The 72,089-nt window shown below is 38.0% G+C and overlaps 2 protein-coding genes and 1 pseudogene across 2 annotated transcripts; all 3 read left to right on the plus strand.

The window, feature by feature from the left end:
- The first annotated feature begins 9,138 nt into the window (after window positions 1-9,138).
- LOC129870666 (pentatricopeptide repeat-containing protein At1g80270, mitochondrial-like) lies at window positions 9,139-13,564 on the plus strand. The gene is made up of 3 exons (XM_055945502.1): window positions 9,139-9,273; window positions 10,264-10,855; window positions 12,079-13,564. The coding sequence occupies exons 1-3, from the start codon at window positions 9,239-9,241 to the stop codon at window positions 13,324-13,326; spliced, it is 1,875 nt and encodes a 624-aa protein (XP_055801477.1). The 5' UTR covers window positions 9,139-9,238; the 3' UTR covers window positions 13,327-13,564.
- Window positions 13,565-32,409: 18,845 nt separating this feature from the next.
- Window positions 32,410-32,531, plus strand: LOC129871849 (5S ribosomal RNA; annotated as a pseudogene).
- Window positions 32,532-46,477: 13,946 nt separating this feature from the next.
- Window positions 46,478-49,089, plus strand: LOC129869709 (uncharacterized). Its single transcript, XM_055944349.1, has 4 exons — window positions 46,478-46,714; window positions 47,744-47,881; window positions 47,960-48,025; window positions 48,340-49,089. The coding sequence occupies exons 1-4, from the start codon at window positions 46,478-46,480 to the stop codon at window positions 49,087-49,089; spliced, it is 1,191 nt and encodes a 396-aa protein (XP_055800324.1).
- Window positions 49,090-72,089: the final 23,000 nt, after the last annotated feature.

The following is a 72,089-nucleotide window of genomic DNA, read 5'->3' on the forward strand; positions in this document are numbered from 1 at the left end:
ACTTGCAGGTTTTTAAACTACAGGACGAGTCAATATTACGACTCTTAACCATAAAGATTAGTCATATGCACAACTCATAGAAGCAACTTCAAAGATAAGATTTTTCAGTATTTTTTCCAAAACTGCACGACGATCGCCTTGATGACTCATCACTATTTCCATGACTCATAGAAGTCCTTTTATAGGTCTAAAATTCAAAATTTAATGAAGGGTAATTCCAGTTCGATTCTATGAACCTAGACCCTTTTATGACCAAGTTCAAAGTCTATATATTCCTAACTCTTCAAATTCCCCTCCTATTCAATTTATTCTTCAAATTTTCCCCAAGGCAAGACTAAGAGATCCTCTCAAAGCTTCTTCTCCAAACTTCAAACTAGAGTTTCAAATTCATCAAGGTTCCTCTTATATTCTAGGTTGATTCTACCAAGGTATGTGGAATTGATCCATGGGTTCCTTTCACCCATGGAGTCCCAAGGTTTTCTTCAAAAATCTCATAAAATTTTATTATCTTTAAACTCTAATTTTGATGAATTGTGTTGGACTATTTCAATTACGTTTTTATTTGTTATAAATGATCACTATAAGTATGATTTTACATTAATAGCATGATTTCAAGTTAGATTATGAATGCCCATGCATGAAGCTATTTTCAATAGTGATTTACACGAATTATGATTATGAAGTCCAATGATTTTTCAAGTATCATATAGTTTTCAATAAAATTGATTATGTATTCAAGTTTTATCCTAAATTCAAGTATGAGTTATGACTATGCATTTCAATTATGATCAAATCATGAATTTCATGCAAATTATGGAAAAGATTACTTAGGGCCCTATGTGGTGATCAAGGAACCTAATATCATGTATTATGCAAGTATGATTTGTAATGATGAAAAGTCAATACTCACATTGCAATTATGTTATGATATGAGCTATTCTATGAATTCTAAACCTTTTATCAAGTCTATAATATATGTTAACTATGGTTACTATGTCATGTTATGTATTCCGTAGGATTTGACTTAGCACCGAGCTGACTTGAGGTGGGGGCCCTACCAAAAGCCTTAGTAGCAGCCTCTAGTCCCTTAAACTTATGCCACTATAGGTTGCCTTCATTTCCTAGCTAGTGGATCCACATATAGCGTATGTACATGACCCGCCTAGTGGGGTAGAGTCTACCTTAGCACATAGATTCCTTTTCTTCCGTTGTATGGGGAGACATCGAGATTCCATATTATAACTCGCATGGTCTTATTATCAGTTACACTACTATCCCACATATATATACCACTCTTATGTTCTTTTACGATTTCAACTATGTCCCTTAAATGCTATGATCAATATGGTTTTCTCGTGACTTTACTTATCCTTTTATTTATGTACGTTCTTTGATCATTGCATCCTATGATTTACATTGCATGTCATACCACATACTTAGTACATTTAAATATACTAACGCATATCTATTGCTTATATTGTTTCATAATGTAGGGGTTGAGGACCACATTCATACACGTGGCTAGTTGAGTTCCATTCGGGAAGGGTTGCTGAGTCCACATCTTATCGAAGGCGAGTTATGGCTTGTTTCTATTCTAAAGACTTTGTTATGTTTTGATATTTGAGGGTGAGTTAGGTATATTTCTTAGCCCCCGCCCATCTTCATTAGTAGAGGCATTTGCTGGATAAAACATGTAGAGTCTATGTAGTCAAATTATACTCTCATTTACTCTTCATAATAGACTCTTTCTTATGTTATATTCCACTTTACTTTACCTTATGTATGCTTTATGATATATCAACAGGTGTGGTTGGAGTCCTTTAGGGTTTCGATCGCCGTGTATGACAAGGCCCTAGATCGAGTCATGACACTAAAGTTGAGTTTCACTTCTTATAGTTGGTGAGTCTTCATGCTTTGAGGACAAGACTTTTATCTTTCTATCATTCTTTGACTTTTATATGTTGTCATGGGTGAGCTAGGAGCTTGTCTTTTGCCCCCATCTAGTTTAGTAGAGGCATGTTGGATGTCATAGAGTCTATGTTGTCTTTTCATTTCAAGATTGAGACTTGTTCTCTTTTATTAGGACTTTATTTCCTCATTTATGTCTTATATTATGGCTTTAATTACCTTATATATTCTCATTAATGATATGCTAAGAAGCTTGTTCCCTTGGGATTCTAAATGTTATGTCGCACTTAGGGACTAGCTTTGGTCATGACAAACTTGGTATCCGAGCACAAGGTTTAAAGTGTTATAAGGAGTCCAACATGTCACATTGAGTAGAGTCTTGTTCATCGATGTGAAGTGTGCCACATCTATGAATAGGAGGCTATGAAGCATCTTAGGAAAAACATCACTTCTTTCATGATCTCATCGTGCGATAGAGTTGAAATTCTAAGGATTCTTCCTCTAATGCTTTCTTTTTGCGATTAGAGAAATATTCCTCCAAGAAGGAACCCCGTCCGAAGGAATGTAGAGGATGAGCAACAAGCTCTAAATAACCCTTTGAATGAGCAACTCTCTCATATGGAGTTTCAGGTCACATTTCAAGTTCTCGCCCAAGTCGTAGCTACTCAAGCTAATAGGCAGGTAGTAGCTTTCGTGAATACAAATGTGGGTACGGTGGCTATCCGAGTTTGTGACTTCACTCGAATGAACCCTCCTGAATTCCATGGCTCTAAGGTGGACAAAGATCCACAAGAATTCACTGAAGGCATTGCTAAGATTGTTGGGATTATGGGTATTAGTCCAGCGGAGAAGGTAGACTTAGAGGCTTATCAACTTAAGGGAGTGGCACAAGTTTGGTATTATAAATGGAAGGATGAAAGAGGTAGAGATGATGGTCCCGTTGATTAGGAGGAATTCAAGAGTTTTTTCTTGACTTGTTCTATCCTTTGGAGTTGAGGGAAACTAGGGTACAAGAGTTCAGCAATTTGTACCAAGTTAACATGAGTGTGAGGGAGTATGTCCTCAAGTTCACTAAGTTGTCTAAATAAGCTCTTTTTATGGTTGCAATCCAAGGGCTCGTATGGGCAAGTTTATTTTGGGTGTGTCTGATCTGGTGGTCAAAGAATGTAGAACCGACATTCTTATCAAAGAGATGGACATTTCATGGCTTATGACACATGTTGAATAGATTGAAGAGGAAAAGTTGAAGGAGAGATCTAGAAGGAAGTCTAAGATGGCTCAGACCGAGGGCGGAAATTTCTCTTATGGTGGTCGTCCTCAATTTTGTTAAAAGTATTTTGGACAAAGTTCATCAAACACTCTGGATCCAAAACTTAATAAAGATAAGTTTCCTAATCGTAAGGTAAAAGGAAGAGCTCTAAGTGGTCAAGTTATCCCTCTATGCAACAAGTTTAGAAATAATCATAAGGGAGAATGCTTAGCAGGATCGGATATGTGATATAGTTTTAGAAAGCTAGGTCATCAAGTAAAGGATTGTCTGAGTGGTTCTAGACCCAAGACTCAGACTTATATGATGGATCGTTTAGATCAACGTGGTACTACTTTGGGTGGTGGTCAGCGAAAAAACAAATTTTATGCCCTTCAGACTCGTTAGGAGTTAGAGGATTCAGCCAATGTTATGATTGATATGTTGAAAGTCTTTGATTATGATATTTATGCATTGTTAGATTTGGGTTCTGCTATATTATTTGTTACTTCTTATCTTACTATGAAATTCATTGTTAGTCTCGAGATCTTGTTAAATCGTTTTTCAGTCTATACTCCTATTGGCAATTTAGTTGTGGTTAAGAGAGTCAATCGAAATTGCCCAATTTTAGTTTTTCATAAAGTCACCTCAAATATCTTACAGAGCTTGATATGACCGATTTTGATGTTATTCTCAATATGGATTGACTTCATGCATGTTATGTTTCTATATTTTATATGACCTGTGTTGTTAAGTTTCAGTTCTCGAATGAGCCAGTCATAAAATGGAAAGGTAGTAATTCCATATTTAAAGGTCAATTCATCTCATGCCTTAAATCTCGAAAAATGATTTCCAAAGGTTGCATCTATCATGTAGTCTGGGTTAGAGATACAAATTCCGACACTCCTACTCATAAGTCAGTTTTAGTTGTAAATGAGTTCCAGAAGTCTTCCCTAATGATCTCTCAAGTGTCCCTAGGAAATAGACTTAGGTATCGATCTTCTCCTGATGCCCAACCTACATCTATTCCTCCTGACCGAATGGCCCCGACAGAATTGAAGGAGTTAAAGGATCAGTTAAAAGTTAAAAGATTTATTGGATAAGGGTTTCATTAGACCAAGTATTTCTCCATGGGGTGCTCCAGTTCTCTTTGTTAGAAAGAAGGATGGTTCTCTCCGTATGTGTATTACTATCAGCAATTGAACAATGTCATAATTAAGAATAAGTATCCCATTCCAAGGATTGATGACTTGTTTGATCAACTTCAAAGAGCAAGCTACTTTTCAAAGATTGATATTCGATCGGTAACCGTAACTATGAGTAAGAGAATGTGACATTCCTAAGATGGGTTTTAGAACTCGATATGGTCACTTTGAATTCTTAGTTATGTCTTTTGGACTAAAGAATGCTCCTGCATCTTTTATGGATTTGATGATCATGGTGTTCAAGCAATATTTGGATATGTTCGTAATTATATTCATTAATGATATTTTGATCTATTCTTAGAGTGAGGAGGAGCATGCCAATCATTTGAGAATTGTCTTGCAAATTCTCAAGGACCGTCTCAACGACAAACAGTTGTTTGCTAAGTTTTGCAAGTGTGAGTTTTGGTTGAGGTTAGTTGCTTTCCTTGGGCATATTATCTCTGGCGAAGGTATTATGGTTGATCCTAAGAAGTCCAAAGCGGTTAAGCATTGGCCTAGACCTTTGTCTCCTTTCGATATTTGGAGTTTCTTAGTCTTAGCCGATTATTATATGCAATTTGTGGAAGGTTTCTTTTCCATTGCATCACCCTTGACTACTTTGACTCAAAAGAAGGTGAAATTCCAATGGTCCGAGGCATGTGAGAAGAGTTTTCAAGAGTTAAAAATAGGCTTACTTCCGCTCTAGTGTTGATCTTACCGGAAGGTTCCGATGGGTTAGGTTTTTATTGAGATGCTTCAAGAGTCGGTCTTGGTTACGTGTTGATGCAAAATGGTAAAATGATAGTTTATGATTCTAGGAAACTCAAGGTGCATGAAAAAAACTATATGAATCATGACTTGGAGTTGGCGGCAGTTGGTTTTGCCTTGAAGATTTGGAGATACTACCTTTATGGTGTTCATGTTGATGTATTCACTGATCATAAGAGCTTGCAATATGTGTTCACTCAAAAGGATTTGAATCTTTGACAAAGGATATGGCTTGAGTATTTGAAGGACTATGACATGTGTATGTTGTACCATCCGGGAAAAGCAAATATGGTTGTCGATGCTCTTAGTAGATTATCCCCGAATAATGTTGCCCATGTTAAGGATGCAAAGAAGGAGCTAATTTGTGATGTTCATATATTAGCCCTTTCGGATATTTTATTGGTTGATTCTGAGGCTGGTGTTGTTGTTGTTCAAACTGGTTTTGAATCGTCTCTTCTGGCAGATGTTAAGGCCAAGCAAGATAATGATCCTGCTTTAATTTAGTTGAAGAAAGCGGTTGCCGAAAAAGTTATTTAGGCTTTCTCCTAATAGGGAGATGGTGTATTAAGATATCAAGGCCAATTGTGTGTTCCGAATGTTAATGGGTTGAGGGAAATTATATTGCTCGAAGCTTATAGTTTGCAGTATTCTATTCATTCGGGTTCCACAAGAAGTGTATTAATAGAATGACATGAAGAAGGATATTGTGGAATTTGTGGTAAAATGTACTAATTATCAACAATTGAAAGTTGAGCATTAAAAATCAGGAGGTTTAGCTCAACATATTGAGATTCCTACTTGGAAGTGGAAAGCCTTGAATATAGACTTCATTACATGGTTGTCTCGTGCCCATAGGCAACATGATTTGATTTGGGTGGTCGTTGATCGAATGACTAAGTCAACTCATTTTTTTCCTGTTAAGACCTTCTATTCAGCCGAGGACTATGCCAGATTATATATCCGAGAGTTGGTTAAACTTTATGGTGTACCATTGTCCATCATTTCACATCAAGGTACTCAGTTTACATCTTAGTTTTAGAGATCTTTCCAAAAGGGTCCTTGTACTCAAGTTAAGCTTAGTACATCTTATCACCCTCAGACTGACAGCCAGACCAAACGTATAATTCAGACCTTAGAGGACATGTTGAGAGCCTACATCATTGATTTCAAAGGTAATTGTGATGATCATTTGCCATTGATTGAGTTCACCTATAGTAATAGTTATTATTCCAACATTTAGTGGCTCCATTTGAGGCCTTAAATAATAGGAGGTGTAGGTCTCCTATTGGTTGGTTCGAAGTTGGTGAAATTGCCTCTATAAGACCTGAGATGGTACATGAGGCTATGGAGAAGGTTACATTGATTAGAGAAAGATTGAAGAAAGCCTAGAGTCGATAAAATTCCTATTTAGATGTAGAACTTGAATTTAAGGTTAATGATTAAGTCTACTTGAAAATCTTGCCCATGAAGGGTGTGATTCGTTTTGGTAAGAAAATGAAGCTTATTACCCTATATGTAGGTCCATATAAATTTTTTGAGGTTCATTGACAAGGTGGCATATGAGTTGGATTTGCTTTCTGTGTTGGCATCGGTGCATCCGATGTTTCGTGTGTCTTTGTTGAGGAAGTTTATTGGTGATCCCAGCTTCACTGTGCCTTTGGATAGCATTGGTGTGAAAGAGAGTCTTTCATATGAGGAGGTTCCCTTTGAGATCCTAGACCGGCAAGTTAGAAAGTTGAGGAATAAAGAAATAGCTTCAGTTAAAGTTTTATAAAGGAACCAAGAGGTTGAAGGTGCTACATGGGAAGTCAAGGCTAATATGATATCACGATATCCTTATCTCTCTTCTTTCATTTCTAGTTGAGGTATTGAGCTCATTCATGATCCACTCAGTCAAAACCATGTGTTTCATTCATTCTCATATTTTCATATGCATTTATGATCATTAAATGAGTTTTAAAGTTATGTTTTATCTTGGGATTGAATATTCCATGATTTGTGCATTTTTTCTATGTTGTGCATTCATGTTGATTTGATATGTCTCCTTCCTACCCCATTCATGCTAGTTTAATGTCCCATTCGAGGATGAATGTTTCCAAGGGGGAGATATTATAAGACCTTGGAAGTTAAAAAGTCAGGAAATCGAAATTAAGATAAAAGTCATAGCTTTTGGCACGAGGTGGTCTTTCACGGAGCCCTTCACAGTAGTTTTTTTTTTTGAATTATTTCAATTGAATTCGGCCATTGTGCTATTCACACTCCATGGAAAGCAACCGTGAAGGTGCACTTGAGAATGGAAAAAAAATTGGGACAAGGACCACAGAGGGCTCCATGGCTAGTGGTGCTCACCACGGACCGTGAAGACAATCATGAACCTAACCCCTCAAGACCCCTCCAACCCAAGTCTGAGCCTCCTCACCACGACCATCACCACGGGCCGTGGTGGGCTTCAAGGACCATGGTGGGCCTTCCGTGCAGGTGCCCGAATTCAAATAAGTTAGGGTGTTTTGGTGTTTTCCTTATGGTTTCATTAATAAATGTGGATTATTTTAGAGTTTTATTCTATCTTATTAACTACCCTTAGCCCTCCTAACTCTCTCATTCTCACCCTAACTCCCAAATCCCAAAATCTTCTCTAAAGTTCTCTTTCAAGAGTCTTCTTCTTCCTCAAACAATTCAAAGAGAAAATTGAGGTCAAGTCTTCAAGTCAAGAGAAAATTAGGGCTTCTAAGATATAAGGTATGTGGAATTTATCTATGGATCCTTTCACTCATGGGTTCCCAAGGTTTTCTCAAATTCTCTTATGAATTCTTCTTCTAAAAGCCCTAATTTTCATGAATTTGCATTGAGTCTTATTAATTATGATTTCTCTTATGATTATTGATTAAATTATGCATAATTCACATCATATTACATGATTTCCAGTTGAATTTCAATGACCCATGTTATAAGTTATTTCAAGTATGTTTTCAAGGAACTATGATTATGAATTTCAAGTGATTTCAATAAAATATTTTTGTAACATTTTCAATAGTTTGAGGACATTTTAGACTCTTTTATGTAATTAAAATATTATTAAATAAATTTTGATTTATAATTAATTTAAAATAATTAAATTATAACCAATAGTTGATTGCCATGTGTTTAAAAAACTTATTCAAAATATTTAATTAAAATTTCGTTAACTAAAATTTTAATTTATAATTAATTTCAAATAATTAAATTGTAACCAATAGATGGCCGTCACGTGTTTTAAAAAATTATTCAAATTATTTAATTAAAATTATGTTAAAAAAATTTTGATTTATAATTAATTTTAAATAATTAAATTGTAACCAATAGATGACCGTCACGTGTTTTAAAAAATTATTCAAATTATTTAATTAAAATTATGTTAAAGAAATTTTGATTTATAATTAATTTTAAATAATTAAATTGTAACCAATAGATGATTGCTACATGTTTAAAAAAAATATTTAAATTATTTAATTAAAATTATGCTAAAGAAATTTTAATTTATAATTAATTTTAAATAATTAAATTATAGTCAATAGATGACGTCCACGTGTTTAAAAAAATTATTTAAATTATTTACTTAAAATTATGTTAAAGTAAATGTCATTTTTTGAACTAAAGATGGATGATTATCATATAAAATTCTGAAAATTAATGCCTTTGACATCCACCTTTAGGTCCAAAAATGACATTTTCTTTAACATAATTTTAATTAAATAATTTTTAAAAAAAATTAAACACGTGGCGGTCATCTAGTGGTTACAATTTAATTATTTACAATAATTATAAATCAAAATTTATTTAACGAATTTTTAAAAATCGGAAAAGGTCTAAAATGTATTGGAAATGGTACAAAAATACCGCTCATCCATCTATTAGGCCTAAAATGCCATTGACATTAATGAAAAATGCCCTTTTTCATTAATGTCAAAGACATTTTAGGTGCAATAGATGAATATTTTTATACCATTTCTAATACATTTTAGACCTTTTTCGATTTTTAAAAAGGCATTTTACACAGGCAGGCTCAAAAGCAGGCGAAATCAAAAGAAAGGGTTTTTAGGGTTTAAGGATTCTTTGGTATTCCAGAGTCACATTTAGAGTTTGCAAAGGAATCATGTGGGCAGTTCGTCGAGCGTCTTCTTCTTTCAAGTAATCCCATCTCTACTCTACTCTCTCTCCTCAGAAATTTTCTTCTTTTTTATTTATTAGATTGGTACTAGTATGTGTAGTGTTGAAGGAAATGGAGAACCAACTCACCAATCTCTCCTGAAAATGATTTTTTGCAGTTTCCATGCCAACCCAAGAAGTTTCCAACCATCTAAATGGGAAAATTCTTTTTTTTTTAATTGTGTGCACAGTTAAAGGGTATCACATAGAGGTTAATGAAAATCTTTCCCAAGAACATTTCCCGCATACAAAACACATCTAATTTTGCTGTAAATTTTGAGTTATCTCAGTTGTTTGGTGAATCAAGTATGTTTTTTTGTGTCTAACGATAGTGTGTAACATTGGAAACGTATGCTGTTTTGAGTAGGAAGTTTTTGATGTTTGGGTAGAAAAGGTTTGTTCATTTCCGTTTTATTAATTTTATAATCTAAATAAGAAAGAAGAATGGAAGTTCTGCAATTCTATGGACTTGTTACTAGGCCACTGAGAAAACATGTCTACCGCTAAACTTTGTCTATATACTACTATATAGCTTATGTTTGGTACAGAAGAGTGTTACTTCCATTTTTCAACAAAAACAACTACAATGCCTCAACCTCAATAGTTGGGTAACTTTCATTTTTTCATTTATAGTATTTTACCTTGATAAATCATTTGCTGGAGCATTTATCAATGCTTGTTTTGGATATAAGGTAAGTGACATATGATGAACATACCAAGTGAAACATAAAATATAAGGGTATCATTTTGGTGATATTTTTGAGTATCAAAAATTTACAGCGATGCCATGTCGGTTAAAGCAATTGATATAGTGTAGGGAGTGTTGGAGTGTTACTTTGAATATTTATTCATCAACTTTGTTCTCTAAACATTGCTATGTTTTCCGATTCCTTTAGAGAGAGAGAGAGAGGGAGAGTCTTTTCTAGCTTAGATTATGGACACTTTATTGATGAAATTGGTTATCTGCTCCAGGAAACAAGTATTTATGACCGGAGGCTCTCGAATTTGTTATGCCACTTCAGATATTTCAAGTCAATTCCTGAAAGGACACAATGATGGGCTTAAAGAGGCTTCCAATGTAATATCACATAGACCTCTTACATGTAGAGGATTCCAAATAGCATCTCATGGTTTTCTAAGATTATTCATGGCAAGCCAAAGTTTCTCTTCACAAGCTGGCACAAAGAGCAGCGGAGAGGAAGATAGTAATTCAGACAATGGGTTTTCAGATTTTGAATCTTCTACTGCAACTGAAGCAATACAAGAAGTCAACATAGTAGACGAGTCAGTCTGTGAGCATGAGCTTTCCGAAGAGGATCTTGATAGCGAAAATGTGGAAGCACCTCAGGAATTATTGTCTGATACGGAGGCTGAAATTAGCAAATGGAAGTCTCCAAGGAACAGAGTTTCTAAAGTATTATTCAATGCTATCATGGCAGCACCAACTTTATCTGTTAGTAAAATCATGGATAAATGGGTTGAAGGAAATAACGTGATACGGAAAGAAGTAGCAGCAGCAATGCTTAATTTTCGTAAAAGGCGCATGTACGGGAAGGCACTGCAGGTAATCTGTATGTTTTATATTAGATCAGACATCTCATTTAAATTTGATGCATTTATAGGTTTTACCATTAGGGTCTTTGAGTGCTTACTGTGTGCTTGTCATTAAAAGAATGATCATTGTGTGTTTACATTAGCAGTGCGGTCATGATGCATTTATAGTTTTTCTTTAATAAAATTGTAAACTGTGCAATCAATAGTCATTTTAGAAATAATGAAGCTTGAGCATCAAGAAATAACTTTGCAAAAGATTTAGGATTTCCCACATGCGCATGCTCTCTTTAATTTGAGCAACTATAAAGAAAAAAACGTCAGTTAATACATTTTGATAAACTTCTCTAGTTACTATTGGCAAAGATAGTGGTTTTTTTTCTTTCTTAAATCTCATTCCCTCGTGATAGATGTCTTCAGGTTTATTGTGTCCTTATTATTCAAAGTCGAAACCTATTATGAGAAGTGACTTGGCTCTAACCATGGTCCAACATATTAACTAGCATATCAATCAATCTGTGAACCGTTTGTCAATTTATGTGAATCCTTTAAATAGACAGTTCTTATCTTGATTCATTCATTCCATGCTAGTAAGCAATACATTCTGTTTTTTTTTAATATTATTTTGCCATGATTTCTTCACTTCTATTATTTCTTTTTTCGATCTCCTCTAGTATGCTTTTCCTTTGAGCCGAGGGTCTATCGGAGACGACCTCTCTACCTCCCAAGGTAGGGGCAAGATATACACACACTCTATCCTCCCTAGACCCCACTTGTGGGAGTACACTGGGTATGTTATTGTTAATATCTCCAAATACTATTTTCAACTTCAACTACTTATTTTTTTCCACTTCAACCAAATATTTTCCAAACGCCTGCCTGTATAATATTCACACTTCATTTTGATTACTGCATACGAAATTCATTATAATCTCCTGCTTCTGCTGCATCCTTCCTGGTCTATCGGTATTTCTTCATTGGTTGTTTTTTTTTCCTTTTACCCTCTTTGGCTATTTTAAGTTCTACATTAACATAGAGTAAAAATGTTTAGCTGCTTCCTAGTTGTCATGCCAACTTATGTTTGTGGAAGAACATGGGTTTAGGGAGATAATGATAACACTAGTTCTATTAGTTTCACATTGAGAATAAAAAACAGCTTCGAACCTGTGATTAGTTTGTCGATTTCTTTTGTCATCCTTGCTGTTATTCAATTATGGCATTTCTGGCTTTTGGCAGCTCTCTCAGTGGTTGGAGTCAAAAAATCAGCTCACTTTTACTGACCGAGACTATGCTTCTCGTGTTGATTTAATTGCCAAAGTCCGTGGTCTAAAGAAGGCAGAAGATTATATTAGGATGATACCAGAGTCTTTCAGAAGTGAAGTTATTTATCGCACTTTATTGGCCAATTTCGTTGCTCAAAGTGATGTGAAGAAATCTGAGCAGATTTTTAACAAAATGAAGGACCTTGAATTCCCATTAACATGCTTTGCTTGCAATCAAATGCTCTTTCTATATAAGAAGACTGATAAAAAGAAGATTGCCGATGTTCTCTTACTAATGGAGAAGGAAAATGTGAAGCCATCCCATTTTACATACAATCTATTGATAGATGCTAAGGGGCAATGCAAAGACATATCTGGAATGGAGCAAATTGTTGAGACCATGAAGGCTGAGGGGATAGAACCTGATAACAGCATTAAGAGCCTCTTGGCGAAGCATTATGTCTTGGGTGGTCTGAATGAGAAGGCCGAGAATGTTCTAAAAGAGATGGAAGGAGGAGATATAAAAGAAAATCGCTGGGCATGTCGTATTTTGCTTCCTCATTATGCAGCTCTTGGAAAGGCCGACGAAGTTGATAGAATTTGGCAAGTTTGTGAGTCTAATCCTTGGCTTGAAGAATGCGTGGCTGCTGTTGAAGCTTGGGGAAAATTGAATAATATTGAGAGGGCGGAGGCAGTCTTTGATAAGATGGCCAAAACATGGCCAAGACTGTCATCGAAGCATTATTCTGTTTTATTAAGAATTTATGCGAATCATAAAATGTTGTCGAAAGGAAAGGAACTTGTGAAGCGTATGGCTGACAGTGGTTGCCAACTTGGGCCATTGACTTGGGATGCCCTAGTCAGACTTTATGTTGAAGCTGGAGGAGTGGAAAAAGCGGATTCAATATTGCATAAAGTTGGAGAGAAGAATCGATTGAGGCCAATGATTAATTCTTATTTGGTGATTATGGAACAATATGCAAATAGAGGTGATATTCATAATACTGAGAAAATATTTCATAGAATGAGACAAGCTGGATATGTTTCCCGAATTACCCAGTACCAATGCCTACTTCGGGCATATATAAATGCCAAAGCTCCTTGTTATGGTATTGCTGATAGAATGAAGGCAGATAATGTATTCCCAAATAAAGGATTGGCAAACATGTTGGCTCAAGTTGATGCATTCAAGAAGAATGCGGTGTCTGACTTGTTGGATTGATTGATGTGATATATCCTACTTGTGATTGAGGATCTTGCATACCTCTGCTTATACAGCAGTCAGTTGTAGGATGAACACTTTAGAGATATCAGCTTCCTTTTCTTTAAACTAGGTTATCATGTTGCTACTCTTGCTCTACTGAACCTTTTGTTTTTGACTTTAAGCAAATAATTCTGTTGGAGGAATTTAGTGACATTGTTTAAGGTCTAAAGCTTCACGAGTGTGGTTGTGGCGTAAATATGATGTTCATCCACATTGTTGGTGTTTTGTTTCAAGCGTAAATTGAAACTGGAAGGGTAAAAAAGAAGGTCCCAAACATGTGAACTGGATGAAGAAAAAAACACTCAACCTTATTTTTTTTTTCGAAGGATGAGGGGAATTTCATTTGCTTCTTTCTTTCGTTTATACTGTTGAATTTTATCGTGCAAGTTGTTGCATTTTGTTGTTTGAACGAAAATTATATGCACCAATTAGGAACTTAATTTCATTGTTTATTATGTATCTTTTTAGTTAAGAAATTACACAAGATATTCTCAAATATAATGGTCTTGATTTTTTATCCCCTATTTTTTTTTTTTTTTTTTTTTTTTTTTTTTATGGGAACAGACCATACACGAGGCTCCCACCTCTCATGCGCGGCCAGGGGTTGAGCCGCTCACCCCCAAGCTGTATTATACAAAAAAATAGAAAGATACACGGAGGGGGGCATAAACCTAACCTCCAATCCTATGGTGGTTCATAAGCCGATATTCCTAATAAGGTCAATCAGCTCATCCCCGATACAAGCACACAAAAAAGGATCCTAGAAACTATGCACCTAAAGGAGAGGACTCCTCTCGATACAAATAAACTAGAAAAACATAAATAAGGGAGACTCTCCCTTTACATAGTAAAGGAAAAATCTAATTATAAAAGGAGATAATCTTCATAAAAGCTATATATACAACAAAATTTTAGCGTAAACGAGAATCATCAAAGAACATGACTAAAATTATAGCATGGGGAATCACAAACACTGCAATTGGGTGATCAATCCAAGGATGCAAAACAAAGTAGTAGATCATGGAGGCTTCTTAATCCGTTTGGTCTTCCTCCGCCTAAAGCTAGGTAGGCCGATTCTATCTAGCATGTAGTATCCTCGAATACCACGAGGTAGCTGCTGGAGGGTAGTGTAGTGGCCTGGAATGGTAAGAGTGTGACTGTGCTTGGAGAGAGCATCCGCAGTGAAGTTTGCCTCCCTGTATACATGTCTGCAAGAAAAGAAGGCAAATAATTTGGTAATATCAACAAGGTCATGAGTTACCTGGTGAAGGCTCCACGGAGGTTTCATCTGGTGATTGATCCATTTAGTGAGCAACTCCGAGTCAACTTCTAGGATAACATGATGGAAGCCCTGTGGAATGCACCATCTAAGCCCATAAGTAGCCGCCTCTAGTTCAGCTTGATTGTTGGTTCCCTCCCCTAGTGGTATGGCGTAAGCGAAGAGGAAATTACCCATGTGATCTCTTACAATGCCACCCCCCCCAATAGCCCCCGGATTACCCAACGCGCTACCGTCAGTATTTAGCTTAACGAAACCGAGTTGTGGCTTAATTCATGAGACTTGGGTAATCTTCATCTCATGACTACACTTATCTATGTAGGAGATAGTGTGGATCCAGTTCGAAGGCCAATGGATATAGGGGTATGCGATTCTAAGAAGATTAGAGATGTCCTTGAAAACTGCAAATTTCACTCTCGCCAGAGGTCCAAGGGATATTCGAATCCAATGGAGGTGATTCGAAGTAGCGCTCTGAGCTTAGGAGAGGCGCATCAAACTGAGGAACATTCTGGTATAACTTTTGTTTAAAATGAGTCGCCTGAGCCCCTGCGCCGACACCACTTTCTTCACCGGCGATGATTTCTCCGGTGAAGATTGTTCCTACAGTTGCGCCATGACCTTGTGAGCAACCCCCAGTAGGTCCGATGGTTCGAATCTCTCCGGAGCCGCTTCGAATATGAAGGCACGACAGCGGCGACTGTGAGCGGCTTCTTTCAGTGGCTGCCATGTCTTGAATCTCGCCTGAAGTTGTTCGATTTTGGAGGCGCATTTCAGGCGACTCAGATGCTGTTCTCGCATAAATCGCCTGAAGATTGCTCCCAATTTGATTGGAAAAATGTTGTGCATTTTGAATCAATCCAACCTCACTTGAAATTGCATTTTCAGTATCTTTTTGCAGATTCAAAGTGGTATTAGCTGGATTAGAGGATGAGGCTTGTTCTGGTGGTCTGGGAAGCTCCACCGGCGGCGGTAAGGCCATTCCGGCAGACCTGATATTGTGAAGGTGTGTTGGATGAACAGTAGAGAGAGAGATTTAGGGTTCTTCGTTGAGAGAATGATGTCAGACAAAGGAGAGAGAGAGTAATTTTTTATCCCCTATAAAAAAAGTCTTCCTTCCATAAAATAAAAGTATAGTTTTGTCTCTTTACACTTCAAATATTTTTAAACAACTCTTGTCTCTCAACGTTTTTTTTCCTTCCACTTTTCTCTTTCTTTATTATATTTCCTTTTATCTTTTTTCTTTTAAGAAAAGAAATACTTTTTTCTCTTTTTTTCTTTTTGCTGAACTTCTATTTTCTTTGTTTTTTTCATTCTTCTCTTTCTTTATTTTACTTTCATTTATTTTTTTCTCTTTACTTGTAAATTCTTTTTTCTTAACTCTCATTATTTTTTGCCAATATACCAAAAGTTAAGTAATCCGTAAAAATGATCTTCTTTCTTTGACATATAAATAAACTTAAGAATTTTATTTTAAAATTAGTTAATATTTGTAATAGAAATGACCGCATATTTAATGTAAGAAAAATGAAGTATGTTAACATTTATTGATAAAATAATCTATGGAGAAGAATATCGTAGTTTTGAAATAGTGTTATCCATGATGCATAAGTTATTTTTTAAGCTCTGAACTATGTATTGCCTCTAAGGAAAGAGTGATAAAGTATCTCATAAGTTCGACATAGTGAAATAGTGCAAATTGTTGCCTATGAGGCATATGTTATATTTTTAAAAAAACTTTTGAGCTGTGTTTTGCCTCTAAGACAATTGTTATTACGTTTTTCATGAGTTAGACCTAGTGAAAATGGTGTAAGTTGTTACCCATGAGGCGAAACTTGTTCTTTGAAAGTCCTTGGGCTAAGTCTTGCCTCTATGACAAAAGTTATAGAGCATATCATAAATCAAAATGTAGTGTCAAGTCTTGTCCATAAGACTTAACTTGTTGTTTGGAAGCCCTTGGGCTAATAAGTCTTACTTCTAATCAGTGTTTTGGATGACGAAAGGAGACAAAAAGCGATAAGGGTTTGCCTCGCTCGCCTGTGAGCCGCTTGCCTTTTTGAATTGATGCACCAATTAATATCAAAATCTTAAAATATTGAATTGCATATATAAATATCTAAAATCTCAATAGCAATAATATATTTAGAAAATATTTTAATTCAAAAAATAATAGTAGATAGCATCACACGCCATTAAAATCACTATTTATGGACAAAGAAATACTATATTAATTAGTATAAACTAAATTAAGTTGGGTAGAAACAAATAAAAAGAACTAGAATTTTATTTTTTTAAAAAAGTAGGCAGATTGCAATAGTCAATAGTCTCCAGAAATTAAAAAAACAAAGATTGCACACTACTGAGTGCTGACAAAAATAAAAAAAACAGAGCATGAAAAAATAGAGAAGAAGAAGAAGATGAAGATGAAGAAAAATTATTGACAACGTACATGCTGAGGTCGCGAAGCAGATGATTGAAGAAAAAAGAAGAAGAAGAGAGAAGCTGAAGTTCGCGACTACGAACTACGAACTGAAGGTCGCGAAGATGAACTGAAGAGAAAAAAGGGAGAAGAGAGTCGTGTTTGTCGAAAATACCAAATAAACCTTAATATTGCCTTTTAATCATTACATGAGATTTTTTTTAAGAAGGCGACGCCTCTGTCACCTCACCTCGCCTCGTCCCCACTCGCCTATTCTTGCCTTTTGTAGCCTTTTCGATATCGCCTTGCCTCGCTAGTAATAGGCGACAAGGTCTCGTCTTACCTTGCCTCTGCCTCTCGCCTTTCACAACCCTGCTTCTAATGCAATAGTTATAGATTATCTCATAAATCAAGATCTGTTGCCCATGGGGCCAGGGCGTCTCAATAAGTTCGGGGCCTAAAACCAAACTTCATAGGGAGGTCGTTTTCTTTTAGTTGTCATATGTAAATTGAATAACTATAATATACTCAATGTAATCCTACAAGTGAAGTCTCGAGAAGATAGGATGTACGTAGACCTTATGAAGTAAGAATGTTAACAATTAAAATATTCAATAAAAAAATATAATATAAAGTTACAATAATAGAATTTGGCTCAAAATTTAAAAAAATTATATAATGATACTAGTATGAATTTGTTGCAGTGCTTAAAATTTGAAGAATACATCAAAAAATAAATTTGATCTTTTTATAAACACAAAACAATAAATTATGCATAATGCAAAAGGTTTGACTGTTTGGTAGACGTTAGAATATTCAATAATGAGATAATAAAAATTGATTGGGGAATAAAAAAGGTAAATGTAAGAATTGTAATGTGGGTTCATGATAATCACCAAAATATAAATAAGTTAACAAAATGGAGAGCCACGTGAAAAACGATGGTACAATTAATTAAATACGATTCAATTTCTCAATTATTACAATGACCTCCACATTAAATAAAGTAAATAAACTATATATATATTCTTTAGGACAACAACAACAACCATCAAAATAATAAATTTAAATTAGCCGTTGAATCAAAAAAGTCAAAAAAATAAATTAGGTGTGAGAAGGATCAAATATACCTTTATATGTATTATTTTTTAATAAAAAACTTTTAAAAATAAATTTAGGATTAATTATTTCACTTCCGATAGAGAAAAATAGTATATGTGAGCCATTTGTGTAACAGTAGGGGCATATATGAGCCACTTTCAACGAGGGACATATCATCTCTAAATGACAAAGTTGAGGGGTATATCAAATACTTTTTTCCTAATAACAATATTAATAATAAATAATTTAAAATAGTAAATAGTAAAAGAATAGTCTTGAACCTTTATTTAAAAGAGTAAGTAGTAAAAGAATTATCTTGAACCTTGACACTTGAATCTAGGGATAAATTTTATTTAAAAGAAATAAAAATGTATTTCATAGGTCATTTTTCTAGCTCGATAAGTGAAAAAAAGATATCAAGAAAATAAAAAAAAAGAAGAATAAGGAAATATATTTTTTTAAAAAAGAAATAAGAAAGCAAAAAAAAAAAGGGGGGGGAGGAAAGGAAGGCAAAGACAGAGTAGAAAAAGGAGGAAGAAAAGACCAAAAAAAAAAGAGAGAAAAAGAAGAAGAAAGAACGTCCATGAAAAAAGAAGAAAAAAGAAGAAAAAAGAAAAAAGAAAAAAATGAACAGTAAAATAAATAATTTCTTTTTAGTTTAATTTATTTATGCTCCCTTTATTTGTTAGGTTTGGAGAATAATTTTGTTCAAAGAATTTTAATTAAATAAATGAAGGTTATTATTGTAACACTTTTCTTATGGGGCACAAAATACAAAGACCAACATCTATAAGGATTATTTATTAACTTAACCCCTTTTTAATCTTAAAACAATAGAAATTTGTCATGGTTATATATATATATATATCATTCACTTGATGGAATATCAAAATAATATTAAAAAAAAAAAAGAAAAGATAAAAGTCAGGAAGCATATGATTTTTTTTCTTCTTAGAGTATAAAAGCAAATATGGTCCTAAAGGTTGTTGAAAAGGGCAAAAATGTTAAAGCCATTTAATAGAGAAGGGACAAGTATAATTTTTCTTAAAGTACAAGAATAAATATGATGCACATGTTAGATGAAAAATGACAAATATATTAAAAAAGTACAACAAAGAATAAATACAACTTATTTATAAAAGTATAAAGATAAAAATGTTCCTTTTACAAAAATAATATTCTTTAAAGACGAGTCAACTTTAATATTTGTTATTATAGATTTTTTCTTGAAAAAAGTAAAAATTGTTTGAGGTAAAAACAAAATGTTTAACAATTCTAATTTTTAAACCCAAGTCATTATTTGTCACAACCCAACTTAGGTATGCAACTGCAACTGGTGCCACACTTGATCTGAGTCGACTCTTGCTGGATAACTATGCTATCAGCATAATACCATCCACAAATTCAAGAAAACCACTAAATATATCTTGACTTAATAATAAGCCCTCGGCTGGCAAGACCTCTATCAGCATAATCTGCAATAAACTCAGATAATTCCAACAATTTATAAAGAAAAGAAACTAAATCATGCATGGATCGTCGAGACCATTATGATATCTATAATCAAGTAACGTTATGCGGGTTGTTGAGTCCATCATGATATTTCAAAACATACAAATTGAACATATATACTATCAATGCCAAAAAATCATTGTGCTAAAAGGACAAAACAACAGGGCCAACACAACCGACAATGCATATCTATACAACCCAAAGCCGGCAAGCCTCTAAGAGTGATATACTTGGTCAGGATAGGACCCTGACCTACCCATCAACTGTAAAATACTATCCCTGTCTTAACGAAGATAAAATCGATATAAGGAGAGTCTCACCTTGCTTTATAAGTTCGTAATACTACTCAGAAACTCTCAACGCAACCCAACTGCTATTGACACAATACCAACACAGCTACACCACACAATTCACAAAGAAAATTATACCAAAGCAATGAACTCACAACGTATAATAATTTACGTTTAAGACCCAAGCTAAGTTTATCAACCTATAAATATGATTTAGAATACTAAGCTTTGATTTTTCTAGGGTTCTCACGAGTAGAATGTGAAAAAATGAAAAAGAAGCAACTTTTTAAGCTTCCATCGACATGAGGCTCATTCACGTTTCTGCTTGCTTCATCTCACAAAAGATCAATTTCTTGCATTATGGTACATGAACTGTTTTGTGGCATTTTCGGGGCACAGGTTCTTTGAGATGATTGAGATCTCTTGATGGAGTCAATTTTAGAATTCCTTGCGTAGGTCCTACAATGCCATTTTTAGCTCATTTTATTCCCGTTTATTATTATTGTAATTAAGGGTTTAAAAATGACCGTATTGGCGCTAGGATCATTAATTTGATAGTGTCACACTGTTCGGATGCGGTTCATAAGGGAAAAACACAAATTTAGAGGATTGGAGCGCGCGTGATCGACTTTGAGGTAGGCTACGACTTACTATCATTAGACCTTATTTGTTGATTGTTCTAGCATGCTAATTAGCTATGTGTGGGGAGGGTTTTTAGTTTGATATCTCGTTACATTACTTATTTTTTTTGGCCTTATTTCAATTATTTCAGGTAATTCTGGAGATTTCTTATGATTAGTTGATAACCGTTGCTCTCATGAGTTGAAATTAGGCTAGAATAGCCTTAGCATGGTTGTGGTGAAGCCTTATCCTAGGTTTGTCTAGAGTTGGTTTAGATGTTAAATTTTGAGGCCCATAGGCTGGTTTTGATATTGATGTTGGGATAGATACAACCCTCCAAGCTAGGTTGTGACCTTTGGGTAGTGCTATTAATATCTATGATTGGACAATAGTGGTGAGTTGTCACCTAGATTCATTCAGGCACTTTTCCTTTTTGTGTTATAGCTGAATTGAGATGAGATTTTGAGAGGGGCTGATTATGTTATATCTATGTCAATGTAAGATATCGAGAATGACTCTGTGATAGGTTAAGTTCTGTACAGATGATCTGATATAAGATTTCAAGAGCTGTTAGCTATTTGTGTGCCATTCCGATGTACGAATAAAGAGTGGGTCCGACCTCGCCAATATAAGATTCCATGGGCTACTAGGTTCTAATAAGACTTTCTGATGTAAGATTCTAGGAAGGATTAGCTATTCTGACATAAGATTTAGATATATGTTAGGTTATATCAAGAGCTGAGCCAACCTCTCCGCCGTGAAATTAACCTTAACCGAAATAAAATGAGCTGTTTTGGTCAATCTATCGACCACAACCCAAATGGAATCATATACTCCCATGGTGGTGGGCAAACCTACCACAAAATCCATAGTGATCCTCTCCCACTTCCAAGTAGGAATGGCCATCCTCTGAAACTCACCCTTGGGCCTCTGGTGATCACACTTAACCAGCTGGAATGTCAAATACTTGGACACAAACTCGAAGTTGTCCTTCTTCATACCACACCACCAATAGTGTTGACTAATGTTGTGATATATCTTTTCTATCCTAGTATGAATAGAATATCAAGTGCAATGGGCTTCCTCAAGTATCAATCTGACCAAATCACTCACCTTGGGCACACAAATGCGACTCTCAATCCTCAAAACACCCTTAGAATCAAGCACTATTTCCTTAGCTTCACCTCTCGTCACCTTGTCTCGAATGAGGTACAAATTCTCATCCTCGAACTGTCTCTCACGGATATGATCCATCAAAGAAGAGAGGGCCTCTATGAAAGCAAAGACCTGACCTTCATCAAAAAGCTACAATCTCACAAACCCATTGGCCAATCTCTGAACATCTCTAGCCAAGGGTCGCTCCTTAGCTTCAATAGCTGCAAGCCTTTCCCATGCTAGAAGTCTTTCTACTCAATGCATCGGCCACCATATTGGCCTTCCCGGGTGATATAGAGTATTCAAGACATAATCCTTCAGAAGCTCAACCAAGCTCTATTGCCTTAAATTTAAGTCTATCTGTCTAAAAATATATTGTAGACTTCGATGATCGGTGAATATCTCACAATGGACCCCATACAAACAATGTCACCATAATTTCAAAACAAAGATAATCGCCGCCAACTCTAAATCATAGGTAGGATAGTTCTTTTAATGAGTCTTCAATTACCTCGAAGCATAGGCAATCACCTTCTCCTTTTGCATCATCACTCCACCTAAACCCATTCCTGATGTATCACAATACACAATAAACTCAACACCCTCCTCAGGAAAGGTCAACATAGGTGCAATAGTCAATAATACCTTGAGCTTTTGGAAGCTCTCTTCACACTCATCTGACCAATGAAATACCACATTCTTCTGAGTGAGCCTGGTCAATGGAGCTGCTATCATAGAGAAGCCCTGAACAAAATGACGATAATATCCAACCAAACCCACAAAACTGCGAATCTCGATAGCTGAGGTGGGTCTAGTCTATATTTGAACCTCCTAATCTTAGCCAGATCGACTCTAATGCCTTCCTTGAATACCACATGCACTAAGAACGCCACCAAACTCAACCACTCACACTTGGAGAACTTGGCATAAAGCTTCTTTTCCCTAAGCCTTTGGAGCACAATTCTCAAGTGTTGCATATGATCTGCCTCAGTCTTGGAGTAAACCAAGATATCATTAATGAAGAAAATCAAAAATGAATCTAGATACATATGAAACACCCTATTCATAACTCCATAAATGTTACTGGGGCATTAGTCAACCCAAAAGACATAACAAGAAACTCATAGTGGCAATATCTAGTCCGAAAGACTGTCTTAGGAATATCTGAAGGCCGAATCCTCAACTGATGATACCCGGATCTTAAGTTTATCTTAGAGAATAAGGCCGTTCCTTGGAGCTGGTCAAACAAATCATCAATACGAGGAAGAGGGTACTTGTTTTTAACAGTCTTTTTGTTCAATTGTCTATAGTCTACACACATCCTCATGGACCCGTCCTTCTTTTTCACAAATAAGATTGGGGTACCCAAGGAGAAACACCAGGGCGAATAAACACCTTACTCAACAGATCTTGAAGCTGCTCTTTTAGCTCCTTTAACTCAGCTGGAGCCATACGATAAGGAGAAATAAAAATGGGCTTGGTGCCCGACTCGAAGTCAATAGCAAAGTCAATATCCCTATTAGGTGGAACCCCTGGAAGATCGGCAGGAAATACAACCATAAATTCTCGAACCACAGAAATAGACTCCATAGAAGGTGGCTCAACAAAAGTATCACAAATAAATGCTAAGTATGCCTACCAACCCCTATCGATCAATCACTGGGCCCGAATACGTGGCCTATCGGGCATAGCTAAGATCACAGTCTTGACATAACAATCAAGAATATCATGATATAGAGATAACAATTCCATACCCAAAATAATGTCGAAGTCAACCATATCAAGGATAATCATGTCCACCCACGTCTCATAACCCGCCAAAGACATAAGACAAGATCAATACACTCGATCCACTACTAAGGGCTCTCCTACTAGGGTGGAAACTTGCACTGGCATGGGCATATGATCACATAGCAAGTCAAACCCAAAATAGATATATGCATACACATACTAATAAGTGGAGCCTGGATCAAATAACATAGATGCAGGGCAATGGCAAATCCGAACAATATTTGTGATGATTGCATCGAAGGCCTTAACCTCAGGTCCACCTAGAAAAGCATAACAATGAGCTCTCCATCCACCATCTGACTAGGTAACTCCTCTATCACCCTGTTGTGCTAGGGCATCATTGTAACACCCCCTAAAATATAGTATGTGGTGTTTCAATTTTCGATGAAAATGATACTGCTTCTGTATTTTGGGAATACCTTTTTCATAAAATAGTTCAAATTAGGTGATTCAAATTTTTTAATAACCCCAACGATATTACCTACAACTTTCATGATACCATATCTTAAGATTCGAAGAATACGTAGGTCAAATAAATTAATTTTTGTAAGACATGGTGTGCTGTGATGAAATGGAGTATTTGTAGAAGAAAAATCATATATCATGGTAGGATGATCCATATTGGTTGATTATTGAATGAAATGAAAGTATACTTATAGATCTACAATTCATATGGAGACACCAAATCCTAATTAGGAAGTTATCTTGTTCAAACGCAGCTCCAAAAAAGGGTATTCCATTAAAAGAAGGTTCATCTCACCAATCATGGAAAAATCAAGATCCATTTGACATCACTCATGACATCAATAGTCCTCCATTTGACATCATCCATGAGATCACAATCCTTCATTGAATTTTCAAGATTATCCTTTGTAATTATTTTTATTTATTGTTAGGTCCCTCCTCCACACCTATAAATACCCACCTTATTTCCTCATTTTATTCATCAAGATTTTTCAAGCAACTCTTCTCTCTATACACTTTTTTTGCTCATTCTCAAATATAGTTTTAGTTTTTAGTAGTGTAGAAATATAATTTTGATAATTCTTATTCTCCGGATAGTACACAAAATACTCTGGCGAGGAGAAAAGGCTAGGGGTTCAAGAGTGGTCATTGTGTTCTTCAATTTGGAGTAAAGATTCGAATTTCATGTATGTAAGGCTATTCATAGTATTGGATTGAGTTCGTCCATGCGCCCAATATTTAAATTCGTCGTAATTGAATTATAGTTGAGTTTTATCCTAATTTTTCAATTTTAAATTAGTTAATTCTTCTTCTATTGAGTTAGATATATTTATGCATTGAGATTATTATTATTTTTATCTCTAATATTATTGGAATTATTATTCGTGGCTACTTTTCCATGAACCCTAATTGATTTGATGTTCATGAATATTTTTTTATGCATGTTTTGAGTAAAGATTTTGTCTTTTAATATTCACTGACAAAAAGAGTGATTTAAATTAATACTATATATGTATTTTATTAAGTTTTAAAAGAGCAAAAGAATTGAATTTAAATGAATTTGATTTTTTGGGTTAAATGATGTTTTGAGTAAGATGTTTTGAAGTATAATAATTTGATGAGGAGGTAATGATGATGATGATGCATTGAGATGAGTTTGATATTTTAAATTAAAGTCTAATGAGACTAGATGATGAGGTTAATATGAGCACATATTTTGGGAGTAGTATTGAGCACCGAGTTGGGTAAGAGTTTAATTGACTCAAACTCCAGAACTATGTATCCAGCGTAGGATGGAGGCTATGCCTCTTAAGTCCCAAAAAGAGGACTTTGATGATTGAATCCAAGATGGTGATGTCCTTTACCCTGGAAAGGTATTGGATGGATGTGGCAATGACATCACTTGTTGTATCATCACTAGCTCATAAGTGATGGTTGTCCATTAGAGAAACTCCCAACTAAGTAAGCATTGCTTATTAGTATTATTTTAAAACTTGCATTACATATTGATGTTGAGTTGATGTTGAGTTATGAGCCGAGTCTTTCTGAAAGGAGTTTCTTGATATCTGTCCTTACTTTTCTGCCATTTTACATACTTATACATTCCATGTACTGAAGTCAATCGACCTAAATTATTTTATGATGCATATACAGGTGTTAGAGATCCTCAATCGGTGCATCATTGAAGATCATTACTTTCCAGCTATTTGGTGAGTCCTTCTTATATTTGGAGGAACTCTTTATCCTTTTATTATTGTTGAGTATAATATTTCTTTTGAGGTAGCCATAGACATATCATTGGCACAGTCTGATAGTGTTAGAGGCTTCATAGACAGAGTTTGATAATGTAATTGGAGTAGTTCTCCTTTGAAACTACCTTTTCTAAGGATTTTTTTATTTGATGTTGATGATGGTGAGCCCACATAAATATTCTTATTTTTACTTAAGTCTTCCATTGATGAACGAATGAGTGATGAGAACAAGTGATTCTCTCGATGGCCAGATATGGTTTCTGAGTGCCGGCCATGCCTAGGGTCCTTTTTGGTATCAGAGCATAGAGTTCAAGAGTCCTAGGGTGTCTATGAAGCCATGTCTAGTAGAGTCTTGCTTATGGTGTTGTCTTGCACCGCACTTATAATCAGGAGGCTATAGGACATTAGGAATTGTTTCACTTCTTTATTAATCTGAGTTCGTACGATAGAGTTTAACTCTATAAAACTTCCTTTCTAATTCATGCATTTATACGTTGCAGAGCATGCCTCCTAAATGTACAGCCAGTCAGAGGAACGCTACTAGCACTGAGGTTTCATAGTCAGAGATGCCTCCACTGAGAACTAAGGGCCAACCTGCAAGGTCTATTGAGGTACCCCAAATACCTATTATTCATACCACTCCTACTTCAGAGGAGCTATTGCCATGCTCACTTAACTGGTAGCTGTCCAGATGGGTAACCATAGTTCACCAACTCCTAGCTCTTGCTCTCAAGAGTCATCTTCCACCACAAGGATTAGATATTTTCTGAGGATGAACCCGCTAGTCTTCAAAGGGTCTAAGATTGAGGAGGATCCTCAAAATTTCATTGATGAGATGTGGAAGATCTTAAAAGCGATGCATACTACCGAGGTTGAGGGTGTTGAGTTGGTTTTCTACCAGCTCAAGGATGTGCAGAATGTATGGTATGACCAGTGGGAGTAGAGTCACGGTGAGGATGCTGGACCTGCAGTTTGGGATGAGTATGAAAGCGCTTTCCTTGACCATTTCTTTCCCCAAGAGCTACGAAGAGCAAAATTTGAGGAGTTTGTGAACCTCAAGCAGAAGAGCATGACTGTAAAAGAGTATAGTTTGAAGTTTATTTAGTTGTCTAAATATTCCCCAGAAATGATTCCTCATATGAGGTCCAAGATGAGGAAGTTTGTCTCTGGCCTAGGCAAACATGTAAAGAGAGATTATAAGGCAATGCTAATTATTTCTAACATGGATTTTTCTAGATTGATGGTGTATGCTCAACAGGTTGAGGATGAAAAAAAAAGAACCGAGAGGAACACTTAAGCAAGAAGGCTAAGTTTGCTGGGCATGAGAACGAGCAGAATCAAAGGAAGGGTATCAAGTCATTCTTTCAGAAGGGGGATTATGCACCTTCTTCAACAATTTCTTTTACACCTAATTAGAGGTTACTAAGTTACCAGAACTTCCGAGCTTAGGGCTCTCAGTCCCAATTAAGTGTGGCTCAAGGTTCTAGAGGAAAGCCACTATGTTCTAGATATGGGAAGCTCTATTTGGGAGAGTGTCGTATGGACACTTGTTACACCCCGTACTTTTGTACCTTGAAAGACTTTTGTATCTTGAGGTTTTTGAGTTTCTTGGAAGGTTCTCAAGCTTCTTAAGTTTCTTGAACCTCTTAAGATTCTTAAGTTTTTATTTAAGCTTCTTAAGTTTCTTGAAAGGATCGTAAGCTTCTTATAAGTTTTCATGTGAGACGGATAATCTATGACGCTATCAAACAACTCTAAGGAAGGGAGAATGTGGCACCCCATTGAAGGGAAGATTGGAAATGTGGTTATGAGAATCCGGAAGGAATTGGAGGCCAAGTAATGAGTCTAGGACTTGACTTACTTACATAAGCTACCAATTTGAAAATCTTACATACTTAAGCTACTTGAGTACATACCAAGGTTACATAGTAAGGATTACATAAGTTTGTAAAGCAAGACGAGATTACGAACCCACGAGGAGGAAAAGAAAGTGACACGTGGCATCCCATGAGAGAGTTCCATGTGGCAGCATGAGAGAATGCCATGTGGCAGCTGATGCAGCAAGGGGGTGGGACCCATATGCCACGTGGCATCCCCTAAGTGGAAGGGGTGATGCATTGGCCCTATAAGGGCTTGACTAGTGTCACCACTTAGGGGTTGACACATGTCACCCATTAAGGTGGCCTATATATAGATGTGTTTGAAAACTTTTAAGTCATCCTTATCCTTTAAGTTTCTTTTTATCCAAAAAAATTCAAAAAAAGTCTAGAAGAAAAGAGAAGAAAAACTTGAGCTAGAGAGAAGAGAGAGCTTCAGTTTTGGAGGAGAAAAAAAAGGTAAGTCTCTGATTTTGTTCCATGAATTAATTACCTAGGGTGAACCATGATCTTATGAAGGTATTATTAATGAAAATTTGTGGTTTGGAGCCTCCCAAAATATTATCAAACAGCCATAAAGTTTTAGGCACTCTAAAAGAACTTCCGAGGCAAGTTTTGGCGAGTTTCAAATGAGGTAAGGCTTTCCCTTTCAAATTGATGTTTATGATGTTGTTATGGGGTATATTACATGTCTTAAATAAGGTTTAAAGTGGAAAATTTTCATAAGTATGCTTGACATTAGAAACAAACTAAATTGAAGTGGTTATAGCTAAAATGAAGTCGAGTAGTGGGTTGTCGTTGTGGTGCTGCGGGTGCAGCTGGTTGGGTTGCTTGTTGCAGGGCTTCAAAGTGTTTTAAAAAGGGTGTGTGTGCTTCTAGTTTCAGACACATAACCCTCCATTTGGTATGGTTAAAGATTTTGTGAAATAAAGATTAAAAACTCTATTTTCGTATCGTAGTTTGGAGCTAGTCGTTTGGAGCTTGTATTGTGTAAGGTTGAAGTGATTTACTTGTAAATATGCTGCTGGTTTTATTTTGTGGTATGGTTGTTGATATTGTGGCCGAGTTGAAATCTTGGGTATGTTGAAGTTGTAGGGGAGATGCTGCCCGATTTTCGATAGATTCGAAAGTAGTAACAAACTAGTCGAGGGTAATGGATAAGGAAATAACTCCTATGAGTACTTGGGTGATGAGTTGGAAATTGGAAAGTGAAAGGTAATTAACCTTATTATTACTTTCATGTTAAATAGGTTCAAGAAACGACGAGGCGAACGTGTAAGAGTAATCCGTAAGAGGTATGTGAAGCTTACCCTTTCTTTTCTTTTGGCATGTCTTAGACTTAAGTGATTCATATACGAAATGTGGGGATAATTCCATTCATAGAACCCCAAGTATGACTCATAAGTCTTATTCACTTCTCGATGGTATAGTTCATATACTAGTTGAGTTATTGCCTCTTAAGGCTTCTATATGATGGAGAGTAGTAAGTATGTGAAATTATCTCCTTTCTCTTGGCATAAGTACGCATAGTTACCCTTCTTTCCTCTTGATATGTCTTTGACATAAGTGTGGTGCTATTATGGTAAGGTAATGCAATAATAAGGTTATGATACCGAGCCCATGATGGGCCAGGTACGATATATATAAATGATGACTCCTTGAGGAAAAGTAGAGACTAGGTAGAGCTTATTCTTTCTCTTCCTTTGGCATGTCCTAATTTTAAGTAAAATGTGATACGATCTCTGGGGTAACTCCACTTTTAAGTCCTAAATGTAATCCGTATCTCTTATTCACTTCTGAATGTCAAACTCTTGTAGTAAGTTGAACTACTTTCCTTGAACTCCATAGGTTGAGAAGTAATGGATACATAAGCTCCTAGTCCTAAGGATAATATGACGACGGGTATCCCTGATTCTATAAACTGTTAGTATTACTTTAGTAAATGTCTAGGGTCCCCGAGATCCTAAGTGGTATAGGGATTAATGGAATTTAGAAGGCACTCGAGATGGCTACACTACTATTCTGGTCCTCAGATGATAGCTTAATCTTTTTATATTGTCAAGTCTCTGATAATGATTTAGATTGTATATGGTTACTCACTACCTTACTCGTGTATACTGTAATACATCTTTCACCGAGTCCCATAAAGGTCCGAGTATGGTATATAATATACGGATCGGGCCGAACGTTCCTCAGTATTACTATATAATATACGTATCGGGTCGAACGTTCCTCGACATTATTATATAATATACGGATCAGGCTGAATCTTCCTCGAAATTACTATATAGTATACGGATCGGGCTAAATGTTCCTTGACATTACTATATAATATACGGATCAGGCCAAACGTTCCTCGGCATTACTATATAATATACGGATCAGGCCGAATGTTCCTCAACATTACTATATAATGTATGAATCGGACCGAACGTTCCTTGGCATTACTATATAATATACAAATTGGGATGAACGTTCCTCGGCATTACTATATAATATACAGATTGGTCTAAACGTTTCTCGATATTACTATATAATATACGGATCGGGCTGAACGTTCCTCGGTATTACTATATAATATACAGATCGGGCTGAACATTCATCGGCATTACTATATAATATACGGATCGGGCTAAATATTCCTCGGCATTACTTATAATATACGGATCAGGCCGAACGTTCCTCGGCATTACTATATAATATACATATCAGGCCAAATGTTCCTCAGCATTACTATATAGTATGTGGATCAGACCGAACGTTCCTCGACATTACTATATAATTATGGATTGGACCGAATGTTCCTCGGTATTACTATATGATATGTAGATCAGACTGAACGTTCCTCGGTATTACTATATGATATATGGATCAGACCGAACGTTCTTCGGCATTACTATATGGTATATGGATTGGGCCGTACGTTCCTCGACATTATTATATGAGATAGCACTAATAGTATACAGATGCTTATGATAACAGAGTGATGTAGTCGTTACACCAAGTCCCCAAATGGGATGGGTACAGTACGTGATGATAGTATGTACGACCTTATGTTATAAGCTACAAGTACAGTAAATTATTAGATGTCACACTTGACCCTACATCCCTAAGCCAACTGTAATTTCCTTATGATGTCTATGCTTTACATACTCAGTACATATATCGTATTGACCCCTCTTTTTTTTGGAGGAGCTGCATTCATGACCGCAGGTACAGATGCACACTTTGGGGATCCGTCAATGTAGGAGTTCCACTCAGCAGTTCAGAAGCCCTCCATAGTGCCAGAGCCTAGTTTTGGTATTAACCCTCGATGTATATATTTATTTGTTCATAAGTATAGTGGGGGCCCTATCCCGCCTTATGTTACTGTTCTTACTCTTAGAGGTTTGTGGACATGTATGTGGGTTGTATAGGCATGTACGTATAATGGTGCCTATGATAAGCCTCGCCGGCTTATATGTTTTCTTGCCTATTGATGTGTTATAACTTAAACAGGGGACAAATTTACTTACAGATAGCAAGGATATATGCGAGTGTCCAGTTCGGGCACCCGTCGCAGCCTACGGAGTTGGGTCATGACAAAAGTGGTATTAGAGCGGTCCTTCCTTGGAATGTCCACAGACCGTGTCTAATAGAGTCTTGTTTATTGGTGTGTTGTGCACCACATCTATAAACAGGAGACTACAGGACATTTAGAATGTTACCTTTCTTTCTTGTCTTAGATCGTGCTATAGATCCGAGTCATATGAAAACTCCTTATACTAAGCTTGGACTTTAGCAGAAAGACGACATCAACCGAAGGAAGTAATTGACGATATTGGAAGTTACAAAGCACGCAGGTAAGCAAGGGCACAAAAGGTATCTGTTGGGTAAGGTATTGACATATGATTGAAATGTAAAGTCGAAAACTGAAAGGAAGGTAGACTGGAAAGTGTAACAGATGCAGGTTGAGTTGGACACATGAGGTAAGTCCATCATTTTCATACTATTGTTGATATTGAAAGCCCTGTGTGGCTGCGATATGAGATGATATTAAAAGCCCTATGTGGCTGTGATAGGATATGAATATACATATGTTGGCCCTGTAAGGCATTGTTGGTATTTCCTGCATGCAGGTTTTGGGGATAGTAAGGAGTATAGAGGAAACTCTGCTGAAATTTTCCAGAACAAAAAAAAGGGGGGAATGAAACATAAATTATTAATATGTCTTGGAAGTTGATACCGAGTACCCCTATTATATTGAACTAAAGATGTAAAAGGTACCCTCCAGGTCATCGATGAGGGGCACCCTTTTTACTTGGGAAATTTTATTTTGGAGAAACAAAAGCCTATCTGAGCAGCAAAGTTTAGACTAAGGTATCTTCAGCTGTATTTCGCCTTAGAAAAAGCTCATGTTGAGGGGAAAGATGCCCGATGATGGAGTTTTATTCTTATTGGAAAATACAGAAACCTCAACTATTATTAGAGGACAAGATAAGTTGTTTACAACTTAAGAATAGAAGGACTACTATAGGGAGCACTCAAGATAGACGTGATCAATTAAGTACGAGTATCGGATGAAAAAGGGAATAGATAGCTATGAACTGAAGGTGTAGTATGTCAAATATGTTGGAATAGAATCATATGCATATGAATAGTTAAAAATGAATAATAGGATGACAAGGGTACACCCTAAAAGAGGGGAAGCGAACAATAGAAATACAAGCATAAGAGAAAATCAACTAATGCTATCATATGTAAATGAGAATGCTTAAACTTCAAACGAGATCCCATAAGGGATGGATGCGATCATACCAGCACTAACGCACCGGATCCCATCAGAACTCCGAAATTAAGCGTACTTGGATGAGAGTAGTACTAGGATGGGTGACCCCTTGGGAAGTGAAAGAGGAAATGAAACACAAGTATCCATACCTATTCCCTACGTCTACAAGTAATCCTAACCTTTGGAACTCTGATATTGATTGCTCGATGAAAGTATATGTTATGGTAATGGGATAGAGAAACTCTCCATATAGTCGGTATAAGATCCGGAGAAAGGTTTTGGTTCACATTCGAGGACGAATATTCTAAAGGGGGGAAGGATGTTACATCCCGTACTTTTGTACCTTGAAATACTTTTGTATCTTGAGAGGTTTTTGAGTTTCTTGGAAGGTTCTAAAGCTTCTTAAGTTTTTTGAACCTCTTAATCTTCTTAAGTTTTTATTTAAGCTTCTTAAGTTTTTTTAAAGGATCATAATCTTCTTATAAGTTGTCATGTGAGCCGGATAATCTATGACACTATCAAACAACTCTAAGGAAGGGAGAATGTGGCACCCCATAGAAGGGAAGATTGGAAATGTGGTTATGAGAATCCGGAAGGAATTGGAGGCCAAGTAATGAGTCATAGGACTTGACTTACTTATGTAAGCTACCAATTTGAAAATCTTACATACTTAAGATATTTGAGTACATACCAAGGTTACGTAGTAAGGATTACATAGGTTCATAAAGCAAGATGAGATTACGAACCCATGAGGAGGAAAAGAAAGTGACACATGGAAGCCCATGAGAGAGTGCCACATGGAAGCATGAGGGAGTTCCATGTGGTAGTAGATGCAGCATGGGGGTGGGCCCCATATGCCACATGTCATCCCCTAAGTGGAAGGGGTGATGCGTTGGCCCTATAAGGGCTTGACAAGTGTCACCACTTAGGAGTTGACACGTGTCACCCATTAAGGTGGCCTATATATAGATGTGTTTGAAGACTTTTAAGTCATCCTTATTCTTTAAGTTTTTTTTATCCAAAAAAATTCAAGAAAAGTCTAGAAGAAAAGAGAAGAGAAACTTGAGCTAGAGAGAAGAGAGAGCTTCGGTTTTGGAGGACAAAAAAAAGGTAAGTCTCCGATTTTGTTCTGTGAATTAATTACCTAGGGTGAAACAAGATATTATGAAGGTATTAGTAATGAAAATTTATGGTTTGGAGCAGCACAAAATGTTATCAAACAACCATGAAATGTTAGGCGCGCTAAAGCAACTTCCGAGGCAAGTTTTGGCGATTTTTGGATGAGGTAAGGATTTCCCTTTCAAATTGAAGTTTATGATGTTGTTATAGGGTATATTACATGTCTTAAATAAGGTTGGAAGTGGAAAAATTGCATAAGGATGCTTGAAGTTAGAAATAAATTAAATTGAAGTGGTTATAGCTAAAACAAAGTCGAGTAGTGGGTTATCGTTATGGTGCTGCGGGTGCGTCTAGTTGGGTTGCGTGTTGCAAGGATTCAAAGTGTTTTAAAAAAGGTGTGGGTACTTCTGGTTGCATCCACATGACCCTCCATTTGGCATGGTTAATGATTTTGCAAAATAAAGATTAAAAACTCTATTTTCATATCGTAGTTTGGAGCTAGTCGTTTGGAGCTTGTATTGTGTAAGGTTGAAGTGATTTACTTGTAAATATGCTGCTGGTTGTTGGTGGTGGTATGGTTGTTTATATTGTGTCCAAGTTGAAATCTCATGGATGTTGAAGTTATAGGGGAGATTCTACCCAATTTTCGGTAGATTCGAAAGTAGTAACAAACTATTCGAGGGTAATGGATAAGGAAATAACTCCTATGAGTACTTGGGTGAAGAGTTGGAAATTGGAAAGTGTAAGGTCATTAACCTTATTAACCTTATTATTACTTTCATGTTAAATAGGTTCAAGATATGATGAGACGAACGTGTAAGAGTAATCCGTAAGAGGTATGTGAAGCTTACCCTTTCTTTTCTTTTGGCATGTCTTAGCCTTAAGTGATTCATATACGAAATGCGGGGATAATTCCATTCATAGAACCCCAAGTATGACTCATAAGTCTTATTCACTTCTCGATGGTAGAGTTCCTATACTAGTTGAGTTATTGTCTCTCAAGGCTTCTATATGATGGACTGTATTAAGTATGTGAAGTTATCTCCTTTCTCTTGGCATGTTTTGGCATAAGTACGTAGAGCTACCCTTCTTTCCTCTTGATATATCTTTGACATAAGTATGGTGATATGATGGTAAGGTAATGCAATAATAACTTTATGATACCGAGCCCATGATGGGCTGGGTACGATATATGTAAATGATGACTCCTTGAGGAAAAGTAGAGACTAGGTAAAGCTTATTCTTTCTCTTCCTTTGGTATGTCCTAATTGTAAGTAAAATATGATATGAGCTCTGGGGTAACTCTATTTTTAAGTCCTAAATGTAATCCGTATCTCTTTTTCACTTTTGAATGTCAAACTCTTGTAGTAAGTTGAACTACTTTCCTTGAACTCCATAGGTTCAGAAGTAATGGATACATTAACTTCTAGTCCTAAGGATGATGTGACGACGGGTATCCCTGATTCTATGAATTGTTAGTATTACTTTAGTACATGTATAGGGTCCCCAATATCCTAAGTGGTATAGGCCTTAATGGCATTTAGAAGGCACTCGAGATGGCTATACTACTATTTTGGTCGTCAGATGATATCTTAATCTTCTTACATTGTTGAGTCTCTGATAATGATTTAGATTATATATGGTTACTCACTACCTTACTCATGTATACTGTAATACATCTTTCACAGAGTCCCATAAAGGTCCGGGTATGGTATATAATATACGGATCGGGTCGAACGTTCCTCGTCATTACTATATAATATATGGATCGGGCTGAATCTTCCTCGAAATGACTATATAATATACGGATTGGGCTAAATGTTCCTTGACATTACTATATAATATACGGATCAGGGTAAATGTTCCTCGACATTACTATATGATATGTGGATCAGACCGAACGTTCCCACTGAACGTTCCTTGGTTTTACTATATGATATGTGGATCAGACCGAATGTTCCTCGGTATTACTATATAGTATATAGATCGGGTTATACGTTTCTCAGCATTATTATATGAGATAGCACTAATCGTATACAGATGCTTATGATAACAGAGTGATGTAGTCATTACACCAAGTCCCCGAATGAGACAGGTACTGTACGTGATGATAGTATGTACGACCTTATGTTATAAGATACAGGTACAGTAAAGATTAGATGCACACTTTCCCCTGTATCTTTACGCCAACTGTAATTTCCTTATGATGTCTATGCTTTATATACTCAGTACATATGTTGTACTAACCCCTTTTTTTCTTGGGGGGCTGCATTTATGCCCGCAGGTATAGATGCACACTTTGGGGATCCGTCAGCATAGGAGTTCCACTCAGCAGTTCAGAAGCACTCCATAATGTTGGAGCCTAGTTTTGGTATTAACCCTCGATGTATATATTTATTTGTTCACGGGTAGGGCAGGGGACCTATCCCACCTTATGTTACTGTTCTTACTCTTAGAGGTTTGTGGATATATTTGTGGGTTGTATATGCATGTACGTATAGTGGTACCTATGATAAGCCTCACCGGGTTATATGTTATCCTTCCTGTTGATGTGCTATAACTTAAACAGGGGACAAATTTACTTATAGATAGTAGAGATATATGCGAGTGTCCAATTCGGGCACCCGTCACGGCCTACGGAGTTGGGTCATAACAGCACCAATGCTTTCTACAGATGTGGAAAGACAGGTCACTTTTAGAATGAGTGTCCTTCAAAGAGACAGGGAGATGGAAGTAGTAGAGCTCAGTTTTCTTCTGCAGCTTTGCAGAATAGAGATAATCAGAGAGATGCAACTTCAAGTATAGGAAGGGGAAAAAACCGTCTGTATGCTATAAGTAGTCGCCAAGACCAAGAGAATGCACCCGATGTTGTTACTGGTATGCTCCGAGTCTTTTGTTTTGATGTGTATGCATTACTTGATCCGAGTGCTACATTATCTTTTGTTACTCCTTACTTAGCTAGTAAATTTGAGATCCTTTCTGAGTATTTTCTTGAGCCTTTCAGCGTATCTACTCCTGGTTGTGAATCTATCTTAGTTGAGAGAGTCTATAGAGATTACACTATGTCAATCTATCACAGGGATAGCATAGTTGACTTAGTTGAGTTGGACATGGTTGATTTTGATGTGATTCTTAGCATGGAATGGCTTTATGATTGTTATGCCTCAGTTGATTGTAGGACCCAAATTATCAAGTTTTAATTTCCAAATAAGCCAATCTTAGATGTGAAGGGGAGTTCTATAGTGCCTAGGGGTAAATTTATTTCCTACCTTAAGGCCAAAAGGTTAATCTCTAAGGGATGCATATATCATATAGTCCGAGTCAGAAATATTAATAATCAGGCTCCATCTCTTGAGTCAGTTCCCGTTGTGAGTGAGTTTCCTGAAGTCTTTCCTAAGGATCTACCCAGAATCCCTCCTGATAGAGAGATAGACTTTGGTATTGATGTCTTTCCTGATACACATAGGATGGCTCCCGCAGAGTTGAAAGAGTTGAAAGAATAGCTGAAAGACCTCCTAGATAAGGGATTTATTAGGCCAAGTGTCTCATCATAGGGCGCTCCTGTCCTATTTATGCAAAAAAAGATGGGTCCCCTTAGAATGTACATTGATTACCGACAACTGAACAAGATTACCATAAAGAACAAGTATCCTCTCCCTAGGATAGATGATTTATTTGACCAACTTCAGGGTGCCACATGCTTCTCTAAGATAGACTCAGATCAGGCTATGATTAGTTGAAAGTGAGAGAATGTGACATCCCAAAGACTGCTTTCCAAAACCGTTATGGTCATTTTGAGTTTCTTGTTATGTCCTTTGGATTGAAAAACGCTCCTGCAGCTTTTATGGACCTCATGAACTAGGTATTCAAGCAATACCTGGATACATTTGTAATTGTATTCATCGATGATATTTTAGTCTACTCTAGAAGTAAGAGTGAGCATGCTAACCACCTTAGGATTGTCCTTCAAACTCTTAAGAAGAGGGAGTTGTCTGCTAAATTTTCAAAGTGTGAGTTTTGGCTTGCGTCTGTAGTGTTCCTAGGCCATATTATATCTGGTGATGGAATTTGAGTTGATACTCAAAAGATTGAGGCAGTTAAGAACTGGCCCAAACCCACCTCTCCAACTGACCTAAGGAGTTTCTTAGGTTTGGCTTGTTACTACAGGAGGTTTGTTGAGGGATTCTCATCCATATCCTCACCATTGACTAAGCTGACTCAAAAAAGCTAAGTTTCAATAGTCTGATGCTTGTGAGAAAAGCTTTCAAGAGTTGAAAGTTAGATTGACTACTGCTCCAATACTGTCCCTACCCGAGGGAATGAATGGTTTTGTAATCTATTGTGATGCTTCCAGAGTTGGGTTAGGATGTGTGTTAATGTAGAAAGGTAAGATCATTGCCTATGCCTCTAGATAGATTAAGACTCATGAGAGGAACTACCCCACTTATGACCTTGAGTTGGCAGCTGTGGTAATTGCTCTTAAAAACTGGCGTCACTATCTTTATGGTGTACATGTGGATGTATTCACGGACTACAAGATTGCAGTATGTATTCAGTTAGAAGGAGCTGAACTTGAGGCAGAGGAGATGGCTAGAGGTTCTCAAGGATTATGATATGAGCATTTTCTACTATCCAAGTAAAGCAAACGTAGTTGCCGATGCTCTAAGCAGGTTATCCATGGGGAGTATGGCCCATATGGAAGAGAAAAAGAAGTAGTTGGCAAAGGAAGTGCATAGACTTATGCGTTTGAGAGTTTAACTTATTGACTTTAGTGAGGGCGGTAAAATAGTCTGGAATGGAGCTGAATCATCTCTAGTTGTAAAGGTGAAAGGAGAGCAAGATCAGAACCTCATTCTCCTTCAACTGAAAGACGAGGTTCACAAGCAGAAGGTAATGGATTTTGCCAAAGGGGAAGATGGAGTGTTGATATATCAAGGGAGATTATGTGCTCCAAGTGTTGATGGCATTTGAGAGAGAATCATGGCAAAATCCCATAATTCTAGGTATTCCATCTATCCAGGTTCGACAAATATGTCCCACGACTTGAGAGAACTATTCTAGTAGAGTGGAATAAAGAGAGATATAGCAGAGTTTGTGTCCAAATGCCTGAACTGCCAACAAGTTAAAGTTGAGAACCAAAGGCCTTGTGGAGTGGCTCAAAATATAGAGATCCTAGAATGAAAGTGGGAGATGATCAACATGGACTTCATTACCAGTTTACTGCGAACCCACAAACAACATGACTCTATTTAGGTGATTGTGGACAGGATGACCAAATCATCTCATTTCTTGCTAGTTAAGACTATGGACAACATAGAGGATTATACCAAACTGTATCTTAGAGAGATTTTTAGACTGCATAGAGTTTCTTTGTCTATCATCTCAGATAGGGGAGCTCAATTCACTGCTTAGTTTTGGAAGTCATTTCAGAAGGGTTTGGGTTCAAGAGTGAACCTTAGTACTACTTTTCATCCACAGACAGACGACCAAGCAGAGCGTACGATACTGAGTTTGGAGGATATGTTGATAGCCTGTGTCATCGACTTTAAAGGTAATTGGATGATTATTTACCTCTTATTCAGTTTTCATACAATAATAGGTTTTCAAGTATTCAAATGTCTCCTTATGAAGCTCTATATGGGAGGAGAAGTAGAACACTAATTGGTTGGTTCGAATTTGGTGAAGCTGAGTTGATTAGACCAGACTTGGTTCACCAAGCTATGGAGAAGGTGAAAACCATCCAAGAGAGGTTGATGACTGCTCAAAGTCGCCAGAAATCCTACATTGATGTTAGGAGGAGAGATTTGGTGTTCGAAGTGTATGATTGGGTATACTTGAAAGTTTCACCCATGAAGGGTGTGATGATATTTGGAAAGAAAGGGAAGCTTAGTCCCTACTACATTGGTCCTTATCAGATTATGAAGAAGGTTGGTAACATAGCCTATGAATTGGAGTTGCCCTCAAAATTAGCAGCTATTCATCCCGTGTATTACATTTTTATGCTTAAGAAGTGTTTGAGAGACCCTTCACTTGTTGTCCCGACTGAGAGCATTGGGGTGAAAGAGAGTTTGTGTTATGAAGATATTCCAGTCCAGATTCTTGATCGTCAAGTTCGCAAATTAAGAACTAAGGAAGTGGCATCTATCAAAGTCCCATGGCGAAATCAATTTGTTGAAGAGGCAACATGAGAAACTGAAGAAGATATGAAGGCTAAATATCCTCATCTATTTGTGCCTTCCGAGGATGATGTTCAAGGTAATATTCCTTACTTCTACCTTTGAGTCGATGTGTATTCTAGAGTTTGAGTCATTGACTATTTTAGTATGTGTTATTTGAACATTTGAGTATCAGAGTTTTTGAGAAATTGATGTCTTGATGAAATTCGTTATTCATGTCCCCTAGTTTCATCTTTATTCAAGGATGAATGATCCTAAGAGGGAGATATTATAACACCGCCTAAAATGTTGTATGTGGTATTTCAATTCTCGATGAAAATGATACTGCTTCTGTATTTTGGGAATAACTTTTCATAGAATAGTCCAAATTAGGTGATTCAAATTTTTGAATAACTCCAACGATATTACCTACAAATTTCATGAAGACCATATCTTAAGATTCGGAGGATACATAGGTCAAATAAATTAATTTTTATAAGATATGGTATAGTGATGTAATAGAGTATTTGTAGAATAAAATTCATATCTTATGGTAGGATGCTCCAAATCGGTTGATTCTTGAATGACATGAAATTATACTTATAGATCTATAATTCATATGAGACACCAAATCCTAATTAGGAAGTTATCTTGTTCAAACGCAGTTCCAAAAAAGGGTATTCCATTAAAAGAAGGTTCATCTCACCAACTATGGAAAGATCTAGATCCATTTGACATCACCCATGACATCAATAGTCCTCCATTTGACATCATCCATGAGATCACAATCCTCCATTGAATTTTCAAGATCATCCTTTGTAATTATTTTTATTTATTGTTAGGTCCCTCCTCCACACCTATAAATATCCACCTTATTTCCTCATTTTATTCATCAAGCTTTTTCAAGCAACTCTTCTATATATACACTTCTTTTACTCTTTCTCAAATATAGTTTTAGTTTTTAGTAGTGTAAAAATATAATTCTGGTAATTCTTATACTCCGGGTAGTACACAAAATACTTCGGTAAGGAGAAAAGTCTAGGAGTTCAAGAGTGGTCATTGAGTTCTTCAATTTGGAGTAAAGATTTGAATTCGATGTATCTAAGGCTATTCATAGCATTGGATTTGAGTTTGTCCATGTGCCCAATATTTAAATTCATCATAATTAATTTATAGTTGAGTTTTACCCTAATTGTTTAATTCTAAATTAGTTAATTCTTCTTATATTGAGTTAGTTATATTTATGCATTGAGATTATCATTATTTTTATTTCTAATATTATTGGAATTATTATTCGTGGCTACTTTTCCATGAACCCTAATTGATTTAATGTTCATGAATATTTTTTTATGCATGTTTTGAGTAAAGATGTTATCTTTTAATATTCACTGACAAAAAAAGTGATTTAAATTAATACTATATATGTATTTTATTAAGTTTTAAAAGAGCAAAAGAATTGAATTTAAATGAATTTGATTCTTTGGGTTAAATGATGTTTTGAGTAAGCTGTTTTGAAGTATAATGATTTGATGAGGAGGTAATGATGATGATGATGCATTGAGATGAGTTTGATGTTTTAAATTAAAGTCTAATGAGACTAGATGATGAGGTTAATAGGAGCACATATTTTGGGAGTAGTATTGAGTACCGAGTTGGGTAAGAGTTTAATTAACTCAAACTCCAGAACTATGTAGCCAGCGTACGATGGAAGCTATACCTCTTAAGTCCCAAAAGGAAGACTTTGATGATTGGATCCAAGATGGTGATGTACTTTATCCTGACAAGGTATTGGATGGATGTGGCAACGACATCGCTTTGTTGTATTATCACTAGCTCATAAGTGATGGTTGTCCATTAGAGAAACTCTCAACTAAGTAAGCATTGCTTATTATAATTATTATTTTAAATCTTGCATTACATATTGATGTTGAGATAATGTTGAGTTCTGAGCCGAGTCTTTTGAGAGGAGTTTCTTGATATTTGTCCTTACTTTCCTGCCATTTTACATACTCGTACATTCCATGTACTGAGCCAATCAACCTAAATTATTTTACGATGCAAATACAGGTGTTCTAGATCCTCAACAGGCGCATCGTTGAAGATCATTACTTTCCAGCTATTTGGTGAGTCCTTTTTGTATTTGGAGGAACTCTTTATCCTTTTATTATTGTTGAGTATTATTTTTCTTTTCAGGTAACCATGGATATGTCATTGGCACAGTCTAATAGTTTTAGAGGCTTCATAGACAGAGTTTGATGATGTAATTAGAATAGTTCTCCTTTGAAACTACTTCTTCTAAGAATTATTTCTTTTATTTGATGTTGATGATGGCGAGTCCACATAAGTATTCTTATTTTTACTTAAGTCTTCTCCTGATGAATGAATGAGTGATGAGACCAAGTGATTCTCTCGGAGGTCAGATATGATTTCTGAGTGGGGTACCCTCTCGGAGCGTGACAATCACCTGCTCCCTTACCTTTGGTACGACCACCTCTATCGAACTGACCCCTACCACGACCCCGGGTCTATGGATTTGAGCCTCTGGCTGGTAGTACCAAACCCCTGACTGGTGACATATCTAATGCATTTAAAAAGGAATAAATGTTAGTTCTTAAGTAACTATAGGGTATTTTAATAGTTTTCTAGTGAATCAAGGCAGGAAATCAGAGGAAATGGAAAAGAAGGCAAAACAAAGTAAAGAGCTACAAAAATAAAGACCTGATGGTAGGTTTGATGGACGGTCACACTCACGATGGGCCATTAACCCCATCGTCAAGATAAACCAAAAAAGGGCCATAATTTGATAATTACGATGACAGCTTTGATGAGTCATCACATCACTGATGGGCCATCAATTTTGCCGTTGGACTTAAACAGAAGTGAAGCCAAGAGAAAGAGTAATGACGAAATATCTGACAGACCATCACACCTCTGATGCCTCATCATCTCCGTCTTTAGAACAGGCATTCCCACTTATCAGCACTGGTTAGCACCGAAGGTGCAAGTGATGGACTGTCGAGTCTGTGATGGGCCTTCATATCCACCGTCAGGCGGATGTCGGAGAGTTGTGTTTTTACTTTTGAATTTGTATTTTCTAAGACTATAAATACCAACTTTTAGGTTTTATTTCAGCATCTTGTTTATTTGGGAGAACACAAAGAATGTAGTACTGCTTGGAGTGTGGTTTATTGAACAAAAATTGTGAATTACGAAATCAAAGTGTTGATTATATAATATTTTGTAAGTTTCTTTCTTTTAGATGAATGCAATAATATCTCTTATTTTCATAATCATGAGTTGCTAAAACCCATAACCTAGGGTTGTGGAAACCTTGACAATTTGACCTAAATCTAGGGTTTTGTGCAGAATGACCTAAGTAATGCATTGCGCATCTTGTTAATTCTTTCATATTAACTCTAATGGTTGCAAACATTAGATCCTACCTTAGGTTTGACTTTTTTGAGTAAATGAGTAAAACCTCGAGAAAAGAGTTAACAACAATAATTCAAATTCTTAATTCATCTCATACTTAATGACGTAGCCAGATTAACTACTTTGAGTGATTATCAGTGATTGACTAGAAACATTTTTAGTATGAAAGAATAAAAATGTCATATGCTTAAGATGGTTGAAAAATATTTAAGTGTGATAAATGTGCGATAAACGGATATAATCTGCAGTGTGTCAAGTCATTTTGTACTGACCTGAAGATCGGTCAAATTGTCTTGGTGAACACAAATATGGATAGTTTTCCTCATTAACACCAATCTCCTGCTACTATAAATCACTTTTTGGTTACTATTAAATTTTAAGAACTACATTTTAACCCCCCCCCCCCCCAATATTTTCACTTTGTGTCAGAAATAAGTAACTAACAGTAAAATAACCACATATAGCTTAGTTATCGCCTTATTCCCTATGTGATTCAACCCCAAACTAGTTGGATTCTATATTTGACAACGACCACTTTATATCTCTTTATCGAGGTGTAATTTGAGTGTATCAAATTTTGGCGCCATTGTTGATGAATACAATTTTCTATTAAGTCAAGTTTGACTATTAGTCTTATTTCCTAATTTTACTTTTTGTTTGTTGTGTTTGAGCTTTTGAAGGGAACAATTCAATGCATGCCAAGTAAGCGAAGTAAGGGTACACCATTGATTTTTTACGATCCAGAAATCAAAAGGTCAGTTCACAAGATGAATGCACAAGAACGAGAAGCTCAGAGGCAAAGAGAGCTTGATGAAGTTCACGCTAGAGACAATATGAATGATGGTGGTAATAACAATTTGGGAGATGAACATGAGGAGGAGGAGGATTTACTACCTTAATATCAACGACCAATGCCTAGAGGAAGAGGTCAACCACCTGTTAACTTCACTGTGGAAGATGATGATCCAGATATGGATAGGATAAGAGCCACTCAGGCTATAGTTCTTTCTCCACTACCTCTAGGGTAGAAGTTCATTGTCACTAACAACATGATTCACCTGTTGAATTTAAAAGGATTATTCAGGAGAGTAGTTGGAGATGATGTCAACATCTGATAAACTTTATCGCCACATGTAAATCTTCTGATATCTCGGAGTTAGTGAAATAACAATTTGCCTAAGATTATTTGCATTGTCTCTTTCTAGGAAGGCAATCAAGTGGCTAAATGATCTCTCACATGATTCGATTACCAATTGGAGAGAACTGAAGGAAGCATTTTTGGAGAGATTCTTCCCACCTTCAAAGAGGCTGCAGATTAAGGATGAGATCAATGCACACAAGAAACTACCTAATGAAGCTCTACATGAATCATGGTCGAGGTTTAGTCAGAAGCTGAAATAGTTTCCAAATCACAATCTCACAGATGAGAACTTGATTGAGCTTTTCTACCGATCTTGCAACTTCGTCACCAGGCTAGTTTTTACCATGCTTATGGTGGATCATTCATGTTTAAGACTTTCACTGAAGCATCAGCTATTCTAGACCAAGTTTCAAAAACCAGCAGGGCTTGGCATACAAGAGACTCTAAAATAGGTGGTATGGGATATACTTTTGAGATATCGGTAGCAAAATGAAAGAGAGAAGAGGAGAACGACCAAGATATGGCCCATATAATGACTCAGATGGATTTGCTAACTAAACGTCTACTGTCTGGTGGAGCTAAAAAAGTAAAGGTAGTTGAGTCTGCAGGCCACTATGATGAAGAGGTGAAGTTTCTAAACAATCAAGGGGGTTTATGGAGTTTCAACTCTAGAAACTAAGGTTAGAACTTTCAAAAAGATAGGTACTATGATCGATCCAGAAACCGTGATCAAAGGAGCTGGCAAAATAAGGACAATACTAAGAATGTTTGAAGTGGTGTATATGTACCTCTAGGTAATATAGAAAGAGTATCAACTAGGACAGGTAACTCTAGGTTGGAAGATATACTATCTAATGTGCTATAGAAGGTGGAATTTATCGACTTAGGAGTAAGGGAAATAAAAGGTGATCTATCCAATATAAGCCAGTTGGTAGATTCACACTCCACGTACATTAACCAGTTAGAGCAGCAAATAGGGCAACTATCATCCACATTGAATCAAAGAAAGAATGGTACCCTGCCAAGTGAAATAGTTCAAAACCCAAGAAAAGATGGTCAGTGTATGGAAATAATGATAAGGAGTGGAAAGACGCTCATGGGGCCAACACCTACAAGTAATGAGCAGGAAGAAAGTGTTGAATCTGAATTTGATGAGCATGTGAAAAATGCTGGAAATGACATTGTTCTTGCTAATGCTGATGATGAGGGAGAAGATCGAGTAGTAGAAAAAAAGTTGAATGAAAAGAAAAAAGGTAAGGAGAAAAGTAAGATAGAGGTGGTGAATCCATTGCCACAAATTCTGAAACAACCTCCTCCTTTCCCTCAGAGGTTGAAGAAAAAAGCTGAGGATGGAAAGTTTCTACAATTCATATCAATGTTGAAGGAGTTTTCTATAAACATTCCTTTGGTAGAAGCATTAGAGCAAATGCCAGGTTACGCAAAATTCATAAAGGATCTAGTTACAAAGAAGCGAACAGTCACTTTTGAGCCACCAGATAACCTATACCATTGTGTGTTGTTGCTACAAGGTTATTGGTTGAGAAGAAAGAGGATCAAGGTGCACCCATGCATGATTGGTGTATTTAATTTGCAAGGGCTTTGTGCAATTTGGGAGCTAGCATAAATCTTTTGCCAGTAGCAATTTACAGGCAGTTGGGCATGGAATCCCCCAAACTAACTTCAATGAGGTTGTTAATGGTTGATCGTCCAGTGAAGAGGACTGTGGGGATCTTATGTGATGTGTTGATAAGGGTTGACCATTTTGTTTTTCCTGTAGATTTTGTGATCCTAGACTGCGAGGTGGATTTCTAGGTCCCCATAATCTTGGGAAGACCATTTATGGCCACACAAAGAGCTTTAGTTGACATGGAAAGTGGTGAATTAACTTTCAAGTTGAATAATGAAGGGGTAAAATTCAATATGTGCAAATCAATGAAGTAACCTAATTATATGACTGTGATATCTGTGATAGATATAGCCGATGAGGTGGCTATTGAGTCCTCTATTGAAAGGAGGTTCACGGTTGAAACATTGGTGGCAGTGATCATGAACTTCGAAGTAGACGGATTAGAGGAGTATGATGAGAAAATAAATGCTTTGAGGGATATGGGATCACATTCCTATGCTCCTAAAAAGCTAGACTTTGATTTGAAAAATAGACCAACTCCCCCTACTAAACCATCTATTGAAGAGACGCCTACACTTGAGTTAAAAGAATTGCCGAGCCATTAAAGGTATGTATTTCTGGGTAAAAACAATACTTTACCCAGTAATCATTGCTGCAGATTTGAAAGAGAAGCAAGTTAGAGTTCTTGTTAAGGTCCTGCAAAGATATAAGAAAGTGATCGAATGGACCATTGTTGATATAACAGCAATACCTCCTGGAATCTGCACTCATAAAATTTTATTGGAGGAGGATTATATGCCTAGCATTGAACATCAGAGAAGATTTAATCCACCTATGCAAGAGGTGGTAAAAAAAGATTATTACATGGCTTGATGCAGGTGTGGTATACCCGATTTCTGATAGTAGCTGGGTCAGTCCGATGCAGTGTGTCCCTAAAAGGGAGGAATAATGGTAGTTTCTAACGATAAGAATGATTTGATTCCATTGAGGCCAGTCATAGGGTGGTGAGTCTGTATGGATTATAGAAAACTCAATAAGTGGACATTAACAGACCATTCCCAATGCCTTTTATGGACCAAATGCTGGATAGATTAGCTGGTAGAGGGTGGTATTGCTTTCTGGAAGGTTACTCTGGCTATAACCAAATCTTTATAGCATTGAAAGATCAAGAGAAAACCACCTTTTCATTACCGTATGGCACCTTTGCATTTCAGTGCATGCCATTTGGATTATGTAATGCACCGGCTATATTCTAGAGATGCATGATGTCTATCTTCTCAGACATAGTTGAGGATACTCTAGAGGTATTTATGGATGATTTCTCTATGGTAGGAGATTCTTTTGATGATTGTTTGTTGAATCTTAGCAGAGCACTTCAAAGATGTGAATAGGCAAACCTGGTGCTAAACTTGGAAAAATGTCACTTTATAGTCAAATAAGGCATAGTGTTGGGCCACAAGATATCTGAAAAGGGTCTTGAGGTGGATAAGGTGAAAATTGAATTGGTTGAAAAACTACCTCCACCTATCTTTATGAAAGGCATCAGAAGTTTTTTGGGATATGTGGGGTTTTACTGGCGGTTTATCAAGAATTTCTCTAAAATTGCATACCCTTTGTGCAAGCTATTACAGAAGGAGATGAAGTTTCACTTTTATAAGGCATGCAGGAAAGCCTTTGAATGTCTAAAATAAAAGCTCATTTTAGTGTCAGTGATAGTTGCTCTAGACTGGTCTGAACTATTTGAAATAATGTGTGATGCAGTGGTGTAGCTTTAGGAGTTGTGCTGGTACAAAAGCATGACAAGATCTTCCATCCAATCTATTATAAGAGCAAAACATTAAATGTAGCTCAAAAAACTACATTGTTACTGAGCAGGAGTTGCTAGCAGTGGTATATGCCTTTGAGAAATTTAGGGCATACTTGTTGGGTATGAAAGTGAAAGTACATTCTGACCATGCAGCCCTGAGATACTTAATGGCAAAGAAAGATGCAAAGCCAAGGTTGATCAGATGGGTTCTTTTGCTATAGGAGTTTGAATTTGAAGTCAAAGATCGAATAGGGTGTGAAAATCAAGTAGCAAACTATTTGTAGAGGTTAGAAGATGAGAAAGAAGATGGGGATGGGATGGAGATTAATGACTCATTCCTAGATGAGCAGGTATTAGCCACTACATTGATCTTATTCCTTGGTATGCTGACTTAGCTAATTACGTTGTTAGCTACATGATTTCTGAAGACCTGACGTTCCAGTAGAGAAAGAAGTTTCTGCATGATGTCAATAAATACTATTGGGATGAGCCATACTTGTTCAGGTTGTGTATTGATAATTTGATTAGGCGTTGTGTGCCTGAAGCCCAAATGTTGAATATATTAGAAGAATGTCATTCTTCTCCTGTTGGAGGACACCATAGTGGCACTCGTACTGTGCAAAAGGTGCTTCAATGTGGTTACTACTGGCCCACTATTTATTAGGATGTATTTAATCTGGTTAAAGGGTATGACAAGTGTCAGAGACAAGGAGCAATATCAATAAAACATGTGCTCCCTATGACTCCGATCTTAGAGGTGGAAATCTTTGATGTCTGGGGCATCAATTTTATGGGGACATTTGTTCGTTCTTTCAGGCAGAAGTATATCCTAGTGGTTGTTGATTATGTCTCCAAATGGGTAGAAGTAGTGGCACTAGCAGACAATGAAGGTAAACGTGTTGCAGGATTTTTGAAAAAGAACATTTTCTCTAGGTTTGGTACACCTAGGGCAATCATTAGTGATGGGGGTTCTCATTTTTGCAATAAGGTGTTCAGGACTTTGCTAGCTAAGTTCGGGGTGAAACAACATAAAGTGGCTACTCCTTATCATCCACAGACTAGTGGGAAAGCTGAGGTGTCAAACAGAGAGATTAAGGAAATATTGGCAAAGTTCGTAAATGCCAATAGGACTGACTCGACAAGGAAACTTGATGACGCTTTATGGGCATATTGGACAGCTTTTAAAACACCCATTGTTATATCTCCATACCAATTAGTGTTTGGAAAGGAATGTCATTTTCCCATGGAGTTAGAGCACAAGTCCCTATGGGATCTTAAAAAGTTAAATCTGAGTTGGAGTGATGCCGCGAACATGTGCTTGGAACAAATCAATGAGATGGATGAATTCCATCTAAGGGCATACAAAAGGTCTGCTCTCTACAAAGAAAGGATGAAGATCTACCATGACCGGTGAATCCAGAAAAGAGAATTCAGTCCGAGGGATTTGGTATTGTTGTTCAATTCAAGGCTTCGGTTATTCCCAGGCAAATTAAGGTCTAAATGGTCTGGGCCATTTCAAGTAGTGCAAGTATTTCAATCTAGAGCTTTAGAAGTGGAAAATGAGAAAGGGGAGCATTTCAAAGTGAATGGACAATGGGTAAAGTAGTACATTGGCACTCCAGAAGAGGTAAAGCAATAGAATTGGTTTACCTTGATGAAGTCTGAGTAATCAAGGAACCTGAGTCATGCCACAATGTTAAATAAGGCACTATTTAGGAGGCAACCAAATATTTTTGTACATATTTAATGTTGTATAGTGTGAATGTTGGGTTGAAGTATTTGAAAAAGTATGCTAAGTGTGAAGTAGTAAAAGAAGTCAAGAAAAAGGCATGCAAAAATTCGATGACGAGGTCTAAAGGGCCATTAGAACCTTGACGAACTATCAGATTAGTTATCAAAAGATGAGCTACTGGTTAGGGATGAGGTAAAAATGATGGACCGTCACATGTGTGACGTCCATTAGATCCATTTTCGAAGCTCAGTCGCCTAAAAGAGCAAATCTCTGAAGTGAGGCCAAGAACTTTATGATTGTGACGGCCGTCACATATATGACAAGTCGTCACATCTACTGTCGCACTGGGTAAGTTATTCTAACCATAATCTTCTACTCAACCCGCCTTTTTCTTTAAATCCTAACCAATTAAACTACAACATATCCATCACCCGACCTACGCCATTGTTACCAATATCCTAAAGTGTTCAAAGCACCAAATCACCCGATCCCATAAATACTCACAGCCAAACCCGATCAATTCTCAAATCCAATATCATCTTCCCAATACCCATATCCCGATCCCTATACCCATCTTCTATACACGATCCCTACACCCAGGAACTTATTCACTTATCTGCGTTCGAAGGGGGATTGTAGCGGTGGGCTAATTTCAAATTTCCATTCGGTGTTGCATCAAGTTCTAAAGGTATGTTTTGTGATGTTAATTCCTGTATACTAGATTTTGGTAAGTTCAGTTGTAGATGAGTTATGGGTGATATGGAGTGAAGTATTGAGTAACTTCTTATACCTTATTGGGTTGTTTTGATTGTTAAATTTGAATAGAATGATCATGATATGTGAATTGGATTGAGTTAGGTTGTTGGGACTATTAGTATTGCTACCTACATATCAGTTTGGAAAATTGTGTGACATTGTGTTTTGTGGGTAGATTGCAATAGCATTGAATTTTTATAGGGCTGATTGAAATTGAACGTTGTAAATAAGGTGAAGTTTGAGTAGCCTTACATTCTGTCAGTTACAGGTGTTTATTTGAGTGAGAGGGAACCTATAAATGGTTACTTAGATGGGATGGAAGTTGGTAGTCTCTGTAGATACTATAGTTAAAAACACCTAAAAAATATTTTGTTTTATTTGACCAAGTGACGGTTCCTAATGATGGATTGAGTAACGACATTCTTAAGGGAAATCATTATTTTTGCAAATTAGATATCTGTCATGCACAAGGAAAGTCTGAGTACCCATTAGTGTTGCTGCATTACAATTTCCAATAATATATCACGCGTCAATATTCTTAAGGAAAATCATCATGCTTGTAATTATGTGTTTGTAGGACACCTAGAAAGTCTGGGTACCCTTAATGTTGTCGAGAATTTAAGTTTGAAATGCAGTCTGAGTACCAACAGTTAGGATTATAGCTTATGAAGATGCATTTGATGAGCCATCACCTATGTGACAGCCCATCGTGTGCACCATCAACAAACATTTCATTTACTTGCTGTCACTGCCAGTAAAATTAATCATGCCACTAGATAACAGTGATGATGAACCTGACGGACCATCACATATATGACGGGCCATCAGGTTAAGTGTCATAGCTATCTATAATTCTAGGGTTCACTGGTTAGCAGTGATGATGGATTTAATAGTCCGTTAGATAACTGATGCCCTATCATTTCCACTGTCTAACATTTAGTTGTCACTATTTAGCAATAACGGCAGAATTAACGATCGTCAAATCTTTGACGGTCCGTCATTTCTATCATCACATGGTCCTGGCACCTAAAATTTTATAAAATTTTCTTTGGTTTATTATGATCATTGGCACTAATATTTTTCATCCACATGTACCAATGCCGTTGAAGATGAAACTAACCCGTAGGTATAAATAAAAACGATCAACACGATGCCTCGTAGACGAGTACAGTGAGTCGAAGGAGGACACTCATGTCCTTATTACAAGTAGTACCACACCAGCACCTAAAACTAGAGCTTCGACCCGACAAAATTGAGAAGCTCTCTAGTCTGAAGAGGGAGACGAATCAGGCATCGGCTCTAGTTTCGGCCTGTCCTCCGACACCTGCTTAGGAACGACCAACACTGAAAGATGCAGCAGGGGTTGATATTTTAGAACCCATTCAGGGAGGCTCAATCAAGACAAAGAACCCTGGGGTTCGTTAAAATATACAGTGGTCCATCAAAGGGGCTGCGCAGTACAATAGAGACAGGTTGGTTAAGATTTCAAAAGGGGGTTTGAAATAAAGAATTGCTAAAAAGGCCCGAGTTCTTGCATCTGATATCCAGAATACCTTGAGATTGAGGCCTGATTCAATGAGTACAAGCTAGAGTGGAATACGGAAGGTCCTGGTGCATACTACCCAGCCATGGTTTGTGAGTTCTATATGAATTATGCGGAAACACTAGTTATAAAAGGTAAGCCACTAAAAGGGGAGTTGGATGTACTGGATCAAGTTATGGTACGCGAGGTGCCACTCCAGATTGATGCCACCACAATCAACAGGTTTTTATTTAGGCCAGAGTATATAGCACCATCAAGGACGATAGAGTTTGACCATCACATGCATACTTGGTTTGATCAAAGGCCATGGTTTGCATAGGTGATGACCGAGGGAAATCCGATATGGTTAAATAATGCTAGAGAACGGACTTAGAAATCCTCCTTGATATTTCTGTCAAAATATTAGTAGGCGGTTGTGTGCTACAGATTATTACCCACTAGCGTGATAATACATTAGCTGAAGAGAAATTTGTCATGGTGGCTAGTCTCATATCCGGATTCCCTGTGAACTTCAGAAGGATTATTACTGAGGAAATACGATACAGGGTCTGGCAATCGAGGACGTCACTCTCATTCCCTTGCTAATTACTGAGTTGTGTAAGTTAGTAGGGGTGCCCTTTCTAGTAGGCATTGACAAAGAGATAGAGGTGACTAAGAGGTTCGATATTGAAAAGATTAAGGCTGATCAACAGCTTAAGATACGGGTGCATAAGTCGATGCCATAGGTATTCAGACCAGCTCCTTTAGATGGGACTATGACTTCTGCATAGCCAGCAGCATCCATAGGAGCTGCAACTCCTACTATCGGCCTCTAAAACTCTTGGTACACTAGGTGAGACAGCTGACACTATGATAGAGGTTGCTTGAGGTATTCCTGACTTTGGATGTTGTGGAATCGGAGAGAGAAGAGCCATTCGTTGATCTTCTGAGTACAGTCCCTAAAGCCTCAGGGAAGTTCCTGATAGATGGAGATAAAGATGAGAGGCCTTGAGGAAAGAAGAGGCATCACAGTGAGAGTGAGATGGAGAGGATCGACAGGGAGTAGCTTAAGAAGGCTACCAGGTTATCACGTCTTGATGCAGAGATTAGCTATGGGGAGTTGCGAGCCCATGCTTTTGGGGCATCGTCTAGTACTTTGGAGACTGAGGCTACTCCGATCAGAGGAGTTGAGCCTACTATGGAGTCACACACTCACCCTCCTCCTTCACCTGCTGTTGAGACATTGCCTATGGAGTCATTGATGGTGCTGTACACTATCGGCATCACTGATGCTGTTATTAAAGAGTCTAAAGCCTTACCACCATTGCCAAACTCTGAAGCTTAGAGCTTTGATGGTAAATCCATCTCTCCTAGTTTTAATTTATATTTTGTAATGCATTGAGGGAAATGTATATGTTTTAGAGGGAAGGGAGTGTACCTGGGAGTCTTATCACACCTCCTAGGGGTTGTTTTGCCGTGTTTATTTTCCTTTAGGTGCAATCTAGTAGAACTGACATGTTTAGGATTGTCAACTATGTAAATATTTATCAATGGGCCTGTACGATAACTGTTTGCATCATGTATTGGAACAATAAAAGTTTATGGTGTGATATTGTGTATGAGTTTATATTGACTATTAAGGATCTTTGTGTGACATCTGATGACTATGAATGAATCAATAATACTTAAGCTATATGTATGAACTGGTCAGTCAAATGTTGATAGTGCATACCATGTCATGTGTGAATGTGAGTTTCTTGTGTAGTCATGCTCTACATATACATCTAGAATTTTTCTGGTTTATAACGTATTGGCTGGAAGACAATGGATTAGGAAAAGATCATAGGCCATTTTTGAAATTAGACTCACTAAGCCTATAAAATCAACCAAAGAAATGTATAAATCCTTTGATCCAAATTTTTGTTTCAAGCCTAAATAAAAACCTGATTATTGTTAACATGTTTACCTTACCTGCTTATTTTAAAATTGTTCCTTTGGCCCTGGTCCCTCCTTGGACATTATGTACCTTGACATAGGCAAAATGCCTAAGTTGAGGGTGGCTACTATGAGTAAAGAAAAATTATTGTGGGGTATGAATAAAGATAGGATGATAGAAATAAAAACTTGGGGATGCACCACAAAAATAATAATAATAATAATAAATTTAAATAAGGTAGGCATAAAAAATACCAAGATTGAGTCAGTAGGATGAATCAAGTGGGCTTTGAAAGAAATTTGGGGAACAAAGAAAAGATGATGTTAAGGAGGTCTTAGTTACTTTTCCCAAATGTATCCTACCTTTAACCCGAGCCTATGTTACAAGATGAATAAAGTCCTATAGTGATCCTAATCCAAATGTCTGTAAAGTTTGGTGAAAATAATAAGGGCAAGCCTATGGATTGGATGTGCATTGCATTGACCTTCATTCTGAGTGTGAGTTTCTCTTTTTTTTTCATCCCTCATTAATAATTCAGGATACATGTGTGAGAGGGACCTCTTTGTTGTAAGGGCATAAGTCTGCACTATTTGAATTGATGATCGAGGAAAATATGAATGATGTATGCCAAGTTGGTTGTTGATGTCCAAATGTCACTCTTTGATCCTTTTTAGTTAATGTAATACTTGTTGAATATGCATACTTGTGAAATATGAGCACATTGATACTGTTGTAAACATGATTAGTTGCAGGTCTATAAAGTTTGTGATAGGAGTAGCTTGACGACAAGCAAATATTCTAAGATGAGGGTGGTCATGTGCCGGCATTTGACGGCATATCTAATGCATTTAACAAGGAATAAATGCTAGTTCTTAAACAACTATAAGGTATTTTAATAGTTTTCTACTAAATTAAGGCAGAAAATTAGAGGAAATAGATAAGAAGGCAAAACAAAGCAAAGAGCTGCAAAAATAGAGACCTGATAGTAGGTCTGACGGACCGATCACACTTACAACGAGCCTTCAACCCATCATCAATCTAAACTAGAAAAGGGGAAGAATTTGATAATCACGATGGCAGCTCTGACGAGCCATTGCATTATTGATGGGCTATCAATTCCGCCGTCACACTTAAATAAAAGTGAAGTCAAGAGAAAGAGTAATGACAGAATATTTGACGAACCGTCACACCTCTGATTCTCCGTCATCACCCTCGTCAGAATAGGCGTTCCCACTTATTAGCATTGGTTAGCACCGATGGTACAAGTGATGGACTGTCGAGTTTGTGATGGGCCGTCATATCCACCATCAGGCATATGTCTGAGATCCGTATTTTGACATTTGAATTTATATTTTTTGAGACTATAAATACCAACTTTTAGGTTTTATTTCAGCATCTTATTTTTGGAGGGGAACACAAAGAACACAATATTGCTTGGATTTTGGTTTATTGAACGAAAACTGTGAATTACAAAATCAAAGTGTTGATTATTTTATCTTTTGTAAGTTTCTTTCTTTTAGATGAATGCAATAATATCTCTTGTTTTCATAATCATGAGTGGCTAAAACCCACAACTTAGGGTTGTGAAATCCATGACAATTTGACTTAAATTTAGGGTTTTGTACGGAATGACCTAAGTAGTGCATTGCGCATCTTGTTAATTCTTTCATATTAACTAATTTCTAATGGTTGCAAATATTAGATCCTGCCTTAGGTTTGACTTGTTTGAGTAAAAGAGTAAAACTTAGAGAAAAGAGTAAACAATAATAATTCAAATTGTAAATTCATCTCATAGTTAATGATGTAGAAAGATTAACTACTTTGATTGATTATCGGTGATTGACTAGAAATATTTTTAGTTCGGAAGAATAAAAATGTTACATTCTTAAGATGGTTGAAAATATTTAAGTGTGATAAATGTGTGATAAACTGATGTAATCTGAAGTGTGTCAAGTCATTTTGTACTAACCTGAAGATCTGTAAAATTGTCTTGGTGAACACAAACCTGGATAGCTTTCCTCATTAACTCCAATCTCCTGCTACTATAAATCGCTTTTTGGTTATTATTAACTTTTAAGAACTACATTCTAAATCCCCCCTCCCCCATATTTTTACTTTTTGTCGAAAATAAGTATCTAATAGTAAAATAACCGCATACAACTTAGTTGTCAACTTATTCCCTGTGGGATTCGACCCCAACCTAGTTAGGTTCTATATTTGACAAAGACCAATTTATATCTCTTTGTCAAGGTGTAATTTAGGCGTATCAACTTTCACTGCTATGTAAGAATGGTGTGGACCAAAATGAGTCTGCAAGGGCACTGTCGAACCATATAGCTCGGGGATCCACACCCAAAACACAATCTCGAAATGGATGGCTGCTGCAAAAAAAATAAGAGGGATACTCTAACCAACCCAACCCGCAGGCCTATGTTGTGAACCAGATGAACTCTGATCCAAACTGTATGAGCCACAACGACCCTGTCTTCCCTCAAATGTCGATAAAGATGCCTGAACCCCACAGTGCCAGAAGGAAACAATAACACGTGCAACGTCTCTCCCTCCAAATGAGGAACCGGAGTACTAACCAAATGAATGGGCCCTCTAGGGTCCCCAAATTCCTCCCTCTCTATTAAATTTCCCTCCTTAATGTCAATAACTGCAGACTGAAATGAGGCTCCACCTCTAGATACCCAAAATACAGACTACCGGATAGAATAAGTCAAACCCTTCATAAAACGACAAACTCTCTCGATCTCATCGGGGTTGATAATGGTGGCATGTTTATCTAGCTTCCAAAAGCAAACCTCATACTATAAAACAAACATCCCATCCTTCCTCAGGCTCTCAATCCTAATGCAACTCTCCTCCCTCTCACTCCAAGTGATCAAAACGATCATAAAAAGTACTGGTGAATGTCTCCCAAGTCACTAGAGGAGAACCTAAGTTTGATACTCGGAATATGTCCTGCACCACTCTCTATCCGGTCCATAAAGCTGAAGAGTAACATATCGAACACTATGAGACTCAGCCAATTGAACTGTCTCAAGCAACTCCCTACAAGTGGTCAATAACTCATATGCATCCTTGGTCTTTCCACCCTGAAACTGAGGTGGGTCTATATTTCTAAACTTCTCATATCGATGTTGCTCATCCTCAATCAATGCAGCTACTGGTGCATCTTGACCCTTAACTACTGGTGCTGGAGGAATCTCAACTATAGGGACTACCAGTGTAATATTCCGAGTGTGAGAAATATAGAGTATGATATAATAAGATGAATAATTATTCTTGGGGAATCCATTGGTAGGTTAAGAGAAATTTTCATTAAGGCCAAAGTAGTCTTTTCCCTATTTTTATAGGGGGAATTAACCTAGATAGTTTTTGGGCTAGGTTCATAATCTATTTAATTCCCAAATCTCTTGATTTTCCTTATTCATTCACTAATCACCCATCCTAAAAATCTTCTCTCCACAAAAAGAGCTCTCTAGATCTCCATTGAAGACCTAGCCAGAATATTCTTAAATTCTCCATTGATCTTTAAGTGCTTCTTCAAGTTTCCTTCATAATTTGTATTCAAGGTATGTGGGATTCATCCATGGGTACCTTTCACCCATGGATCCCAAAGAATTTCTTAAATCTTCCATGATTTTCAATTAAAATTTGAATCTTCTTAATTTCAACTTCAATTACATAAACTATGATGTATTTTATGAATTCAAATCTATTTTTGGTATTAATTAATTGGTAATTTCTTAAGATTGGTAGATTCTTCATATATATTCATTATATTGTTAATTAGGACTTAGGATCTCATTATAGGGGATAAAAATTCATGAAAATGATAAAAATGTTTGGAAATTTATTGGGAAAATGCTGGGTCGGTGCACCACTATCGCGCCAGGAATGTGTCTCTGTAGTTTATACCCTGGTGCGATGCACCACTATAGCGCTTGCATAGCCCCCAGTGTTTTACACCTTGGCGTGACACGCCACTGTAGCGCCATAGCCCAGTTTTCCAGAAAATGCATTTCCCTAATGCCATGTATGTGATAAAGTTCTTTTATTTTGTTTTGTTGATCCTTACCTCTCATAAACAACTCTTCTAAGTGCATGAATTTCATTTCATTTATGATTTAATCTCTCAAGCAAGCATGAATTACTCCTCCATTACATGAATTTAGTTTCAAGCATGACTATTCAAGTATGATTTTAAGTATGTTTCAAATTATGCTTTCTTTATTCAAATTATGGAAAGGGTGACTTAGGGTCCTATGTGGTGACTTAAGTCCTAATGATATGAATTATGTATGTATGATTTGTAATGTGGAAGGAAAATACTCACTTGTACTTACATTATAAAATGAGCTACTCTATGAGTTTCAAACCTATGATCATGTCTATGATATGTTAACTATGATTACTATGCTATTGTCCCCACCTATTTTTCATCAGGTCATGATGACACCTACTATAACCCTCTAGTAGGTAAGCCAACTCGTCAACCGAAACTTCAAATAATGGGTTTGAGGGTAGAAACTAAATAAGAGTATCGAATTATAAAAGTAAATAGAATGAGTAAGCGGAAGTAACCCAAAACATATTTTACACAACTAAAGATCCCTCCCAGAACCTGGAAGTCACAAGTACAGAGCTGCTACAAAATAAAATATGAGTACAAGTCCCGAAAGTGGACCGAAAATATATATAACCACTGGCTAGTCTTAGAAGGCAAAAGACGGGCCATCCATGCTGAAGGAGATAGGAATGATCTAAAAACGCCAAGTAATCACCCTAGTCTCCGAGGTTGACTACAACAGGCTCGATTTATCCACGGCGATAGCTGGTGCTCGGTCCTACATCACGAAAGTAGATGCAGAGTGTAGTATAAGTACCAAGACAACAGGTACCCAGTAGGCATCATAGGCCGACTAAGCAGAAACGGTAAAAACAATATGAAAAAGAAGAAAAGCCTAAATAAGAGTCAACATAAGCATCAAAAGGGAAAAGAGTACTACCTATGAAAACTACAGCTAACTATACCCAACTAGGCCCCCATAAGCCCAACCGGGACACTCGTGCACACGTTAAATAAAAACTCGGACGAACCCCCATAAGCCCGCCGAGTACACAGAATAGCTACAACTACCAAGGCTAGGAACCAAGAATCTGCAATGTTAGGAGCCAAAGTACTATTTCATTTCCAAACCCAGAATCTCTAAGAGTCAATCGATCTAGTGGTGACTTAGGGGTCGTGGCTGGGACTAGGACCCAGAGGCTCACCCGAATGTTCAAAGTGGTCAAGGTCGGGACTGGGTATCCGGATGCTTGGCATAATACATAAGTGCGGTCGAGGCCGGGACTGGGTACCCGAATACTCGCCGTATTACATCGGTGCGGTCGAGGCCTGGACTGGTACCAGGATGCTTGCTGTAACACATCGATATGATTGAGGCCAGGAGTGGATATCGGGATGCTCATCATACTAGCAAGTCGGCAGAGGCCGGGGCTGGGTACCCGGATGCTCCCCGATAATTCAGAATGGAGGCCGGGACTGGGTACCCATATGCTCACAGATAATTTATCCCATGATGCCAAACATTCTACTTCCCAACTAGAATACAACAGTACCAAAAATCTTTTCCCAAATAAGTCAACTGCTATGCCGCCAAAAATGGAACCGGAGCCAAGTGCAATGATCATGAAATCTAATATTGCCGATGCATCACGAAAGTCACGATTGTATCGATTTATGGATGAAGATATTCTTAAGAGCAAGGGTAACGCCTAACTAAGGCCAAACTACCAGGCACTAGCCCACTACACCATTCTGCAAGGATCTAAGTCCATCGAAACGACGCCGGGACATCTAAAGCAAGTTTACATCCTATATTAAGGCCAACATACCCCACAGTATCAACAACATGCTCATTCAACTCTCCTTATAATACTAACAAATAACGACAAGATACACATGCTTCTAAATATCCGAAAACTCGATAATAAGCCTAAAGCATGATTTCTACCACCTAAGATATACAATCAAACTACCCAACCCAAATTCCAACTATTTCAACATGTTTTCACACATTCCAACTCAATCTAAAGATAGGTAAAACCGTAGCCTACCTGTAGGCTAAATACGCGGGCTCCAAATCACTGTGCTAGAGCTTTTCCCTTTCGAACGGCCTTGGAACGCTGCCAAGCGAAAACCCGATAATAAGCCTAAAGCATGATTTCTACCACCTAAGATATACAATCAAACTACCCAACCCAAATTCCAACTATTTCAACATGTTTTCACACATTCCAGCTCAATCTAAAGATAGATAAAACCGTAGCCTACCTGTAGGCTAAATACGCGGGCTCCAAATCACTGTGCTAGAGCTTTTCCCTTTCGAACGGCCTTGGAACGCTGCCAAGCTATCAAAAATAGAACCACAACATCGATACGGTCGTTTAGATACTAATTTTATAATTTTTGGAGATGGACCAATTTTGGGATCGAAAACGGGAATTGTGGGACCCACATATGAAATTCCGGATTTCACCCCCAAAACAGTTTCTAAACGTTACTCCAAGCTCACAAATCAGATTTATAACACAATTCGGGGTGGGAAATTATGTAAGACGATCAAACAATCAATTCCCATATTTTCAAACTAAGAAAACAATATAAGGCAGCCTCTTTATACATTGATTTCTCAAAAACGAAAATATTTCAATCAAAACAAATTATACCATGACTTTTCTTGTAAAAAACCCCAAAATCTAGCCTCAAGAATCACTCAAAACGAAGTTATATTGACCAAGATACACTCTTTCAAAATTCCACAAAATTTTATTCCGAAAATGACTAAATCAGTAACTTCAAATGCATTTTTACCTCGAACAAAGCTTCTCCTCTCATTTATGAGATTACCACGAGATTCCTCACGAAATTCTCTTGAATTTAGATCCTTGAATAACCAAAATCGGGTTTATATAGGTCAAGAACTAAATTCTCAAAATTCAACAAAAATTAATTCCGAAAATAGAAAGGGCAGCTGCTATAACGCGAATTCACCTCAAACGAAGAGTACCCAACAGTCCCCAAGAACTCCAATGCGTAGCCATGAACTTCCCAAACACACTGGGCTTTGAATCACCCAAAATGGAGCTCTAGAACCCAAGTTATGAAGGTTCAAAGTTGAGGAGAAAAAATCTGAAAATCTGCACTCTTTGTTGCAGATTTTTTCCGATTTTTTTGCCACAATATAAAGTCTCCGAACGAACCTTCGGAATTCATTCGGAACCCGATAAAAATAAACCGAATATGCTAACACACTAAATTCGACGTTCCGGACTCAATGGCGTATTCAGAATTCCCATACGAGTTTATTTTAATAAAAGTGGGTCCCACATCCAAGTGTCATTTTCTACAACTGGCGTTGATATTAACTCGGGAGCCTCGGGAAGCGAACGAAAGGTCATTCTTGATTAAAATCGACATTCCAGAACTAACCACGCTGTCAGAATTTTTATTCAAGCACATTTTTCAAGAATGTTGACCAAAGTCAACCATAGGCTAAGTTTCAAAGTCAAAAGCGTCAAATGGCCCAAAACTCGTATCGATTGCCTCGATAGCCATTCCAACAGTGCTACTAGACAAATTTGGTCATTCCGGAGCTGATGGAATCATCAGAATTTGAATTCGAGATTTTGTTGACCCAAAACTCAAAAAGTCGCAACTAAACCAACTTAGGCCTTCAAAATATCAAAATGAACTCGGGACCTCTAAAAATTCAACCAATACTTCTTCTAGACCAAAACCCATCTCCCGAATCCAATGGAGTCATCGGAATTCCATTCCGAGCATCGAAACTCCAAAAGTTGACCAAAGTCAAATCTTGGCTTACAATTCCTCAAATTCTCAACTCAAGGCCTCAAATCTTCGTTACAACTCCAAAACTGATTCCGTAAAGTCTCCTAAGCCTATTTTGACATTTCGCAGCTGTTGGAATCAACGTAATTCCATTACGAGACCCGTAGCTCCAATTGACCCCAAATACCACTTTTTAATAGTTAAAGCTTATGAAAACTCAAAATTTCCAAGGACTTAACTTTTCATGGGATTTTCTAAAAATCAACACCCGGTAATAATTTAAAATGACTCGGGGAATTTAAAGGGAGGGGTAAAATGGTCATTTTACAAAAATTCCAAAAAATGACCTTTAGGGTCATTACAACATCCACTACTAAAAGAACTTTCGTCCGCGAAAGTAAGGACAAGAGTATATCTGGAGGGTCAAATAAGGTGGGGAATTGCTCCCGCATCTCCTATTCGGTCTCCCATGTAGCCTCCTCGATCGGACGATGGCGCCACTGGCTACTCAACAAAAGTCAGGCGATCATCCAACTCAACAGAGTCATAGTGAAGCACGTTAGACTCATCTGGAATATACCGGCGTAGCATAGAAACATGAAAAATAGGGTGTACAGCTAAAAATACTTGTGGCAAAGCCAACTCATAAGAAACCTCTCCAACTTTCCTCAGAATCTCAAACGGCCCGATATACCTGGGCTAAGCTTACCCCGCCTGCCGAATCTCACCACGCCCTTCAAGGGAGACACCCGCAAGAACACCTGATCTCCTACCTCGAAGCGCAACGGCCAATGCCTGCGATCAGCATAACTCTAGTGCCTACTCTGAGCTGTCCTTAACCTATCCTGAATAACCCGAACTCTGGCTATGGCATCCTGAAGTAAATCGGTACTGTACGGCCTAGGCTCTGAAGACTCAAACCAACCAACCGGAGTACGACAATGCCTACCATATAAGGCTTCAAACGGGGCCATCTGAATGCTAGAGTGGTAACTATTGTTGTACGCAAACTCTGCCAAAGCTAAGTACTGCTCCCAATGACCCTTGAACTCTAATACACAAGCTCGCAACATATCCTCCAAAACCTAAATAGTATGCTCTGACTGACCATTGGTTTGTGGATGAAATTCCATACTAAGATCAACCCGGGTGCCCAACTCTCTCTGAAAGGCCCTCCAGAAATTGGAAGTAAATTGAGATCCCCTATCTGATATAATGGATATCGGTACCCCGTGCAGATGGACCACCTCCTGAATATAGATTCGAGCTAGACGATCTGCAGTAAAAGTGGACCGTACTAGCAAGAAATGCGCTGACTTGGTCAATCGATCAACGATGACCCAAATACCATCATTACCTCTGGATGATCAAGGCAATCCCATTACGAAGTCCATGGTAATTCGTTCCCATTTCCACTCGGGAATGGGTAATCTCTGAAAGACTCCACCAGGCCTCTGATGCTCCGCCTTAACCTGCTAGCAACTTAAACAATGGGATATATACTCAGATATATCTCTCTTCATACCACTCTACCAGTAATATTGTCTCAAATCCCGATACATCTTCGCGGTGCCCGGATGGATAGAATATTTAGAATCGTGGGCCTCGTGAAGGATCAACTGAATGAAGTCTCCAACTCTAGGAACACAAAGGCGACCATCGAACCGTAGTATGCCATCCGAATCTATAGAAGCCTGGCCACCCTCACCTCACAATACTAACTCTCGAAGTTTTACTAATTCTCCATCCTCATACTGCCGGCCACGAATCTGGTCCAATAGAGATGATCGAGCTCTCACAAAAGCTAAAATTGGTCCGGAATATGAGATTTCCAACCTGACCATCTGATTAGCCAAATACTAGATGTCCAAGGCCAGGGGTTGCTTCGCAGCAGACAAGTAAGCTAAACTCCCCATACTCTCTGTCTTCCGGCTCAAGGCATCCGCTACTACATTCGCCTTGCTCGGGTGGTATCATAAGCAATAACTCAGCCACACTGCATCATTACACACCCAAGACCTACACCAGAAGCATCACAATATACCGAAAAGATCTCTCCCTCAACTGGTAGAGTCAGAATAGGAGCAGTGGTAAGCAACTCCTTAAGCTTTTGAAAGCTCATCTCACACTCCTCGGACCACACAAAAGGAACATCTTGGCGGGTCAACCGGGTCAATGGGGCTGCAATGGTAGAGAAACCCTCAATGAATCATCTATAATACCCAGCTAATCCAATGAAACTCCGAATCTCTATAACAGATGTGGGCCTAGCCCAACCACGAATAGCCTCAATCTTCGTTGGATCTACTCTGATACCCTCTCTAGACACCACATGTCCCAGAAATGCCACAGACTCCAACCAAAACTCGCATTTTGAGAATTTAGCCTAAAGCTGCTGATCTCTCAAAGTCTGGAGCACAACCCTCAAGTGTTGCTCGTGCTCCTTCCTACTCATCGAGTATACCAATATGTCATCGATGAATATAATCATGAAGGAGTCAAGATAAGGTCTGAATACTCAAGTCATAAGGTCCATAAAAGTTGTGGGGGCATTGGTAAGCCCAAAAGACATCACAAGAAACTCATAGTGGCCATAGCGAGTCCGAAAAGCAGTCTTAGGAATGTCGGCTGCTCTAATCCGCAACTAATGGTAGCCAGACCTCAAGTCAATCTTAGAAAACATGATTGCACCCTGAAGCTGATCGAATAGATCATCGATACAGGGTATGGGGTAACAGCTTTTCACCGTCACCTTGTTCAACTGTCTGTAATTAACACACATCCGCATAGTCCCATCCTTCTTCTTAACAAATAAGACGGGCGCACCCCACGGCGACACACTCGGGCGAATAAATCCCTTACCTAGAAGATCCTCAAGCTGCACACTAAGCTTCTTGAGCTCTGCAGGGGCCATACGATATGGTGGTATAGAAATAGGCTTAGTTCCCAGCTCCAAATCTATGGCAAAGTCAATATCTCTCTCTAGGGGTAGACCAGGTAGGTCAGTAGGAAAGACATCAGTATACTCCCTAACCACAGGAACTGAATCAATAGTAGGGGCCTCGCTAGACACATCACAGACATAAGCTAAGTACGCTAAGAACCCGGATGCAACTAGCCGTCGGGCCCGCATAAAGGATATGATCCCAGTCGGTAAGCAACTATAAACACCCTGCCATAAGACCGGGGGAATACCAGGCATGGCTAATATAACGGTCTTGGCATAACAGTCCAAAACTGCAGGATGAGGGGATAGCCAATCCATGCCCATAATAACATTGAAGTCCAGCATATCAAGTAAAATAAGATCTGCCCGAGTCTCATGCCCCTCAATAGTCACTGCATAGGATCTACAAACCTGATCCACTACTAAAGAATCCCCTACCGGGGTCGAAACATATAACGGTACCTCAAGTGACTCATAAGGAATACCCAAATGTGGAGCAAAATATATAGACACATAAGAATACGTGGAACCTGGATCAAATAAAGCTGAAGTAGTCTGCTGATAAATAAGGATAGTACTTGTGATAACATCATCTGAGGCCTCAGCCTCTGCCCTCTCCGGAGCAGCATAGAAGTGGCCCTGTCGGTCTCCCCCACGAATATTCACCCTACCACCTGACTTGCCTCCTCGGGAACCTCCCCGAATACCCTACTGACCATCGCTGCGGCCGTGACCCCAATCTATACCTCCTGGTGGAGGTGGTGCTACTACCAATGGTCTAGCCTGACCGGGACACTCCCTAGCCCAGTGCTCTAGTGAGCCACAATCGAAATATCCTGAAGCTGAGTGACCCGTGATAACTCATCCGCGGTAGGAAGAAAGCAAACCTGATCCCCTCGAGCTTTTCCCTGTGATAGAACCTCCCAAATGGGGTTGACTACCCTCAATTGCTGGCAGGGCGGCCTGAATCGGCCGACTGAACTGACTCTGCTAGTACCTATCCTGCTGAAATCGCTGGCGGGGCCTGTCATAACTATCATGGCCTCTAAAATGGGACCCACTAAAGCTACCCTAATGCCTGGGTCTCTTATCGCTGCCCCCTTGGGCCTGGCGATGAATAATTTCGATCGTGTGGGCATGATCCACCACATCCAGAAAAGAGCGGCCCGCAGAAACAAGGTGTTCGGTCCCCAATCTCAGGTAAGGTCTCAATCTGCGCACAAAACATCGTACCCACTCCTCCTCAGTGGGTAGAATCATAGTGGCATGTCGGGAAAAATGATGAAACCTAGCCTCGTACTCTACAATCGTCATGTGGCCCTGCTCCAACCGAGTAAACTGATCCCGAAGTCGGTCCCGAACACTCCTAGGGATGTATCAAGCCAAGTAAGCCTCTGAGAACTGGGCCCATGTCAATGGTGGTGACCCAGCTGGTCTGGACTGCAAATAAGAGCACCACCACTATCTGGCTGCCCCTCTGAACGGGTGAGCAGTGAAGTCGGCGCCTTTGGATTCCATAAGACTCAAGGAATAGAGCTGCTCTTGACAGGTAGTCAAGAACTCCATTGCATCCTCGCCAGTGGCTCTAGAAAATATCGGGGGCGACAGCCTCTAAAATACCCCTAACATCTTCTGATCCTGTAATGACATCATACCCTCTATAACTGTTGGCGGGGGTGCAACAACTGGTGGAGGCAGTTGAACCTCAAGTGCCGGCTGAACGAGCGGATCCTGTAGTGCTGGTATGCCCGATACTGGGATCGGGGCCTGTAGTACAACTCCAATAGCCATGAAGAGCTAAACAATCGCTGCCTGTAGTGCTGGGGTCATAACTGGTGCTGTTGGAGGCTGTGCTGGTGGTGGTGGTCCCTCTGGCTGAGTAGGAATAAGAGCGTCCTGATGCTCCTCTACTAGCTCCGGCTCTATTTTCGGGTTGGGAGCTAGTGTTGCTCCCCTACCTATCCCACGAGGATGACCTCTAGGCATGCCAGGCCTTGGTGCGTTATCATGACTGGTGGTACCGCGCGTACGAACCATTCCTGCAAAAGAGTGGAACAAATAAGATTTCACAAAATCAATAAGACACAACATAGAGAATGTTCCTAATGACATCCTGTAGCCTCCCGAAGATAAGTTACGGACGTCTCCGCACCTATCCGCGAGACTCTACTAGACGTTAGCTCTATACAAGTGAGACTAATGAACCTGGCGCTTTGATACCAACTTGTCACGACCCATTTTTCATCAGGTCATGATGACACCTACTATAACCCTCTAGTAGGTAAGCCAACCCATCAACCGGAACTTCAAATAATAGGTTTGAGGGCAGAAACTAAATAAAAGTATCGAATTATAAAAGTAAATAGAATGAGTAAGCGGAAGTAACCCAAAATATGTTTTACACAACTAAATATCCCTCCCAAAACCTGGAAGTCACAAGTACAGAGATGCTACAAAATAAAATACGAGTACAAGTCCCGAAAGTGGACCAAAAATATATATAACCACTGGCTAGTCTCAGAAGGCAAAAGATGGGTCATCCATGTTGAAGGAGACAGGAATGATCTAAAAACTCCAAGTACTCACCCTAGTCTCCGAAGTTGACTGCAACAGGCTCGATTTATCCACGGCGATAGCTGGTGCTCGGTCCTGCATCACGAAAGTAGATGCAGAGTATAGTATAAGTACCAAGACAACAGGTACCCAGTAGGCATCATAGGCCGACTGAGCAGAAAAGGTAAAAATAATAAGAAAAAGAAGAATAGCCTAAATAGGAGTCAACATAAGCATCAAAAAGGAAAAGAGTACTACCTATGAAAACTACAACTAACTATACCCAACTAGGCCTTCATAAGCCCAACTGGGATACTCGTGCGCAAGTTAAATAAAAACTCGGACGAACCCCCATAAGCCCGCCGAGTACACAGAATAGCTACAACTACCAAGGCTAGGAACCAAGAATCTGCGATATTAGGAGCCGAAGTACTATATCATTTCCAAACCCAGAATCTCTAAGAGTCAATTGATCTAGTGGTGACTTAGGGGTCGAGGCTAGGACTGGGACCTAGAGGCTCACCCAAATGTTCAAAGTGGTCAAGGACGGGACTGGGTACCCGGATGCTTGGCATAATATATAAGTGCGGTCGAGACCGGGATTGGTTACCCGGATGCATGCCGTATTACATCGGTGCGGTCGAGGCCTGGACTGGTACCAGGATGCTCGCCGTAACACATCGATATGATCAAGGCCAGGACTGGATACCCGGATGCTCATCATACAAATAAGTCGGCGGAGGCCAGGGCTGGGTACTCGGATGCTCCCCGATAATTCAGAATGGAGGCCGGGACTGGGTACCCGGATGCTCACAGATAATTTATCCCATGATGCCAAACATTCTACTTCCCAACTAGAATACAACAGTACCAAAAATCTTTTCCCAAATGAGTCAACTATTATGCCGCCAAAAATGGAACCGGAGCCAAGTGCAATGATCATGAAATCTAATATTGTTAATGCATCACGAAAGTCACGATTGTATCGATTTATAGATGAAGATATTCTTAAGAGCAAGGATAACGCCTAACTAAGGCCAAACTATCAGGCACTAGCCTGCTACACCATTCTACAAGGATCTAAGTCCATCGGAACGACGCTGGGACATCTAAAGAAAGTTTACATATTATACTAAGGCCAACATACCCCATAGTATCAACAACATGCTCATTCAACTCTCCTTATAATACTAACAAATAACAACAAGATACACATGCTTCAAAATATTCGAAAACCCAATAATAAGCCTAAAGCATGATTTCTACCACCTAAGATATACAATCAAACTACCCAACCCAAATTCCAACTATTTCAACATGCTTTCACACATTCTAGCTCAATCTAAAGATAGGTAAAACCGTAGCCTACCTGTAGGCTAAACACGCGGGCTCCAAATGACTGTGATGAAGCTTTTCCCTTTCGAATGGCCTCGGAACGCTGCCAAGCTATCAAAAATAGAACCACAACGTCGATACGGTCATTTAGACACTAATTTCATAATTTTTAGAGATGGACCAATTTTGGGATCGAAAATGGGAATTGTGGGACCACATACGAAATTCCAGATTTGACCCCAAAATAAGTTCTAAACGTCACTCCAAGCTCACAAATCATATTTATAACACAATTCGGGGTGGGAAATTACGTAAGACGATCAAACAATCAATTCTCACATTTTCAAACTAAGAAAACAATATAAGGCAGCCTCTTCATACGTTGAACAAAAATCTGTCAATCAAAACAAATTATACCATGACGTTCCTTGCGAAAAACCCCACAATCTAGCCTTAATAATCACTCAAAATGAAGTTATATTGACTAAGATACACTCTTCCAAAATTCCATAAAATTTCATTCCGAAAATGACTAAATCAGTAACTTAAAACGCATATTTACCTCGAACGAAGCTTCTCCTCACGTTTCTGAGATTATCACGAGATTCCTCACGAAATTCTCTTGAATTTAGACCCTTGAATCACCAAAATTGGGTTTATATAGGTCAAGAACTAAATTCTCAAAATTCAACAAAAATTAATTTTGAAAATAGAAAGGGCAGCTGCTATAACGCGAATTTACCACAAAAGAAGAGTACCCAGCAGTCCCCAAGAACTCCAATGTGTAGCCATGAGCTTACCGAACACACTGGGCTTCGAATCACCCAAAATGGAGCTCTAGAACTCAAGTTATGAAGGTTCAAAGTTGAGGAGAAAATCTGAAAATCTGCACTCTTTGTTGCAGATATTTTCTGATTTTTTTGCCACAATATAAAGTCTCTGAACGAACCTTCGGAATTCGTTCGGAACCCGATAAAAATAAACCGAATATGCTAACACACTAAATTCGATGTTTCGGACTCAATGGCGTATTCAGAATTCCCATACGAGTTTATTTTAATAAAAAGTGGGTCCCACATCCAAGTGTCATTTTCTACAACGGGCCTCGATATTAGCTCAAGAGCCTCGGGAAGCGAACAAAAGGTCATTCCTGACCAAAATCGACATTCCGGAACTAACCACACTGTCCGAATTTTTATTCGAGCACGTTTTCCAAGAATGTTGACCAAAGTCAACCATAAGCTAAGTTTCAAAGTCAAAAGCGCCAAATGGCCCCAAACTTGTATCGATTGCCTCAATAGACATTCCAACAGTGCTACTAGACTAATTTGGTCATTCCGGAGCTGATGGAATCATCAAAATTTGAATTCGAAATTTCATTGACCCAAAACTCAAAAAGTCGCAACTAAATCAACTTAGGCCTTCAAAATACCAAAACGAACTCGGGACCTCTAAAAATTCAACCAACACTTCTTTTAGACCAAAGACAATCTCCCAAATCCAACGGAGTCATCGAAATTCCATTCCGAGTATCGAAACTCCAAAAGTTGACCAAAGTCAAACTTTGGCTTAAAGTTCCTCAAATTCTCAACTCAAGGCCTCAAATCTTCATTACAACTCCAAAACTGATTCCGTAAAGTCTTCTAAGCCTATTTTGACATTTCGGAGTTGTTGGAATCAACAAAATTCCATTCCGAGACCCGTAGCTCCAATTGACCTCAAATACCACTTTTTAATAGTTAAAGCTTATGAAAACTCAAAATTTCCAAGGACTTAACTTTTCATGGAATTTTCTAAAAATCAACACCCGGTAACAATTAAAAACGACTCGGGGCATCTAAAGAGAGGGGTAAAATAGTTATTTTACAAAAATTCCAAAAAAATGACTTGTAGGGTCATTACAGCTATGTATGTATTCCGTGGAATTTGACTTAGCATCGAGTGGAATTGAGGTGGGGGCCCTACCAAAAGCCCTAGTAGCAACCTCATATTTCTTAAACTACATGACACCGTAGGTTTTCTTTATGGTCTAGCTATTGGATCCACATATAGAGTATGTACATGACCCGCCTAGCGGGGTAGAGTCTACCTTGACTAGTAGATTCCCCTTTTCTTCATTATATGAAGAGACAACGAGATTCCATGTTATAGCTCGCATGGTCTTAATGTCAGTTATGGTTCCTATCCCACATATTTTTATGACTATTATACTACTTTATGATCTTCATCTATGTCTTTTAAATGCTTGATCATCATGGTATTCCTTATGACTTTACTTAACCCTTTTATTATGTATAATCTTGGTCACTGCATATTATGATTCATGTTGCATATCATGCGCTCATACTTAGTACATTCCAACGTAATAATGCATACTTTTTGCCTACATTGTCTCATAATGTAGGGGTTGAGGTTGAAGATCATATTCATCTACATGACTAGTTAAGCTTTCCTATCTGGTGGTGTATGTGGTGAGTCCTCATTTATCGGGGACTAGTCATCGAGTTGGTTATTTTTTTAAAATACTTTTGCTATGTTTCATGTTGAGGGTGAGCTAGGGACATGTCTTAGCCCCACCAATGTTCATGAGTAGAGGCATCTAGTTGGACAAATATTTCGAGTCTATGTTGTCATATAACATTCTTCATTTACTATTCATGGTTTAAACTCTCTTATGATGTTTTCGTTTTTACTTTACCTTATGTATGCTTATGATATGTACAAGAGGCTTGGTTGGTGCCCCTTCGGGGTTTTAATTGTTGTGTTACAACTAGGCCCTAGGTCGGATCGTGACAACCAACGGCTGTCCTGCCTGTTTCCGAGCCTCAAGAGCCTGCTGCTTGTCTGGTACCTGGATCCTCACTCGAGTTTGTGATGTACCTGGTGTGCCAGCTGGGCAGCCAGTCTGTGCCATAGTCTCAAGCACGCCTAAAACCCTTAGTAGAGTATCCTATAGTAATGGCGCTGCCGCATACTCAGGAGAAATCTGATCTCCTCTGGCCTCTATTGCCGGCACGGGGGAAATACCCCTCTTATGATCCCTGGATGGTGCCGCTTCTCGGCCCTAGCCCTTACCTCGACCTCTGGCTCTGTCTCTACCTCTACCCTAAACTGGGGTCTCAGTTGCAATTCAGGGGTTGGCTCTCCTCGTCCAATAAAAGTTGATGCTTGATTTCTAGCCATCTGCCGAAAGAACACACGAAAACTCAGCACTTATACATGAACCCACACACGACAGAATTGAAAGAAGTAAACGGAGGATTTCTTAACATTCTTCATAGCTCCTCAAAGATAAGTAACGAATGTCTCTACACCGATTCTCAAGGCTTTACTAGACTGGGCTTGTACACATGTGAGACCTATGAACCAAGGGCTTTGATACCAATTTTTCACAACTCGGAATCGAGTGTGATGACACTCGCCTAACCCACCAAGGCGAGTCATCCTAAGAGTCAAAAAAATTCAAAATAAATGGAAATAAAATCGAAAATGTAAAGTCTAATATGATATAGATAAGGATAAGCGGAAAACTAGATTCTAAACCACCCAAGACTTGGTTTCACATGTACAAGACACTAGTTTTTGACAGAAATAAGAAAGTAAAAGTCCAAATGTCTCAGTCCTCAAACAGAACTAAACATAAGATAAATGGGCGGCAGAGTCTATCGGAGAAGATAAGTTGCTACCTCTCACAAGTACGGAAGCTCGGTCCAATCCACAGAAATGCTAAGAGCAGAAGGTACGGGTCTTAGATCCTACATAGGTGTAG

This window comes from Solanum dulcamara, chromosome 10, assembly GCF_947179165.1.
Source record: "Solanum dulcamara chromosome 10, daSolDulc1.2, whole genome shotgun sequence".
Lineage (NCBI taxonomy): Eukaryota > Viridiplantae > Streptophyta > Magnoliopsida > Solanales > Solanaceae > Solanum > Solanum dulcamara.

Excerpts from the sequence above, each read along its gene's own strand:
- LOC129870666 (XM_055945502.1), top strand. The coding sequence starts at position 9,239 with ATGTGGGCAGTTCGTCGAGCGTCTTCTTCTTTCAA. Across the intron at positions 9,274-10,263 it reads CGAGCGTCTTCTTCTTTCAA|GAAACAAGTATTTATGACCG; the intron begins GTAATCCCATCT and ends TATCTGCTCCAG. Across the intron at positions 10,856-12,078 it reads TGTACGGGAAGGCACTGCAG|CTCTCTCAGTGGTTGGAGTC; the intron begins GTAATCTGTATG and ends GGCTTTTGGCAG.
- LOC129869709 (XM_055944349.1), top strand. The coding sequence starts at position 46,478 with ATGTATTTCTGGGTAAAAACAATACTTTACCCAGTAATCATTGCTGCA. Across the intron at positions 47,882-47,959 it reads AGCCAAGGTTGATCAGATGG|AGGTTAGAAGATGAGAAAGA; the intron begins GTTCTTTTGCTA and ends AACTATTTGTAG. Across the intron at positions 48,026-48,339 it reads ACTCATTCCTAGATGAGCAG|GATGTATTTAATCTGGTTAA; the intron begins GTATTAGCCACT and ends ACTATTTATTAG.